At 32.2% G+C, this 56,470-nt stretch overlaps 2 protein-coding genes across 2 annotated transcripts; one reads left to right on the top strand and one right to left on the bottom strand.

The window, feature by feature from the left end:
• Nucleotides 1-24,744: 24,744 nt before the first annotated feature.
• LOC143910729 (kelch-like protein 25) lies at nucleotides 24,745-27,732 on the top strand. Its single transcript, XM_077429326.1, has 9 exons — nucleotides 24,745-24,997; nucleotides 25,076-25,230; nucleotides 25,295-25,464; nucleotides 25,531-26,044; nucleotides 26,120-26,272; nucleotides 26,489-26,640; nucleotides 26,748-26,907; nucleotides 27,098-27,275; nucleotides 27,345-27,732. The coding sequence occupies exons 4-9, from the start codon at nucleotides 25,907-25,909 to the stop codon at nucleotides 27,482-27,484; spliced, it is 921 nt and encodes a 306-aa protein (XP_077285452.1). The 5' UTR covers nucleotides 24,745-24,997; nucleotides 25,076-25,230; nucleotides 25,295-25,464; nucleotides 25,531-25,906; the 3' UTR covers nucleotides 27,485-27,732.
• A 21,061-nt stretch (nucleotides 27,733-48,793) lies between these two features.
• On the bottom strand, nucleotides 48,794-51,725 carry LOC143910428 (trophoblast glycoprotein-like). Its single transcript, XM_077428892.1, has 3 exons — nucleotides 51,568-51,725; nucleotides 51,234-51,495; nucleotides 48,794-51,124 (listed from the first exon to the last, which is right to left on the bottom strand). Coding segments are annotated over exons 1-3 (1,083 nt in total). The 5' UTR covers nucleotides 51,570-51,725; the 3' UTR covers nucleotides 48,794-50,305.
• Nucleotides 51,726-56,470: the final 4,745 nt, after the last annotated feature.

Raw genomic sequence — 56,470 nt, 5'->3', positions numbered from 1 at the left:
TGAAAAATCATATTTCGACTATTCTTGTGGATTAATGACAAAAATTCGTTTATTTTATCGAGGTTAGCCAGTTATCAATAAAATTTTTGTTATTAATTAATTTTGACTTGGTTTCAAATATAATATCATTTTTACAACACAAATTTTTGATTCATAATTTTAGTACTCATTATTTATTAATAAAAACGCTCATAGTTAAGCAGATAAGTGGCCGTTAGTAGTTAGTACTCGTGTTGTACCGTTTTATGACTAATGTAACCACTGGTATCTTCTTCAGTTGTAGTGTCACTCTTATTTTCTTCCTCTTGAGAAACAAAATAAATGCTATCTGCATCATCCATGGATCTCTAAAATCATGATTGAGCCGCTCCTGGATGTTTTTTTTCTTTTCCAATAATCCAAATATTTCAGATATATAAATTGCTTCATTCCCTTCAGAATCTACTAAATCTGTTTCCATGGCAGAAATAATCTTTCTACAAGATCGTACAAGTGTTAATGGCTTTACTTTTGACCAAGATTGTGTTATTCCGTGTATAGCATTCAATATGGTCATTTTTTTCCAGAAATTGACCAGGTTGTCAATTGAAAATCATTAAACATACGTATGTTAGTTACTTCGCTGATCAAAAGCGACTGAAAGAATTAACGCAATAAATACATTTAAAAAGGGGACGAAAAACATTTCTGTGTGACATCAATCGACAATCAATCTGTGTCGCAATCAATCGACCATTTTGTGAAAAAAATATCATTTTGTGAAATTCGCAGATGACTTTTCGATAGCTTAAGATCTCTTAGCCACACTAAAGTGCACTGGTTAGCTAATGGCAGAGCTAATGCATATCAGTAGAGAGGTTGTGGGTTCAAGTTAGAATTTTACGATTTTTCTAGCTTAATTGTTGTGACGTATCCAATAAATCTGTATTTTCTCGATATCTCCTTGAATTTGTTGAATATTATAAAATGTTACATATATAATGTATTTCTCACAAATTTACTGTGTATTAAAAAAATGTTGATTGTCCATAGTTGTCTCTATTGTATTTTATGTCTTGTTATGTTTGAAAAATATTTATTTATGTTATGTACAAAAGTGATCTAACCATACATATGTATCGCCTTGGGGTAATTCACATATGATGTTTGAATTAAATAATAAAAAAAAATTGATACAAGAATTATACTTGAATTTTTTCGTGAAGAGCACACATGTTTAAGGGGTCGAAAAACTAGTGGAAGAAAAATCGAACAAGAATAAACTGCCACTTCTGGTTGACGGATACTTACCAAATTTTATACATAACTTGGTATTAAGCTTAAACTTGATCGATTGATCGATTCTGAGTTCGAATTAGTCAAAATCTCGAGTTCGAATTTTCGGATGATCACAAAACATCATCTATAAAGTAAAAAACAGTTCAATTTACATATGTATTATATGTAAAATGCATTGGTACATAAAAGGAAATGATTATTTTAGTCGGTTCTCTTAAAATGGTTTCAGAATAGAGTTACATTTAATTTATCGAATCAAAATTCACGATAGTTTAAAATAATATTCGAACTTGTACCGTGTATGTAATAGCTACCCGCAACGTTCTGCGGATAATCCGCACTTTTGCAGTTGGAATTTCCCATTTCGCGCAATCTCCGGCTTTCACACTCTCAAGCAGAGAGCTTCTATCGTGTTAACACGACCGCCGCATGCAGAGGGTTAACACATAGTACACCCAGTCGAATGGTAGATATATCTAGTCGAAAATAAACCAACACAGAATGGGCTGGCATATCAGAACCGACTAGCAGGGGCGTTGCATCGAATTGCCAAGACTTACGATAAGAACGTATCGGGCTAAGGTGTCAGCCTCAATGGGGAGGGGTGGTGGAAAGAAGGGGGGGGGGGGAGGGGGGCGAGACACATTCAGGGGTGGCCAACTTGGCACTATTCAAATTAGGGGTTTGCAAGTTTCGACACCGTTCGTACTAATGCAAATTAGAGCTGAGGAGACGGCGCACAGTCGAAGGGTAAACGCTCGTTATTTTAATTGTTTTCCATGGAATTAGTGTGGGTATATGTAGGCATGTATGTGACCCGTGAGCGTATGTGCGTCCTACAAAGTAGCCTATGATCCAAACGAGGGGAACATTCCAACTTGAATAACGATGGGACACTTAGAGGTAACTTGGGTCGTATAACTGCGATTCGAAGTCACGTGGAACCTGTGGGATTATTGGTGAAACATTGAATATGTAAGGTGCCCTTGCTTGTATTTAACTTAATATAATGTTGCTTTTGCTTCAAAATTACGCATCGTTATGATGATTGTAATCGTTTGTTTAACCTTTTGAAGGACGGAGCGTCGAGATCGATCGAGTGTCCCGAACCGGGGTCGAGTAACACCAAAGTATTTTTAAATCAAAATACAGCTTTTCTCAATACAAATGGGTTCAATATATATCTTATTAATTATTTTATACATTAAAATAAAAAAGTTTTAGGACTATAGCATGTTTTTGATTATTTTTGTATTAAAAAATAACGACAAGCATTAACACGCAAACGAACATAGGTAAGGCCAACAAGCAACTGCATGACTCAATAGCCACGCGCCAAAAGCGACGAAAACAATACCTTACGACAATATAGCTATCTCTTTATCTCTTATTGATTCATCGATCAACAAAAGTATGTAAGCGAACAGTCAAAAACATGACTTATCGGGGTCTACCTCACGGGCCGGAATGTGAAATTACCGAAAATGCAAATATCGGAAGGCAAAGATCGAAAATCGAAAGATCTTAATTCGAAAGATCAAAAAAAAGGGTGCATGGTAAACGGTACATACTCACGTAAGTGACTATACTCACTTAATTTGCGCGAGCAGGATACAACAGGAACAAGAGGAACAGGCTTTTCCTCCCATACTCTGCGCGCGCACATTAATACGGGAGGAAAAGCCTGTTCCTCTTGTTCCTGTTGTATCCTGCTCGCGCAAATTAAGCGAGTATGTACCGTTTACCATGCACCCTTTTTTTTGATCTTTCGATTTTTTAATCTTTGCCTTCCAATATTTGCGTCTTCGGTAATTTCACATTCCGGCCCGTCACGGAGACTGGACTTATCATACTTTGGAACGTAGAAATGTATAAATGTATTTTTACGATGTACCCCTTTTCTAAATCATACAGAATCTATTCAAATAAATTTCTTGTAGTTCATTCTAGGAATACAAGAAATATAGGGTGTAGAGCTTTGAAAACCATGTAGTTATTACGAAAAACGTAAAAATTGGGGCACTTGCATACCCTACTTTGGTGAGGGAGGGTAAAAATACATGGTTGATGTGCAGGGCCGTCTCAAAGTGAGAGCATACTAGGCTTAGGGGCGCCATAGCCAAGAGGCGCCGTAAGGTTAGAATACTTATGTACAATGTTTGAGCATAGACGTGTAAAATAAAAATAAAATGATTGAATACCTGTGTAAATAAAGTAATAAATAAAAAAAACAAAAGACGTTGGCTCTTTCGTAACGTTTTCAATCGATAATTTATCAAATAATTATTTTTATTACTATTTATTTTTTTTATTTTTTAATGAATATTGTTAACATGTCCTTGGCCATAGTGCCGCTTTGGGGCAACCTAAGTCACTATGGTCTAAATGAAAATGAAATAATATTTAACCAGCAGCGTCTAGTGGTGAATGTTTAATTATTTCGTACTTGATGTTACGAGTTCGAATCCCCGCTAAGTCTCACTGTTGGCCAGACCTTGATTTGTCTAGGTCGATCGTTTCTTATCAGAATTTGCCAATTTTTCTGATTTTCATTGAAACGATTCCTGTAAAATTGGCGTTTCCTTCCCAATTTTCTGTTGCGAACCTTTAGTTATTGTTATATCTTAGGTTTCGCCATATTGCTCACCATAGATGTCTCTGTGGTTGTTTATCGAATATAAAATTCGTATTGTTACATGAAAGTTATTCATCGTTATTTATCGTATTAATACGATGTTTGTAATATATGTATACTGACCATAGATGTCAGATATTTAGATTTACATGTATCTATGTAATAATTATGTGGACCAGGAAGGCGCATTTGGGGTTTACCTGTTAAGCCTTCCTGGTATATTTGTATATATGTATGTATGTGAAAATATGTATGTAAAAATAAATAAATAAATATATTGATAGATGTCAATTTGTTAAAAGTGAGAAATTAATTATTTTAAATTGACGTTGTGGTGGCAGCAATATTTAATATTTTCACTTTATTTATTTATAAAATAATATTTATTGTATTGTACGTGCTGAATGTGTGGTTGGCTAATCTGCATGGTATGAAGCGTGTGTGAGGTGAATGACAAGGAACGAGCGTGTATGGGACACTTTACTCACCGTTAGGCTCGCCCGACGTTCAGACGTACAAATAAACACCGTTTGACCAAACCCTTTGCAATCCTGCACCTATTGTTATGTACCTCGCTTATCGATGACAGGAGTGCTGGACTTTGCCCAACCCAGTATTATGTACATACCTCGCTTATCAATGTAGTTGACTAACCAGTAGGGATAAGACGCACCATTGATTTGTGACACACCTAAAATAATAAGTAGTACCATCGATTACTGGCACACCTAATTTACTAATTAACCAACATTGTACGACACGTGTCTTCAACACTTCATTGTTTTGAAGAAGAGTATATAAACTCATTACTGTTAGAATTTAAGTCGGTCATTACCATCGACTCCGAGAGTGACGGTCATTACCATCGACTCAGTATAGCAAGTCATTAATATCGACCCCGAAAGTGACGGTCAACACATCAGCAGCAGAACAAAGTTAAAGCTAAAGTGAAATAGTTCTACTATTAAATTCTCCGTTCCATAATTAAATCATTCGTTTTTCGAATATATCTAACAATAAGATAAATTTAACGTAATAATAATAATAAAAAAATGTTTAAAGTAGTTTTAAAAATGTATTAATCTTTATACAAAGTAACAAAAGGAAAATAATACATCATTCAGAGAGAAAAAAAAATAACAAAAGTGTAAAAATTAAAAATAAAATCCATAAATCCCATTCTTTGTTTACACTGAACAAAATTAAAATAGTATATAAAAATATATGCAAAGGAGAAAGAAAAAGTAAAATAAAATAAAACAAAATATGAATAAAAAATAAAATCACAGCGAGGCCCAAATGGAAGAGAGCTGATTAAGATTCCACTCATTCATCACATTCAAATTAAGAAAGTAATGATGAGCGCAGGTTACCAGATAAATATGTTAAGATAATATCCGATAATCTACGCTCCCCAAGATGGAAAATATCACATTCAGGGACAGCAGCAACGATTTCATTGAGAAGTCGAATAGCTCTTGGAATAGGAGCCATTCGAAAAAGAACTGTGCGAGCAGCAGGTACAACCATCAAATGATAATGTCTACCACGCACATAATTATTAGGGACATAAAGTCCCAACTGTTCCAGCAACAACGGGCATGACGTATTACCACGCAATAGCTGGAGAACGAAACGAATTAACGAGAAGTTTCTCCGAAGTTCAAGGGAATTATACCCAAGCATGCCCAAAAGGAAAGGAGTAGGATAGAGATATGGGTAGTACCCATACTCTTTCTTATAAAGAAAACGAAGAAATGCTTTTTGCACTTTTTCTATAATAAGAGAGTAGTTTGCTTCATGCGGATTCCACACAATTGCATTATACTCTAGCTTACTTCTAACAAGCGAGCTGAAAAGCAAGCGACATAATTATATACATACATAATTATATTAGTTATCATCCCATTTAGCCAGCAGGATAGCTCGGTCGTTAAGCTTCCGCTTAGCGTCGAGAGGCGCCGGGTTCGATCCCATGAGCTGACCTCGATTGAAAAGAATTTTTCTGAGTATATCTGTAGTGCTGCCGGTCAGACCTAGATATTTGTGACTCCAGGTCGATCGTTTCCTATCAGAGTTTGCCAATTTTCTCTGATTTCATTGTTGAAACGGTTCCCGGTAAAATTGGCTAAATATCATTCCTACCTACTATGTCACCACTATTTGAGATTGATAAATGTACAGTAAAATTTATGTACAATTCATAGATGTCTCGATAATTTGCAAGTTTTTCATTGTCTCGTAATTCAGTGACTTGTGTAATACAAAAAAAAAAATGCTGCAATGTATGTAATTGGCCAGGAAGGCGCATTGGGGTTACCTGTAAGGCTTTCCTGGTATAAATCACTATGTGCGTGGTAGACATCATCATTTGCTGGTTGTACCTCCTGCCCGCACAGTTCTTTTTCGAATGGCTCCCATTCCAAGAGCTATTCGACTTCTTAATGAAATCGTTGCTGCCGAGACTGAATGTGATATTTTCCACCTTAGTGAGCGTAAATTGTCGCAAATTACTCTAACCCATTTATCTGGTAGTCTGCACTCATCATTGTTTTCATGATTGATTTTGATTTATGAGTGAAATTTTGATTAACTCTCTTCCATTTGGGCCTTACAGGGATGTTTTGTATTTGTAGTTGTTTCGTACATATTTATTGGAACTGGCTGTAGGTGCAAAGCATTCCTTATGCTATATTTTTTATTTGATATTTTTACTTTATCTGTTATTATTAAATGCTATTTTTTATGTTTATGTATGGATGTATTTATGTTAATGTTCAAATGTATTTTTTATGTATAATTGATGAGTATATTATTTTCGTTATGTATTAATTTATGTTTAATTGTTATTTTGTTTTTTTTGTGTTATATGTTTTGACCATTGTGGCGCTTTAGGAATTCCTGTTATGCCACAATGGACTGTTTAGAATAAAATAAATAATAAATAAATTTATTTTAATGAACGATAGACATAACAAAAATATCTTCCTAAATAATCTCAAATGTTGTTATTAATTCATGGATTTATGTGAGCATAATATTCGTAGAAAAATTGCAAGTACCCGGCTTTTTAACATCTAAATTAAACGATTCGTAAAAAGCAAGCGGACGATTAAAATTTTAAAATTCAATGCGCTCCACTTGAGTTATGGAGATAATTAGCATCAGCGCGCCTGGAAAGTGAGTAAGCAAGCACAACAATAAACTCAGAGAAAATTGTAAAAAGGAGCCAGAGGAGCGTGAAAGTAATTTGGGTCGTGTGTAGACGTGGCCGATGGGAGAGTAAATCTCGGACGCGATACATGAATTGTTTATTGTGCAGTCCGTTGCTCTGCGATTTATGCCGTGCCGAATCGTATGATTAAGATATCAAGCTCGCCTCTCGGGATTGCCGAGGGTTTGCCATTTAAAATACAGTATAGTCATGATAAAGAGTCATCTCCGCGTTATGCATAATTGGCTCGATACAAGCAATTAGCTGAAACTTTAACACGGCTTGGTCATGGCTTTAACATGCAGTTGAAAAACATTGTACCGCAAGCTGCTTTATTATGACGCGTTGTATTTGTTAATTGTTTATGAGGGAACGAGTGGTACTTTCAAAAGGGTTCCATGACAAAAGCCCCACGGACTTTTGTCCCCACGACTATACTTTCACGACAAAAAATTCAGCTGAATAAAGCCCCAGCCGACCATAAGTCCATACTCATTGTATCCAAAAATTATGAAATGATTTTTTAAGAAAGGGCGTTAAATAAATTGTGGGTTTCTTTCATAGATTACTAAATACAAGTAAGCCAATCCTAAATATCAGGTCAGTCCATAGCTTCGTGCGCATTTTCAGGAAATTTTTAAATAGTGAAATGACGGACAGGAAATTTATAAATGACAAATGACGAAAGACTGTTCTGTGAGATGAATCCATCCTTTCTGCGATCTGATCCACCGTTAATTGTGGCTCTAAGTCCACAAGATTTTTAAGAAATCGTTATCAAAAATAACAGGACGTCCTGAACGGGGTTCATCATAAATGCTGCTATTTCCAACTTTAAAAAATTTAAACCATTTCTGGGCAGTCCTTACATTGATAGTATTTCTACCATGTAAACTATTAATTTTTATCGCTGCAGATCTGGTAGATTCGACACACGAAAATAAAAAGTATTTTTGATTTTGATTTTTAAATGCTTTTTATTATTACGAAATTATGTTCACAATACATCTTAAATCTATTTTAATAGCTACTGATCTACTGATCATTTTCTATTTTACAATTTAATTCGAAAAAAAAGAGCTCAAAAACCTATTTACAATCCTTATAAATGCTCATAATACATCTAATACATAATATTGATTAAAGACTCTCTAAAGTCGACGAACTAAAGCAGATTGTGTAAAGGCTATATACATTTTGTTGCAATCACCGGACTCTTCACAAGTGTGTTATTAGTAGAGGTAGGACTGGAAGCGTGCTTTTTCCAGGAAAAATAGCATTTTGGGTCTATTTTCCAGGAAACAGGGCAAACTACAAAGCTAGAGAGCATAAAAAAAGGTTCATTTTAAAAAAGAAAAAAGCACGATGAAAAATGAACAATGAAAGGCGCAAAGTTGGTCCGTTCTTTAGTTATTAGTGATTCTGTCATATAATCTACTGGTTAGTTTGTTAGTAATGTCTGTAACAATCGGAATATTATTTATGGCATGCAGTCTTTTCAAGTTGTATATATGGGTGTATTATAAATTATTTTTAGGGATTTATTTTGTATTATTTGGAGTTGGGAAAGGTTAGTATTTGAGGCGTTATTCCATACAGGTGAAGCATAGGTTAATATTGGTAATATGAGCGCGCGATATAATTTTATTTTATTTTCAGTTAATGAGGTCTGAAACATTTGAAATACATAGATACTTTGAGTATGTGGTAGAGAGAAATACATGTGAAGTGTGAGTCCAATATTGAAAGCATCGTTGTCTACCAAAGATCAAGGAAAGATGTGTAGAGGGAGAGAATTAGAGACGAAGAGTTAGAGATCCAAACACATGAGAGCTCGCACTCCCACACTAATTCGTCGGACTGAAGGCACTAATTCGTGCGCATCCAGCAGGTAGCTCCAGGTTCGATTATTCATTCACGCAACACTTGGCCAGAGCATTGTCTGGTCAACCCTCTCGCTACGCGCGCGGCCAATAAAACCCCGCAATCATTCCGGAGTAACCGTGTGTAAATTGAGACGGAATCTTGCCGTCGGTTGTTTAGCGCCCGACCGCACCCCGGCAGATTTATGCCGGCCATAAAGCGCCCCTTTTAGGGACCCCTTGCATATTTTACGGCCAGGGGAAGGGGCGAGGCGAGGTGAAAGGGGGGGGGGTATGTAAAACCTTTATTCGGACGTAAGTTTTGTCCGTTTGATGTATGCAAATGAGTATTGTGTTCCGTCTTTCTATTCCTCGAAGTTGTGTATTACTAAAACGTTCAAATTCTAATTAAAAATATAATTAATTTTAATTAATATTAATTTCTAGTGATTTTACCCGACTTCACTCGGTATTTGTAATATAAAAAGTTGTTTTTTTTATTAAGTTGACTGTCACGAACGAACAAACATATATACTCTTTCGAAATTATATGTATACCAGAATCCAGCGCCTGCGCCCCGGGGGCGAAGTCCCCCTCCCCCGTCTACATGTCGTCATGGAAATTTTGACTTGTTTACGAAATTTCGAAAAAAACAATACATACAAAATCTCTTTCGAAATTATATATTAAATATATTTTTTCCATTGGATGAAATGTTGTTGAAAGGATTTGAAGAATATTTGAACACAACCACTCATTTGACGGGTCTTAAAAATATTTATAGAATAGTGTGCAACCCGCATTAAAATACATATTTATAGTTTTAGTTTTTGAAATTTGAATTTTTATTTTATTTTATTACATTTTATGCTACAATACAATTATGAAAATAATAGTATTGTAGCATATGTTAAAAGGATTCGCCGTTGTAATTGGATTTCGAGGATTATCTCAAGTGCTGTCGGCTAACAATGGAGACCCCCGAATGGACTTAGTGGTCGGTAACGGCACCTAGCCACTTCCCGCTAGAGTTCTCAGAACTGGCAGCGCGAGACCGTGGGACTGCATATCTGGTACGTGAGGATGCGGTGCACCCGCTCTAAAATCGCCAGACAAATTGAACGACAGATTAACGGACGGCTGCTTTAAATGAAATTCTCGTCTTCTCGAATGATAGATTGCACATCAGATGACGGGTAGCCTTTCGATGTGCACAGATGCAATTATTAAAATGGTAATTATTAAAATTGAGTTGGATACTCTGATAGAGAAACGATCGATTTGGAGTCACAAAACCCCCAAACCTAACTAGCAGTTTGAAGAGGACTCGAACCTTCGACCTCAGTGGTGCTAAATACATACGCTACCATTAAGCCAAACTGCTGGCTAATATATATATATATATATATATATATAATTGTAATTCTGTTAATCATGATTTTTATGGTTGGAAATTTAATAATGTTGACTTTGCTGGCCTGAATTCTGTTTTGTTGGAATCGGAGTGGATTGATCTTTTCGAGTGCTTGGATGTGAATGCTGCTGTCGAGATATTTAATAGGATTGTGCATTCTTCTTTTAACAAATGCTTTAACAAAAAATTTCCTAAATCCAGAAGAATTTTTCCTAGTTGGTTCTCAGCTGAATTAATCGTAGTCATCAGTCGTAAATGTTACTTGCACAAACGCTGGAAGTTCACTAAGGACTCACATGATTACGTTGAATTCTGTCAGTTGCGTTCTCATTCCAAAAAATTGATCTCAATTTGTCACGCTGACTTCATTAAGAAATGTGAAGATTCCATTTCCATAAACCCAAAATTATTTTGGAACTTTATAAATTCTAAACATAATAACAATTCGAATTTGACAATGATGTTCAATGGTGATGAGTCGTTCTCAGGTTCGAAAGATATCGCTAAGGGTTTTGCTGAGCATTTTAAATCTGCATTTGTAGACTCATTCACTCAATCTTCAAATAATAAGTTTCAAATAAGTCATTCCTTCATTCTGTCAGTATTTGAATTTAATATCAGTGATATGGAGTATGGGTTCCAGAAGCTGAAACCTAATAGATCTTTTGGTCCTGACTTTATTCCCGATTTTGTTTTAAAGGGATGCAAGTCCAGTTTGTTATATCCCTTGCTTCATATCTATAATTTATCACTGAAATATTCTCTGTTCCCTGACTCTTGGAAATGCACCAAAGTCACTCCAATTCACAAAAATGACGATAAATCTTTTATTAATAATTACAGACCAATAGCCATTGTTTCGGCTCCAGCCAAATTATTCGAAATAATTTTGCAGAGATTACTTTATAACCATTGCAGTCGGTTTATCATAGACCAACAGCATGGTTTTCGTTCAGCACGCTCTACGACTACTAATCTTTTGTCTTTCACAAACTTCATTACTAAATCGCTAGATGCAGGGCATCAAGTTGATGTGATCTATACCGATTTTGCTAAAGCTTTTGATAAGGTTGATCATTCAATACTTATTAAGAAATTGGCCAATTTTGGTCTATCGGATAATCTTACTGATTTTTTTACTTCTTATTTAAGTAATCGTCGTCAGTTTGTTTGTTTTGATGGCCATTTCTCTGATGTATACCTCACATCTTCTGGCGTGCCCCAAGGCTCTAATTTGGGACCTTTACTGTTTCTAATATATGTGAATGATATTGGCTCGGTACTTTCAGATTCAAATTTTTTACTATATGCTGATGACCTCAAGTTATTCATGAAAATTGATAGTGTTTCTGACTGTGAGGTCCTTCAGAGTAATTTGAACTCTTTATGGTGCTGGGCGACTAATAATCATTTACCTCTTAGCGTTAGTAAATGCAATATTATGTCTTTTTCTCGGTCTTCTAACCCCACCTTATATCAGTATAATCTTGGTGGAACTCCACTGTGTAGAACATTATCCAAAAAAGACCTTGGCGTTACGTTTGAGAGCAGATGGAAGTTTGGTATCCATATTTCCAATATGTGCAATAAAGCTTCAAAGATGCTGGGTTTCGTTTTACGTAATGCTCACAATTTCAATAATTTAAGAGTTTTGCGTCTTCTTTATAACGCATTGGTCCGAAGCATTTTGGAATCTGATGCCATTATATGGAGTCCCAGTGAATTAACTCACTCTCTAAAAATTGAAAGAGTTCAAAGGAAGTTCCTCCGCTATCTATATATGAGGGAGTTTGGATACTACCCTCAACTGTTTCCTAGTGCTTTTGTGCAAGGTTCTGTTGGCTATACTTCCCTATCTCATCGGCGGGATATGCATCTTGTGTGTCATTTCTTCAAATTATTAAGAGGTGATATTTACAACCCAACTATATTGGAAGAAATGAAATTTTGGGTTCCATCTCGCCTCATTGATTATCGATTGCGTCCATTGTTCCAAACTATTAAAGCAAGAACTAATGTTCTTGCTTTTTCACCAATCGCTCGAGTCTTACGCTGCTTGAATTTGGTCAGCAATCACATTGATATTTTCAATATTTCACCGGATAATCTATCCGTATTTTTACTGTTTTTTACTTTTAATTCAATTTAAACTATTTATATATGTGTTTTTTTTTTTTTTGTGTATTATTTTCATTTTTGATTTTTCAATTTATTAATTCTCAATTTTTCAATTTTTAATTTTTATGTACAATTTTTTAAATGTTTTATTTTATTTGTTTTTCTATTATTGTTGTTTTATTTTTTCTTATGTATTTGATCTTTTATGTATTGTCTGGCCACAGTGTCATATTGGGGTGACCTGTAAAGACTCTGTGGTATACTTGTATATTAAAATAAATAAATAAATAAATAAAAATAAATAAATATATATATATATATATATATATATATATATATATATATATATATATATATATATATATATATATATATATATATATATATATATATATATATATATATATATATATATATATATATATATATGTATATATATATATATATGTATGTATATATATACAGATTCCTTAAAAGCCTGTGCTTTAATCGCTCCAGTACATTTCTCTCTCGCTCACATGACTAACGCCCATTTTGAATCACCTCTTTGTCCGTCGCCCAGTTGTCGCGTACCGTTTTACAAAAAAGTGTTTTAACTACATACCTGAGGTCAAATCGCATGGGATTTCATCTGAGAGACGTCGAGCAGGGGGCGCTAGTTTGGCCGTTGCGCAAATCATTTTAATATGCTAAAGTTGGTGCGTAATTTTGTAGGTGGCGGTCGTAAAGCGCGCGCGTGGCCATTACGCGGCGTCTTCGACTTCCGGCCAGACGGGGCACGTCTCGACCGACACTAGCGCCCCCTACCCTTGCGAGCCCATGAAAAATTCGTGCAGCTTCCGGGCACGTGCGGCCTCGACAACACACGCCATTAAATATTAGCGCGAACGGCACGCCGCTACCACCTCATCAATGTTGCACGAGCGCGCCCACTCGACCATAAATCTTGCATCGAATCGCCGTAAATACCCCCGGATACGGCAACCAATGTCATCTCAACAAATTTGAATGGTTGCTCGTGATACAAACATGCAAACAATAAATATAATAGATTTAACAAAGATCAGGCCTCTCCTAAATTTGACCTTAACATTAGAAAAAAAAATACAAATATTTATTTATTTTTATTTTTACATACATATGTATATACAAATATACCAGGAAGGCTTAACAGGTAAACCCCAAATGCGCCTTCCTGGTCCACATAATTATTATTATATAGATACATGTAAATCTAAACAATATCTGACATCTATGGTCAGATATTACAAACATCGTATGAATACGATAAATAACGATGAATAATTTTCATGTAACAGTACGAATTTTTATTCGATAAACAACCACAGAGACATCTATTATGGTGAACAATATGGCGAAACCCAAGATATAACAATAACTAAAGGTTTGCAATAGAAAATTGGGATGGGAAGGAAGGAAATGCCAATTTTTACAGGAACCGTTTCAATGAAAATCAGAAAAATTGGCAAATTCTGATAAGAAACGATCGACCTCGACAAACCAAGGTCTGGCCAACAACGAGACTTAGTGGGACCCGTAACATCGAGTACGAAATAATTCAACATTCACCACTAGACCACGCTGCTGGTTACATAAATATATTCACTTTTGTAATACATATATACATTCATAGATAGAATTTTTTAATCGTGTTTAATATGAACGATTTTGATTTTTTTTTATAAGAATACATAAGAACACTTTGTCTCATATTTGCATACATTGGGTATTGGCGAGTCATATTATACATTATTAAGACACTTGTGCTGTGCCCGTTGATTTAAACTAGTGGTTTCGTAAAGGAATTGATACACTACTTAAAATAGTTGTATGTTATATACATATTTATAGGCCGGCGTGACCCTGTGCCGTTCATTGTTCATTGTTCGCCGTGCATTGTTAATTTTTATGGTGAACCTTTTTTTTTGCTCTCTAGCTTTGTAGTTTTCCCTGTTTTCTGGAAAACAGACACAAAACGCACTGTTTCCTGGAAAAAGCACGCTTCCGCGCCTCAATGGTAGCATGTATGTTTAGCACCAAGTGATCAGTGGGTTCGATCCGGTATACTGCTGGTTAGATTTGGGGGTATTTGTGACTACAAATCGATCGTTTTTTTTTTATCAGAGTTTGCCAATTTTATCTCATCATTGTTGGAACGGTTCCTCAAAATTGGCAAAAAAAATCAACCCAGCTGCTGTCACAGGTCTTCTGTATTTATTGTCTAAATCCATAGATTTCTCAATGGATAAATTGATTAATTGTTAATTTCGTCTTCTTTATCCTCTCGAATTACAGTGATAAAGAAAATTTTATAAAATATAGAGTGAAAAAAGAAAAAGTTATAGGCGTATTAATATTTATTAAATTGCTGTATAGTGAACTATTTTTTTTTATTCGGTTATATTTTTGACTATTGTGGCGTATTAGGAATTCCTGTAAAGCCACAATGGTCCAAACTTTAAATAAATAAAAGCAATGTAAGGTACACACATAATATTAATCGTAATAAAAAGCGTGTGCATTACACGTTCACCAATCCAACCCGTTTGAAATTATATGTGTGTGTGTGTGTGTGTGTGTGTGTGTGTGTGTGTATGTATCACCCGTCACTCGGCTTAACGTCGGACATGTCTATCGTCACACCCCCCCACTTCCCTGCTACCACGCTTTCCTGCGTCTCCTCGATCACTTGACTCTGATTGGCTGTGTGTCCACGGTTTGGCACATACCCACATGCCCACATACATCGCGTCCGTTTTTACATTAAGTAATAATAAAAAAAAGTCCAGCTAGCCACAACTCCATGACTTTGATTTCGATTCCAAAATTTCTATTCAGAATGAAAAATTGTTGGTTTGACGGATCATAGTAGATACAAAGTTTTAATTATTCAGGTCAGAGTGAATCATCACTAGATGGAGGATATGACCGTGTGCTTTTGACCATAAATTATTGAAGGGGTATTTTCCAGCTCCGTATTAATAATAAATTTATTCAAAATGTTTCACTTCGAAATATATAATATCATATTTATGAACAATATTGATTCGAAAAGTTATCTTAGCCTATCCTTGGCTAATATATGTATTAATGAATAATATATGCTAATATATGTATGTACGTATAAAAACTAACATTTAACACATCTACAGTTTTTTAATTTTTTAATTTACAATCTAATTAAGTTCGTAGATGGGTTTTGGAAGGGTTCCGAGCTAATTTTGTCTCTTACTAGTGGTGCTACCTGGCTTCGCTCGGTAAATGGAAATGCAGTCTAGTAGTGAGAATATCGTCAAACCATGAAAATAATCTTCATGTTTTTTATTAAATTTATTTGAATCGAAAAAAAACTGTTTTGAAAAAAAGTTTTTTAAAAAAATACCTCTTCTATAATTTGTATATAAAATTATTATTTTGAATAAATATACCAATAATTTTATTTTACGATATTTTTTCTCCATCGTAATGGCGGAGGATACATTTACTTATGAAAACGATCGGATAAGAGGCAAATTTTTTCCTGAATTGTAGTCGTAAGTGAAGCTAAAAGGAGGTATATAAAAAAATGATTTAACGACCGACTAATTACAAACGTCTATGATCAACCAGCCAATCAGAAACGACTTTGACAACAGCCAATTAGAAACGAATTACAGACGTCATTTTGGTTTAATATACAAGATCACATATGTATGTTTATTGTTAAATAACATGAAATTAGTACATGAAATTAAAATCAAAGAAGGATAAGTAAGAAAAAACTGGAAGTTTTTTTTTAAAAAAAAAGCAAAGTTATTAAAATATTTTGTAATTTTTTACATACCTCCTTTACGTTTCACATATCTTTCGTGTTAGTGGTCATTTTTATCTCTTATACGATCGTTTTCATACTTTGCCATATTGCTCATTTTGGTCATCAATATAAGTAAATGGAGCCTCCGCCATTACGATGGTGCAAATATATCGTGTAAGACGCGTTTGTAATTTGCCCGCCGACATTCTATTTGACGTTTACGGTTGACGTTTGTTTGTTAGTTTTAAACATAGATGGCGATAGTAAAAAAAAAATATTGGTGTTTTTATTCAAAATAATAATTTTATATATGTACAAATTATATGTAGAAGAGGTATGTTTTTAAAAAACTTTTTTTTGAAACTCACACGATTAAACATATGGTACGCCACTTCTTGGAACTGTCCAAATATTTTTAGTAACTATTATGTATATATGTACAATAATAAAATAAAAAAAAATCAATGGTCTCTCTAATTTACAAATTGAATAAATACTCGTATATGTCTAGTATTACAAATGTACAATTGATTTTTTAATCTGAAATCAGTCTAGATAGCCTTAACTGTAAAGAAAAAAAATTGAATTATAAAATTCGCCAACGATGCGACATAGTTTTAGGTCGAACTTGCCATAACGCAATTAAGTTTTATTGTCGAACGTGAATATACTTAAATTGTTCTTAGCTTAATTGGAGAAGTATATAAGCGTCTGTCGAGTTCTTTGGCAATTTAAAACAAACCGAAAGTTTAACTAAAGTTCACTAGTTTAAAGTCCAAGACTCAAAGGCCGGAGAGCGTCTTTGCAACACTCGCCATTTAAAACTGACCTGTTTGAGTTGCACCAGCACTATTTTTAAAACAAATAATACAGGGGAAATAAAAATAAAATTTGTGCTAAATATTCTAATCATTTCAACGTTTAATATCAACAGCATATTCCTATCGCGTACTAAAATATGAATTTAAGTAGGAAAATGGTTCTTGATTTTATCCGATACGTTTTCACGGCTAGGTAATTTTCGTTACCGGTTCGACGAAACTTCCGCAAAAAAAATCTGCGTCTGGAAATTCGTATATAAAGTTATAAAAGTAACTTCGTCGGCTAAAGCTATTTCGTTATCGGCAATGTCACTATACAATATCGTATTAGTTTATTTTGAGCCTTTCCCCAGCGATGATAAAGGATAAATTTTATATAATACAAACATACATGTATGTATGTATATTATTAATACTGCGGCGATAACCCGAATCGTTTCGTAATAACAGTTTCGTTATACAAAACAAAAAAATAACACTACAAAGGCAATTAGTTTCCGATGAAAGATACGGTTTAATATATACGATAATATTTTAACCAGACAACCTTATACCTTTTCTATTATATTACATATATAAGAAGTAAAATTAAACTCTTATATTAATAATACAATATTTAAGCTATTGGAAAAAATCTATAAAACCTACATATATTAGAGGAAAACTAGAATTTTCTTATTGCATTTGGAACCCTTATTTTAAAAAATATGTTTTATGTTTAAAAATGGTCCAATGAAGAATTACAAAAAAATCGTATGATATGATATTGAATTGATATACACTTTCATATGATATGATATTGAATTGATATACACTTTCATATGATATGATATTGAAAATAATGAATGTTTCCATTTCGGAGACGAGAGAAATGAGAGGTGATCTAATTGAAGTATATTGTAGTATAAAAAACCAGAAATAACCAATATAATTGTCCTCATTACTTAGGAGATTTTTTAATTTGGGTGCTTTTAAGAGAGAGAGAGAGATTGCGTGAAATAAAAAATATTTTTTTTCTTAAATAAATCAAGAGGTTTTGCTTGTAAGCTTTAGTTTGTAAAAATTGTAAGATCTGAGTATATTTTGGTTTTTAAATAGCAAGCTTTTACAAGTAGGACATCAAAGAAAAGGTAGATTCCAAAATTATGAGCATCAAGTATGGCAACTTTTGACTTTGGAATTTTTTTTTCTTGGGAGCTTTTTTAATTCGGGAACTTTTAAGAGAGAGAGAGCGTGAGAAAACAAAAATGTTTCTTAAATTAATTAAGAGTTTTTCCTTGTAACTTTTTGATGTTTCAAAATTGTAAGCTTTTGAATATGAGAAGCTTTAATTTGTAAAAGTTGGAAGATATATTAAGCTCTTTTAATTTTGAGCTTTTATTAGTAGGACAGCAAAAAAAGGGGCTTTCATAATTCTGAACTTTTAAGTATGCCAGCTTTTGACAGCAAAAAAGGGGACTTTTTAATAACCGGGAAATTGTAATCATGGACTAGTGGTTAGCATATTATGCTTTCGAGCAGAGTGGTCACGGTTCAATACTCACTAGTAGCTGCTGGCTAGACCTTGGTTTGTGACTCCAGGTCGATCGTTTCCTATCAGAGTTTGCCAATTTTTCTGATTTTCATTGAACCGGTTCCTGTAAAATTGGCATCTTTTTCCCTATAATATGACGCTGCTAAAATGTATCCATAGATGTCGCTGTGGATGATGTGTGTATGAATTAGAATTGTATAAATGCTTGTATTGATTGTGTTCATCGTACACTTGTCACTTAAGAGCAGTGGTTCTTAACCTTTTCAGTGAGCTGCACTCCTTTGAATCTGAAAATATGTTCCGCACCCCCTTGAAAAATGAGTTTTGGAATCTTTGATTTAGAAAAATACATTTATTGTAAGCTTTTTTTTCTTAGCGCACAGATATGTATGTATGCCACTTGATAGCTTTTGAATTGTTGCGCCACATAATTTTGTGATTATACTACTGGCATCAAGTTGAGCCTTCTTTGACTTTTTCTTCGAGATGTTCTATGAACTATGTTCTATGAATATGACTATGAACTGCACCTTCACCACCATGTACATCGCTGTAATGTTCTAATAACTTTGATGGTTTAAGATTGGATTTTGAAAACATCTTTGAACATAGATGCATTGAGGTCATTGTGTACCATCTTTTTCTGAGGTATAAGTGAACCCGTAACCAACATAATCGTCTTTCCACTGGCGTTTTTTTGACATGGCGGGGCTTACTGCGGTCAATTAAATAATAATTAGAAAAAATAATCATATGTACTTCAAAATTTTGCGAGAAAAAATCTTACGTTTGTGTGATCATTATATCCTATTCGGGATTTAATCACCGAACAATTAAGTATGTATTTGTTTCTGCTTTAAAATGGTAGATAACGTTTGCAATCGAACTTTCGTGTGTGTACACATGCTAGACTCAAGAAGTTTTTTTGCTATCTATCTATAGTTTTCTGCTATCTGCCACTGACGCAAAAACAATTGTAAACAGTATACCAGTGGAGACGACGGTGTGCAAATTCTGAGAAAACTGTCGTTATTATTTGCCAGAAATGAGGCGATATCCTGCCATAAATTATATTATTTTAGTTATACATAGCTACCCAAGCGCTTTCGTAACGAAAAAAAATAGCCGATGTCATCGAATATTAAAATAATTTTCAAATATCACAAAACTAAATTGATATTGTAAGAAATGCCTCTCGCACCCCCTGATATGCCTTCTCGCACAACATGGGGTGTACGATTTAAGAATCACTGCTAAGAACCACTGCTTTAGAGTGATCTGTAAAGTCGAGTATACGATTGAAAGTCTTTATTTTTTATATATAATATATATATAATATATATATATATATATATATATATATATATATATATATATATATATATATATATATATATATATATATATATATATATATATATATATATATATATATATATTTATATATAGCCAGCAGCATAGCTCGGACGTTAAGCTTCTGCTTACCGTCAAGAAGGTGCCGGGTTCTATCCCTGAATGAAAATGAATTTTTCAGAGTATGCTGTTGGTCAGACCTGGATTTGTGACTCCAGGTTGATCGTTTCCTATCAGAGTTTGCCAATTTTCTCTGATTTCATTGTTGAAACGGTTCCCGGAAAAAAAAATTTGGCTAAAAATCCTTCCTACCTACTATGTCACCACTATTTGAAATTTGATGGATGTACAATAAGAATTTATGTACAATTCATAGATGTCTCGTTAATTTGCGAGTTTTTTCAGTGTCTCGCAATTCAACGAATTATAATAAAAAATGCTGCATTTGTATTTGTAATTGGCCAGGAAGGCGCATTGGGATTTTCCTGTAAGGCCTTCCTGGTATATATGTAAAATAAAAAATAAAATAAAATAAAAATATATATATATATATATATATATATATATATATATATATATATATATATATATATATATATATATATATATAAATATGTATATATATATATTTTTTTTTCAATGTTCGATTGAAAAAAAAAAACAATGGCCATAGTAAGTGCCATAAAATTTGATCTTTAATATTAGAGGCAAATATCCTGTCAAATTTCTGTTAATTTAAATTTTAAATGATTTTGTTGCATACATCCAGTGTTTTATATTTTTCAATTTGATCAAATCTATATTCCATTTGGAATGTGCATATGTATATTTGACAGCGAATTGATAAAGGAAATATTCTCATTCAAGGATTGACAAAGGAAATGAACATAATTAATTATCTGAGCGATATGAAAGGCACAACACTTTGAAGTTACATCGCCATGTGTATGTACGGTTGAGTATATATTATGTTTGGCTTATTACTTATAGTGTGTAATGGATAATATGTTACTTTGCAAGATACATGATATACAGAGCGAGGCACATGTTTTGAGTGCACTCTTGCATTCTACACGGGATGTGTTGCAAAGTTCTCGTCTAGTTAGTGTTGTCGTACGAGTTTTCAACGACGAGTTAATGTTAAACTAAAGCTATACAAGGCATCTCGGGGCACATTTGTTTCCAAACCGTTTTTCGTCTGCGCTTTTCTTTTTCAATTTTCGGCAGGAAAATTTGCGCCGATAAAATTGTAATCATCGTTAATTTTTTTTATTTCCCTCTCCCTTTGCTTAATCCTTTCCGGTGTTTGCTGGGAGGTTTCGCTATTATCCTGATCGGTTTTTTAAGATCCCCCCCCCATCCCCCTTTTTAATACGCACTGGCTAAAGCACGCAATTAAAATGCGGACGTAAAGTGACAACGACCAATTTAACTGGCGACAATAAGCTCTCAACACGCGCAATTACACAGGGACAAAAAAAAATAAAGAAAGCGTTTAAAATTCGTTTTAAGTTGATCATTACAGCTGTCGCTCCAGATTTTAGATTCCGAGAATTGAGCTTTGTTATTAATTATAATTTTCATTTCAAGCGAAGAAAAAACATTATTATACAACTTATAATTATATATGACGTTGTTTTAGTCTACAAAATTTCACGTGAATTTTAATGTGAATATTATGTATCTTTATTTTATTTTTATTTTACATAAATAGATAGATATACCAGGAAGGACTACCATAATTAATTAATTACAAACATTGCAGCATTTTTTATTATATAAATCGCTGTATTTTGAGAGGCTGAAGCACACGAAATTAACAATTAATTAATTAATTAATTAATCCAAAGCGACATCTATGGATTTATACTTGTACATAAATTTTTACATATTATACATAAATCAAATTCAGATATTTGTGACATAGCGGGTAGGATATTTTTTTTGATGGAGGAACCGTTTCAAAACTTAAATCAGATAAATTGGCAAACTCTGATAGGAAACGATCGACTTGGAGTCACAAATATCTAAGTCTGACCAGCAACATTAGTGTTGCGTAGGGGTGGGTGGAGGATCCAAGTAAAAGGCCAAAGTCGTTTCACAGCATTTATTGATGATTAAGGAGATACACGCACTGCCAGTGCTCCGTCCAGAATGTCTTGATATGGTCTAAGTACCTCCTTATAAATGACAGGTCGCTCAGGGCATCTTCGATGTCCGGTTACTTCCCTATTGTTTAGGCATGTACCCGGATATGTATTCCCATGACACTCGGTCCCACGCTATCGCTGTCACTTCTGAGAAGGGACTTGGTGCCATTACTACCCCAATTCAGTGGCCATTGTTTAGCCTACTTGCACTTAGTTTGGAGATAATTCTCGAAACCAATTATAACGTCAGTGTCAGGGATGGCCTAATCCGATTGCACTTAGCTGGTGGCTCCTTTTAGCATACGCTACATTAAAGATTAGCACGGAATCGAGCCTGGTAACTTCTCTGTGCTAAAAATAAACGCAACCACCAAGCCATACTGCTGGTTTAATGTACATACATATATAAAAAATTAAAATTACTCTTTTTAATATTTTTTCCTTAGAGTAAAATCAAAACTTCTTCTCTTTTACTTCTTGCATAGAGTTTCGAATTAAAAAACTAATTACATATCCGTTCAGTGGATCAAAAGTTTAACCTCTTTAAAATGTTATATTACTAAAACACGAATAACTTGGAATTTTTTAATTTTGAATCAAACTGAAAACTACTAAGTTTTTAATAAACTAATTTTAAACTTTCATTTATGCTTATATGCGCTTTTTAATACCTACCACATTTTTTTCATTTCTTTGTAAGCTATTTTGAAATATGTGAAATTTTCTCCCTTTTACAAGCTGGAAAAATTTAATTCGTTTGGCACAATATCGACTACGGCCAGGACGACTAGCAGGTGCGTCTCGTTTCGAAGCGAGGGTGTTAATTAACTTTCGTCTATTGTTCGTTTTGCGGGACATGGGGTGTTAACCGAACCCCATATCGTTCAACCCCCCCCACCCCCACCCCAAATACCAGTGTGTTTGTTTAACACGTTGAAAAAATAACAGAAAAAAGTCGGATAACTCGTTGACAACTGAGCGACAAGTTTCATTCCAATTTTCAACGTGTGACCCTCTGTCTGTATACAAATGACTCACTGTAATTATAAATATGATAGAGATCGCATTTTTAGGTAAACATTTGTCTGAGTTATGTTTATAATCAATTTTTGAGTCATTTCTATCATATAATCTTGAAATTTTTCAAACACACGATTTTATTTGTGTGTTTAATTCATACGTGATTTCAATTATATCTAGTTTCTTTGCTTGACATTTTTACTCTCTCCTATATTATATAGTGTATCTTGGGAACTGTTATCCTAAATTGTATTAGAAATTTTCTTACGGAACCACATACCTGTATATCTATGTATATAGATATTCACACACACACATACATATATATATATATATATATATATATATATATATATATATATATATATATATATATATATATATATATATAATTGAATGTCTGTGTGTGTGTCTCGAATAGGCTCCTAAACCACTGATCCGATTACGATGGAACTTTCAGGATTTGTTGTATGCATATCCGGGAAGATTACTGTGAAAAAAAAAACAGGAAAAAACTTCTTAATAATAATATTTGTAATTACGATTTTACTGACGCGAAAGTAAAGTTATCCTCCCACCTTCAACGCATTACGCCGTGAGAGTGACAATAATCGCGCCACGCCTACCTCGCACTTGAATGTACTGACCATTCAGGGCTGTACCACAAACACACAGCGGATGGCCCACGTAAAAAAATATATCTATACCTTTATATAAAATTGAATGTCTGTGGAACGGGAACGAGAACGGGAACAGGAACTAGAACGGGAACGGGAATTGCACGCGTTATTGTGGCATTGCAACGCATGCCGGGTTCAGCTAGTACACAATATATGTATTTTCATATGTTTGTACTTATTTCAATAATTCAGAAAGCTTCAAAAATTACTACTGAGAATAACGGACAAAATTTTTCGACTTATTATATTATATTATATTATATTATATTATATGTACTATTATTAGAGTATTTTGGGCATCTATTTTTGTCAATAATAGCATTTTCATTTTGCATTTTAGCGTTTTAGGGCATTAAAAACGTTCACGTCATTATTATTATGCATCATGAGACACGTGTTTTTAACATAATATATTTTTTCTACTTTGGCATTTTCATGTTTCGTTTGAACGCATAGAAAGGTTCAGTTTTAGACATAATTCTCAAATTTCAATACTTTGTAACCCAATTTATGAAATATTTATTTAATTAAGACAAAAATTCAATCTTAAAAAAAAATTATTTTACATTTGTTTTTTATTTTAGCATTTATTCTCATATTTCACGAATTTAGCATCTATTTAGCATTTATGGCAAAATGCCCAAAATACGTGTCTATAACTATTATGTATTATATTTTCCAATCAACATCAGAACAAATTGAAACGAAATTTGTGATGACTTTTAAAACGAATGAATGACTTTTAATCATGACGCAATTTCTATCAACAATGATCCAATATTTGTTTTTTATCGAATTTATCAAATCTTATCACAAAACAAATAAAATACCAAAATTACAAATTAGCATTAGTCTCACTGATTGCAGTTTGACAAGGAGTGAGTTTATTGCATTACTCAAAGGAGTGATCAAATCCAAATATCATTCTAAAATAAGTTTATAAATAGAAATAACATTCCGAGAGTTATTTATATAAATTGTGCAATGGGTGATTACAATCATCAGAGTGAACTTACACATGCCGTATTCCAAGAAAAACGCATGTTCGATTATTTTACACGACGTCTATATTGCGATGTTAAAGTTATAGTCGGAAAGTGCAAGTAACGATGTTTTATTATCGTTAATGTTTATGTAGTAAGATAATATTTGTATATATACTAGCATTTGAATTCTTCTAGATATCCAGCGCATAAATTCGTTCTACAAACGAATTCGAAATATTTCAGAGATCATTTAAATGACACAACTAGGGAAATCTTGGTGACGGACGATGATACGATTCGACGAGAAACAGTCATGAAAGCGATGGAATTTTTGTATAAAGGCGAAATTGGTAAGAACCATTAAACATATGAAATCTTACTGATCTTCTTGTATTAAAAAAAAGTTTATTTTAGATCTAAAGATACTCGATGTTGCCAATTTAGTTAAGTTTTCTGAAATTATAGCTCAAAAAAATCTCAAGAACTATTGCTTTTTATTTATGCGAAAGGTTTTAGCTGACAGTAAAATCATTGCGCCTTTGAATAAGGAAATAGACGACTATTTTATATTGAATTTCTCAGAAGTAAATATACATTATTTTAAACAAAAAATAAAATTTAAAAAACCATTCAAGCAATTTTTATCAAAGTTTACATTTTAGTTGCGAAAAAACGAAATTTTTTTGGATGTACCTGTAGAAGAGTTGGAAAGGTATCTAAAATCGGATTATTTGTGTATTGAATCGGAAGAGGAGGCTTTCATGGCAATGAAACTGTGGATGGAGAAGGACTGGGATAATCGCAAATATCATTTATACGCTTTATTAAAACATATAAGATTCCCTGAATTATGCTTAACGATATTTATAAATCATCTATGAACATATGTACATACATTAAATTTATATTATTTCATTCAAATATGATTCGAAAATGGTTAAAATTCATAATATTCAACAACAATTCAATGCATAAAATAACAATTTTTAGTTCTTATTAAACGAAGTGAAGCCTCTCTGTGATAGTATGCCAAATTGTTGTAAAATATTATTAGACGCAATAGAATGGAAATGTAGTCCAGAGAAAAGATCTAGTTTGACGACGATGAATCCTAAAGCCAGGAAGCCAAAAGAGGTTGTTTTAATCGCAGGTGGAGATTTTCGGGTAATTTTTCATTGCATTTATATTATTTAAGAGTCAGGATTGCAGCTGGATTTAACGTGTTTCTTATGATTTCAGTCTTGTAGAATAATCGAAACTTTTGGTACATATTTAGATAAAAGATCAACCGTTTGGAGCACACATATTATTTTTGATAACTTTTCATCTGCGATGTGTAACGAAGACTTGTATATTGTAGGCGGCAGATATCAGAATGAGATCACTGATAAGGTGAATAAATATAATATTACTAGTATCTATACTACTTAATATATTTCTTAAAGCAATAGAATACATATAGTAAAGCACAATGCAAAATTTAATAATATTGTGCATTTGATAAAATTCAGTAAAAAATCATTTACATTGCATTCCTAATTTTTATACAAAGTTGAATTGTTGAAATATTATCTAAAAGATGAATGTTTAATTTTTACATTTGTATAGGTTTGTATTTTAAATTTGATCACAAAGGATTTAGAAGAATTACCTTCTATGTACCAAAAAAGGAGTGATTTATCAATTGCTATAGTCCAATCTCAGTTATTCGCCATAGGAGGATACAATGATCTAGATTTTTCGATGAATACGGTTGAGAGGTAACTTTATATGAAAATATTCGCGGGATTTTCAATGGTCTACCTACAAATATTCATAAAACTTCATTCTTTTTATACTGAAAACTAATGAGCTGTTGGAATTTCAGATTCTGTCTTATTAAGAAAAAGTGGAGAACTGTCGCATCCAAGTCGCTGGCCAAATTTCTGAAAGTGCATGTACAAATACAATGGAAGTATATACTGTTAAAAGGAACAAATGGACCAACGCTCCACCTACATATGACCCAGAATAGATATAACTTTGCTGTAAATTTTATGACACATTTAATTCATAAACAGTATTTTTAATTTTATTTATTGCTGTATTATACATGTATAATATATTTTCTTATAATATATGCTACTTTTTTCACCCACATTATATTGTGTATATGAGTGACTTTTAAAGCCTCATTGTGTATGAGTTTGCATTCATAAAACCTTTTAAATATTACAGGCTACAACATTAGGCGATTACATATATGTGTTTGGAGGCATTGATAATTTTGGATTGGAAATATCGTCTGCAGAAAAATTTAATATTAAAACACGCGAATGGACCTCGATTGCAGATATGCCAGAACCTAGATGGGGATACGCATCGGTAGCTTTTCAAGAAAAAATCATATGCTTGGGTATATTAGTCATTATATTTATTATATTTTATTTCAACAACAAATCAATTTAAATTTCAACAATTTCAGGAGGCTCTAAAATACTGGAATACAATCCGCAATCAGATACATGGAGAGAAATTGGGATTCTGGAACATGCACGAAGGTGTCATAGTGCATTTGTTGTACCATTTAAATTATTTGAAGATGGAAAATCACCCGTTCAATAATACTTATTTTACACGGTTTTATTTTGGTTGATTTTTCATTCGATTTTGCCTAATTTTTTTATGGCATATGTAATATTTGAGTAATCTCTACGCCAAAAATATATTTACAAAGTATTTGAAACAACAGCGAGAGTTAATAGAAGTCATCTTGGACAAATGGGACATATGCTTACATATCAATTAATCAACATTTGATTATAGTATTATATAAGTGTAAGTTAATGGAATAAATAAAGCAGTTCAGCTTCAATAGTGTTTTAGACATTCCGATTAATTTTATTATTCTTCTAGTGAGTCAGTGTTCAAACCCATCTAATACAGAAATTGGACGTGTTTTGTGTTTATTAATATTCAGCAGAATAGACTAGATTCTAGTCTATTCTCTAGTCACCAGAGGTTAGCATACAAAGCTTTGAACAGAGTGGTCACGGGTTTAAATCTCACTGGTTTCTGCTAGCCAGACCTTGGATTTGTGACTCCAGGTCTGAGTCATCAGAGTTAGCCAATTTATCTGATTTTCATTGAAACGGTTCCAACAAATTGGCTACCTTACCCATTTTACCCATTTTCTCACAAATTTCGAGTTTTCAGCAATCTCGAATTTCGCTGAATTGTATAAAATGCTGCAAATTTACAAATCTGAGCATCGATGTATCTGTGAATGTTACTTGATGAATGTTACAGTGAAAGCATATTTCAAGTGAAAATATATTTTCACTATTGAAAATATATTTTCACAATTGAAAATATATTTTCACTATTGAAAATATATTTTCACTATTGAAAATATATTTTCACTATTGAAAATATATTTTCACCAATTCAAGCATTGAAAATGTATCAAACAATGAATTTACAACGTTTAACTCTATAAATTCAACCCTAACAACCCAATCTTAAATGAATAGGGCCAACTCTTACCTAACCTAACCTATCCTAACCCTTAAATAATACCAACCCTAACAATCTAATCTTAAATGAATAAAACCAACCCTGAAAATGTAACTGGTTATGATTTTACTGAAACGTCAGTGAAAATGTATTTTCACGTGAAATATAATTTCACTGTGACATACATATATACATATATTTATTGAATTTCGCTGAATTGCTTAAAAATGCTGCAAATTTACACATTTTTATTTTTATTTTTAAATGCTTTTTATTATAACTAAACTATGTTCACAATACATCTTATATCTATTTTAATAGCTACTGATCTACTGATCATGTTCTATTTTAAAATTTAAAATTAATTTTGTTAGTAATCATAGTATTATATTATTATAATGTTAATATGTACAGCGTAATAGAAAAAAGAGCTCAAAAACCTATCTACAAATCTTATAAGTGCTCATAATACATCTAATACATAATATTAATTAAAGACTTTCTATGTAAAGTCGATGATCTAAAGCAGATTGTGTTTAGGTAATCTATTTTACACATTTAACCATATATGTCTCAGTGGGTATTAATTGATATGTATTTACTTTGTATAATACTTGTATCAAATGTATAATGTTTCTGGTCAGGAAGGTGAATTGGGGATACCTGTTAAGGCTTCCTGGTGAAGATTAAAATAAATAATGAAAAATAAAATATAAAATAAAATCTACAAGTTTCTGTATGTATGTAAGTGGCTAGTGACAATTACACGAACAGTGGCTAGCAGTAATAATTTTAGTCGGGAATCCTTTCCCAGGTGGTTCATAAATAAAAATAAGAATCTACAAGTCTTTTTATATAAGTGGTTAGTAACAATTACACGAACAGTGGCCAGTGGTGATAATTTTAGTTGGAGATCCTTTTCTAGGGGGTCCGAGAAAACAATCTGGTTAATTCGCTCGGCCTATAAGCCCTTGAGTGTCGCGTCACGTACACGTGGCTTCAGTTTCAGGTCACGTGCGATCCGATACGTGATGCTGTGTACCGACTCTAGGTCGCGGTCGATGCCAAAGGCAAAGGAGAAGGACCCAAATCGAGACTAGGTGACCCAAACTGGGACCTGAAGGTGTTTCTGAAGTGGCTTTCTCTACTGCCAAAGCGCAATAAACCAGGCAATGGATCGAGTCGTTCGGATCAAAGTGATACACATCCGTTTATTATAGGCCAGTTAATTCAGAAGTTTGTTCCGTGATTTCCAAATACATTTTTGAGATCACGTAATATAATAAGCATTGTATAATCTAATATATAATTTGGAAAGAGACTATGCATACATATATGTATGTATGTACATATGTAACCTTCGTTCGTAGACGACAAATTCCGTTTCTTTTTTTTTCGATTCATATGTGCCTCTAGGGGGCGAAGGCTCCAAGGGCGCAGCCATCAAGGGTGAAGGCTCCGGGGGTGCAGACGCCGAGGGCGAAGCCTTCGGGGACGCAGCCGCCGAGGGTGAAGGCTCCGAGGGCGAAGGCTCCGAGTGCAAAGGCTCCGAGTGCGAAGGCTCCGAGGGCGAAGGCTTCGAGGGTGAAGACTCCGAGGGCGAAGGCTCCGAGGGCGAAGGCTCCGGGGGCACAGACGCCAGATTCTGGTATACATATAATTTTGAAAGATACGGTATATACATATGTTTATTTGTTCTTGACAGTCAATTTAATAAAAAAAAACAAATGAGTATTCAAATAAATTTATATAAAATAAAAATATTCAAATAAATATAATAAAATGTTTACTATTAGATTAGTCATGTTTAAGCCGTTTAAATTACAAATACCGAGCGAAGCCGGGTAAAACCATTAGTATAATAATATTTATGAAATGAATACTGTTCAAAGATTTACTATCATATATTGCACGAACTTATGTATTTATGATTTTTTTACTAATAAATAAAAAAAAACAAGAATTATTTATTTATTTATTTAACATATTTGGGGGAGGCGGCAAAGCCGATAGACCCAAGGGTTTTGATTTATACATGTTTGATCAATTTTTACATATTTGTAAATTAAATGAGAAAAAATTAAAATACATTCAAAATGACAATGTTAAAATAAAAATAAAAATAAGAGAGAAAAGTAAACAAGAAACAGAAATAAGATATTGGGAAAGAAGAGTTACAGAAATCTTTTAAGTTTAATAAATACATCAAGCTTATTCTTAATCGTGTGGAAGTAAAAGGAGGTATGTAAAAATATCAAGGTTGTCAGAAATTACAATATCATTGGGAAGACTATTCCAAACTAAAACTTTCTGTTTTAAACGAAGGAATCTCTGATCAATTTGTTAGATTTTTTTTTTGTAGTCTAAGCGAGTGACCTCTGAGGTGAGTTTTTTCATTGAATGTAATAAGATTGGACGTATGACATTTATAATGAATATTTAGTATTTTAAAGACTGCGATTAAGTCACCTCTTATTCTACTCGTCTCCAGTAAAGTGAGATTCATTATTTTCAATCTTTCGTTATAAGAAAGTGAATTAAGTTCAGAAGGCATCTTTGTAATTCTCCTTTGTACCCTTTCCATACATGTAATATTTTTTTTAAAATGAGAATTCCATATGCTAAAAGCGTATTCTAGTTTAGGTGTGATAAAAGTTTTGTATATTTTTGATAATACAGTTAAGTTCAGAAAATTGATTACTCGTTTTATTACATACAAAAATGAGTAACATTTGTTCAGAATATGGTTAGTATGAGATGACCATTTTAGGTCGCAAGTGGGGTTGATATCTACATATGTAGGTCTAGTTGATGTTGGACGCAATTGATGAAATGGTTGTATATTTATAGCTGTAAAAATGGTTATAATAATAGCTGTAAAAAATTTCCATGTTTTAAAGCAATAAAATATATTCAATAATACAATCGAAATAAAAAGCGATAAGTATGATGAAATTCTAAATAAAATTCCTAATTTTGTATTATGATAAATATTGAAATATTTAAAATGATTAAATATGATAGAATACGCAGCTTAAAATTCAAGTGAAATTTGTCTATCAATTGACCGAGAGGATATAAAGTTATGCATAATTAATAACTTTCAAATATAAATACGAAGTATAACGGCCTTCTAATATAATATTTGTAACCATAAATCAACAAGTTTCGATATTAATTTTGAACGCACTCCATAGACTACTTCGGATTAACATACTTACATATTCATATATAGGTACATATTTCACACAGATTTGAATTATACAAAAACTCATAATGTATACGCATATCTCAAACACGTATTATTTTCTATATATATTTTTCGACAAATTAACAACAATTAAAATACCTTATTATAGTTATATATATCGGAATTTAATATACCTTACCAGAAATAAATCTATTATCACCTATCATTTTTAATTTAACAATTCAATTCTAAATACATCATCTTCTATTAAAGATCTTGGTTGTAATATTTAATTATAAACTCGATTTCTTCGAACATATTTCCTTCATTACTAATAAAGCATATACATCTCTTGGATTCCTACTCCGATCAACAAAATCCTTTAATGATCCTTATGTACTTAAATTACTTTATTTTTCCCTTGTAAGGCCTCACCTTGAATTTGCCTCAATTTTCTGGTCACCTTTTTATTTATCCCATATTAATTGTTTTGAAAAAGTTCAACTAAAATTTATTAAATCCTTACGCTATCGTTTTTCTACCTACGCCCATACTACTGTTACCGATATTTTAAAACTCCTATCCTTTAACAATCTGTCAGGCGACGACTCACTAATGCTACATTTTTTTAAGCTCTTAAATGGTTTCCTTGATTGTTTCCGATTTACTGATTAAGGTTGGTTTCAGGATCCCAGTTAGGTATTCTAGACACGTTGCATTATTTTCATTTATTCCTTTCAAAACCAATTCCCTAAAATATTCCTATCTACAGCGTGTTTATAGTATGCTTAACGGGGAGTTGAATGAGGTTGATCTATTCGGTATATCCTTACATCAATTCAGGACTGCCATCAAGAGAGTCTTTATTGATTGATCCATTTCTATTTCTATTATTTATTTATTTATTTATTTATTTAATATATTATTATTTTAAAATAATATCAACAATCAAATGACCAGTGTGACCTGACAGGTTGCCCAAAAGCGTCACACCATTATATTTTCTTTATCCAATTATATTATGTCACTTTATGTTTAATTATGCATTGTCCTACTTAGTCATATTTTAGTTTTTATTATTTTCTTTTTCATTTGCTTGTCTATATGTAGATACTAGATATATTATGTATTTTGTAAAAATCGATAATTGGGCTCAGATGTATATTTATTCTTTATTTTTTTAATTTCTACATCTGAAGCCTGTTGATTTTTCAATAAATAAATAAAATAAATAAAGACTTCCTTTACAATATTATATCATTCAGATCAATAATATTATATTTTTTTATTTATTTATTTTTAATACACAAGTATACCACAGTGTCTTCACAGGTCACCTCAATATAACACTGTGGCCACAAGGAAGTAATATTGCGAAGATTTTTTTCACAAATTTATATGTATAACTAGTATGTATATCTTTCACAAAAATTGTCTTAAATTTGTTGTTATGGTTGTATTGATATGACGTAAATTAAATAAACTAATACAACATTTTCTATTGAACGCCTTAGTACACTACCATACAAAAGTTGAACCGATTTGACACCGATTTTGGGTCGATTTTGTGTATCTTTTTCGAGTAAACAACTGAAAAGACATCCTCCACATTACGATTCACACACATCAGTGAATATAAACGCTGATGTAAGCCTAAATAATTGCCCAACTTGGGTTTCGGTCCGCCGGAGACAGACCGCACTAACAACCATTAGCCGACGGCAGGACGAATATCCTCAAAGTCTCGGGTAATTGTCACCCTATTTATTACAACCGCGAGTGTGTAATATATTCGAATATGCAAAGTTATACTATTATATACATACATACATGTGATATAATATAATATCGCGGGATGGGTGCTTTCGCGGAAGATGTTGAGTTACGATCGGATCTCGGCGAGAGCTCTTCCCACTTCCTGTGCTTTTCTCGTGATTAATGCAAATGGCTTAATTGCACCGAGAGAGTGCGCGTCCTGGGAAAAGAGTCCCGAAAGGGGTTAATGTCGGGTCTCCCGGGAACATTGAATCCCATCTCGTCTGCGAGTGCAATAAAAAGCGCTGATTACTTTATAAAGTGGAGACGCTCAAAATGCTAAAATTTACTATATCGTAATGCGTAAACTTTAATGTTTGAATCTAAAGCACAACATTTTGTACGTGATGTCCTCAATTTTCGGCAAATGTGCAGCATTTTCGTTGAAATATTTCATTCAAAAGAATATTATATAACGAACTTTAAATATATATGTACATATGCATTGGTGAGGTCACGTACGACCTTTCAAAGAAGTGCAGCTTCAGAACCATTATGCCTTATCAAATATAATCAAACGGAAGAAACAACATCACAAATGTACAAACTTATGTATTTATTGCGTATTTGAACAAAAAAAAAATTAATTCACTTGTTTATTTTTATTCAATTTCAGTCGACGAATAACGGACGAGCCTCATATTAGGCAAAATAAGTACGCGAATATTTAACAGTTTTTATTGATTCACAGAAACATCATTCAATTTAATGATATCGTTCACGAATAAAGGTGAAAACTTTCAAGAAAATTAATTGCACTCCAAGTATCGACTATAATTTTATTTAATATTATTGTCTTCGAGTCTGTGCTTTCGTACAGAATCTGAGTGTTTTGTTCAGACAAATCATCATTAGCATCAGTTACTAGTGAACTGTAGCTACATGTACATACATATGTATTGTGATACAAATTGATTTCAGTGCGTGGTTTTTCATTAAAAAAAATGATAATTGTGCTGAAATTTTCTTTCACGTATAAAAATAAACTCATTTGTTTTTGTATAAAGATAATTTAAATTTTAAAATAATTAATACAATTTTAAGCGGTGTAAAAAATATGTATCAGTGTTTTTTTTTTAATTATGTCCATTCTTTTTAAATGTATATTGAAGAAGATGATTGGGAAAGGTGCTTAAACTCTTGCTATGGAGACTATATACCGATGGTGAATTTTCACGTTGTTTTATATTGTTTTGCAATTTAATAATATCTGTTTGTTATATTAAAAAATTACATTTACCTTTTTAGATTGCAGCGAAGGGAGGAGATTTAATTTAAATCACGTACACAATTAATCTGTAAGCATATTATATTTATTTCTATATATTTACACACAAAAAAATCATCTTTCAATTTCGCTGTAGCTTATATTGTAGATTTACTGTAATACTGTACTGTAGATTATATGTAGTAGAGTAAAACATTTCTTCCTCAATCGTATGAATTAATAACAACTTTGTTTTTCTCACTTTGTTTTTGTTTTTTTTTTACATTAGTTTTTACTAGTATTAGCATTCGCAAGACATTCTATCTTAAACTCTTCCGATCACTTTGAAACTTTGCTATTTTGCGAGGTTTGGGCCCCCGAGAGAGATTTAAATTGTATCCACTAAGTCAATAGTGAAATATTATCGTAATAAAAATGTTTCAAAATCAAAAAATTATCGAGACAGCTATTCCTTTGTCATTAGCTTGTAGCCTTATATGTTTGAATTTCCACCCCCTACTCGTTTTGTCAGATTTTAATTGTTTAAACACCTATAACTTTATCTTTTTCACACTATATCTTATACAATTTTAAAAGTTTAGTCAGCCAGAAGCGTGGCTTTGCGGTTGCAATGATATTAAGCACCGAAAGGTCACCGGGTTCGATCCCGTCCCGCCGACCTCGATTGAAAAGAACTTATTCTGATTATAATCTTAAATTCTGATTGTCAGACTATTTGTGATTCCAAGTCGACAGTTGGCGTGTAATGAATTCAATTGTGTGGTCCCGGGTTCAATATCTAGCTGTGTTGCTGGTTAGACCTTCGATATGTGACTCCAAGGTCGATCGTTTCCCATAAGAGTTTGTCAATTTATCTGATTTTATTGAAACGGTTCCAACAAATTGGCAACCCTTTCCCATTTCTCGCAAAATTCGAGTTCACATCACGAATTCACTGATTTATAAAATGTTGCACATTTATCCGTAGATGTCTCGCAGATTTCATTTTTTAGCATCGCCAGGAAGGCGAATTGGGATATACCTGTTAGGCTTTCCGTTTATATACATACATACATACATGTGTAAGTGAATAAATATATAAATAAAACATCAGTAAAAAGCCAGCAGTATGGCTCAGTGGTTGCGTTTATGTTTAGCACCGAGAGGTCACCGGGTTCGATACCATGCTAATATTTAATGATGCTGGTCAGACTTGGTTATTTGTGACTCCGAGTCGATCGTTTCCTATCAGAGTTTGCCAACTTATCTGATTTAACTGTTGAAGCGGTTTCTCCATCAAATTGGCAAAAACCATACTACCTAATTCCTACTATTTGAATATTAGGAATTAGGTACATACTAATACATACTAATTCCCTACTATTTGCGCGCGCACATTAATACTGGAGGAAAAGCCTGTTCATCTTGTTCCTGTTGTATCCTGCTCGCGCAAATTAAGTGAGTATGTACGTGAGTATGTACCGTTTACCATGCACCCTTATTTTATCTTTCGACTTAAGATCTTTCGATTTTCGATCTTTGCCTTCCAATATTTGCGTTTTCGGGCGTTTCACATTCGGGCCCGTCACGGAGACCGAACATACATATGTATGTAGATATCTCGCCAATTCTTATATAGAGTATTTGTATTGTGTTTATAAATATGTATGTCTGGTCACAGTGCCGCATTATAGTATTCTGTTATGTCACTATGACAAATATATATACATATATGTAAATGTGTAGAAAGTTTAAAGTTTAAAAGTAAAAACTCAATCGAAATCATGAGAGTTAGAATTATCTAAATTAATCAATTAATTAATAAATTGTCTGACCTGTATGTTCTATAGAATCACACATTCGTACATTGATAGGCCAAGAAACGTTATTTTATTTATTTATTTTTATTCTAAACAGACCATTGTTATAATCTCCTATTTCCGATGTCTCCCTTATTTATTTGCTATATCCAGAACAAATCGAATCCAGGTCGATCATATATGTATGCATACGGCTTAGGTACATACCGACACGAAGGGCATACAATTCATGAACGACACGGCACGGTGGCTTAACAGTGTCGGTTTAAGATTATCTGTCGTTTCGGTTTGTAGGTGGTGACAAAGTTGTGGTTAATTAATTCTGGCTGGGGTCTGGAACACGAGTTCCGGTGTAAACATAGCCCTCCCCCGGTTGCAACTTGTGCCCTTCGGTTCTGCGACGCGTTGATTAGTGACCGATCGGCGATTTACATGTCGAAACGTGCTGCGATTCCCAAACTATGGACGGCGAAACGTCTAAAGCCTCAATTCGTCTTGATCAAAATTGGAGACAACTTTGGATTATCTATGTATCTTTACTGTTTAACGTTGTATGTATATATGTACGTACAGTCAAAGCGCAACTCACTAGTTAAGAAACTATTTACCAATTATTATGGATACTACGTCTATTGCTGCTGACAAAATTTAGACGGTTATAAGATCCACATAGACTGGTTCCGGATTTTTTGGTTACTGGTTCCGGAAGTTTGTCTTAATTAATTGTTGTGATGGATCTAATAATAATATAATATATATATATATATATATAAAATCCGACTGTCGCAAAATATGTTTTTATGTTTGTAACGGACGATCAACCAGTATGGGGAACCAATCACAGACGAGAGACCCCGGAGCGCGGGAGGCGGTCTGGGCGTGGGGGGCGAAGCCCCCGGGGCACACACACACACGCACATTCATTCATCACTTCGAACGGGTTGGGTTGCTAAGTGTATAATGTGCCACTTTTATTACTTACCTCTTATACAGTTCACATGGTTTTCGTGTAAGGGGTCATTTTTTATATCTCTTATCTCTTATCCGATCGTTTTCATACTTTGCAATATTGCTCATTTTGGTCATCAATATTCGTTATTACGATTAATATTACGTGCGCGTTCGCCTATAAATTACCTTATATTATACATTATACTACAAATAACTTTATTTGTATTCGTGTTTCAATTCCTTTTCGAAACCATCCGTTTAAATTAGCGGGTACAACACTAGTTAATAATAATAACTTTTATTCCCGACGATAGGGAGAATAGTGCAATCAAATATTTATTATCTATATATTTTTATATGGGCGTTGGCCCATATAAAAATATACAGATAGTAAATATAATATTATTAATAAATATATTATAATATTATTATTAAATATAATATTATTATAATATTGGGTGGTATATAATAACAAAATTGCCAAATTTATATCAATATACTATCAGTAAAGTACAGTATAAATTACAATCACAAAAAATGGGTGGGAATTTTAAAGAATTTGTGTGTATTCTACAGTGCGGAAAAAAAGGTTAGGACAATAGTAAATGCATTTTTTCGTGCCGAGCCTGGTGCGTCAACGATCTATTTCAAGTGTGTCTTTTCTTTGCGCTCCTATTGAACAATGCAACTTGCAAAATGTCATACCAAAACGTTACAAGTGTTCTCGATGTGTGAAACACATATACATATTTAACGCACATAAAAGGTTAATATGGATTGCTCCGAAATCACGAGATTTTAAGATCGGTTCCGAAGGTCGCCGATTCCTCGATTCCTTGTTATTCAATTGTAATTGTTCAAGTAATTGTAATTGTTCACTAGCCATCAGTCATCACTGTCCATGTGCGATTCGATGCAAATTTAATCTTGTAAAAACCAGCGGACCCTGAAAACAAACATACCATTATATGATTTGTACAAATGGATTTTGGAAAATATACGTTTATTTCCAAAGTTTAAGTTTTTAATTAAAATAATATTTTTTATTAAACAGTATATTTCAAAAGTAGACTTTTCATTTAGGAAAAGCGCGTGAAGGTCACATGGGATTTTTTGCGATTAAATGTACGCATTAGTATACGAGCGTTGCTCGAACGGTTCAAGATTGTCTCGTCACTGTCTTCACGTTTCAACGTAGTTTTTCACGTGTTAACAACCCCGTTCGATGACAGTGATAGATTGAATTTAACGTTTTGAGCTTCAATCGTGAATTCGGCAAAGACCGAAAATTTATTAATCACGTGCAAGGCTCCAAAAAATTTGAAATAAAAATCGAACTCGTAGCGAAATTCGAATTGAATTAATAAATCGGTGGTGAGGGTTGAAAATTTTATGGCGGTTCTGTAATGCAGTTGCATTACAGCACTTAATAGTCAGAGTCCACAGCGAGATTAGCATTGCAACTACTGCAAACGATGCGTTTTGTATGCGGCATACAAACATTAAGTGGGACTGCCTGCGCTCGTTGCATTTTCCACCTACACAAATTATTTAAATAAATGCAAGCTCTCCCACAAACAATTATATGGTTTAATTTAATTGACTCGTTGATTTTATATACAAATATATATGTACATATAGTGGGAGGATTTACTTTCGAGACCAATTTGGAGATGCACAATGTCCGATTTGATCGTCTCCGTTGTCCGATCAGACGTGTGGTCTTCGCTAATTCCTTCCTGGAAGCTTTTAAGGCTTTCTCAGTCGTCTTAATTCTCAGTTAGAATCAATTCCACTCTTTTTTGTTTTATTTTTTTCTCTAGAAAGACGTTGACCGATGCTAATCTTCATCGAAGTGGAGCAATCGCACTTAATGTTGATTGAATTTGTTTTATTGTACTACTTGAATGTCATAAATAAAAATTAATGTTTTAAAAATGGGAATTCAATCTGTATGTGATCAAAATGTTTACATATATATTACACTATAAAAGCTTAAGTTGGCTTCAAAAGATGAGTAAAATATGTAATTTAGATCAAAACCATTTTTTTTCAACGATAAAAATTTTTTTTTGCTGTCCAAAAAAATTAAATTAAACTTTGAATGTGAATTATGTACACTGAGCAACAAAATGTTTTTATCGGAATGGACACTAATCAATCTTTACTAGATTTTAGCCACTGAATTCAATAATGACAATGATTTTTGCTGGCTCAAGATACATATGTATGTATGTGAGGGTTTAAAAATGGCCAATTTTTACATATTTTTGGCTTTTGTAGTCTGGAATTCAAAACCTAGTATTATTGTGCCTTAAGTGAGTATTGGAATCAATAGTCAGATGTTTTTTGTATTGATTTTAATTTTATTACTTAAAAATACGTATAATTAATTATTTTAAAAGTCAAAAATATACTATTTTTACAGATGTTTTTCCGTAATATTATGAACTATTAACGTTGTGAAGTGAAAAATTAGTGAAATTAGCTCATGGTTTTACATACATAAAACAATAAGATACAACCTAACTTCTTATTGAATACTTATCTCGCAGATAAAACTCACTGAAGAGATATACTTTTAGCAGTGAAATGTCAGATCTGACATATTTTGCCAAAAATCAATATATATCGTGTATATATTGATATTGATATACATGAAGCTAGACGCCAAATTCGAAATTTATATATACATATGAGAGTTAAAACTATAAATATTTAAATATTAGAGATAACGAGAGCCAATAGAGCAAATTTTATAAAATATAGAGTGAATTATAGGCGTTTAAACAATTAAAATCTGATATGGCCATATCACAGCGAAAAGGTTGAAGATAGATTATAGTGGCTTGCCGTCACCGTCATAGACGTCACCGTACCCGAAATTGTGGATATTTGATACGCATTGTATACGATATTTTATCTCCAACGTAATGGCAGACGATGCATTAACGTATATTGATGACCAAAATGAGCAATATGGCAAAGTATGAAAACGATCGGATAAGAGATAAGAGATATAAAAAATGACCACTAACACGAAAACCATGTGAAATGCAAAGGAGGTATGTAAAAATAGATATTTTTGACTTTCAAAATTCGTTAGATAATTAATTATACGTATTTTAAAGTAATAAAATTACAATCAATAGTAGATATATCTGACTTTTGATTCCAATACTCACTTTTTGCACAGCAATACTAGATTTTGAATTGAATACTGCAAAAGCCAAAAGTTTTTTAAACGCTTATTATAAGCTCTTAAATGAAAGCAAGTCGACAAAAATTATTATCATATTAGAATTTAATGGGTCAAATTTAGTAAAGATTGATGTATCCGCTCCTGTAAGTAAAAGACATGAAAAACATATTTATTTTGCTAGTTAGGTTATCAATGCGTTTTAGTTTTTGAAAAAAAAAGACAGTATATGATTTAAGATTTTTCATTTGATCAGACTTAAAAACTTTCCACGCGTATTGAAAAAACATTAAATAAGATCTTCGATGATTTTACACCGCGTTATCGTCGATACAGGGTAAGCTTACCCATACATATGTACATAGCTCGAAATTCTCTTCGAGTTTTTCCGAAGCTTCGTCACAATCGGACAATATTAATTGCTTATAATAGAGCGATGATATGTCAATAGCTCGCAGTGTTAGCATAATTGCATTCGGCAGACCATTAGGGAGTAAGGCAGGTAGCTGGTGTGACAGGGCAGTGTCTGACAGGTAGCTGCAGGTGAATCGGCTGAAAGAGCTCTCTCGGTCACAATGTGGACTTCACCTGAGGTATCTCATCGAATTCAAACAAAAGACATAGAGCTTTGATCCTCATTGAGAGCGCGTCCTTTGATCCAAAAGATCAATACAAGTCAAAACCGTGGGTATATTGCGCTCATTCGGTATCCAATAATACATGGAACCGAGTCCAATTGACCGACTTGCACAATAGAAACGCTTTTAATCTATTTTCGTGGTTTTGGCTATACGTATGCTTCATACGAGTATATTGCATGGAAAAGAAAACGCTAAAGTATTTTCAAAAGCACGAATTTGATATGTATAATATTTTAATGATCTCATTTTCAGACGTCATCCCAAAATGACAGCTAAATTCGAATAAGATACATTTTTATTTATTTTTTTAAACATATTTCTGAAAGTTAAGCAATGGCATAATCATTTTGAAATTTTTATTATTCATATATGAAAATTAATGGTGTCCTTGCTTATATCCAAGCGCGTTCTTACTGCTGGGTTCTAAGTTATAATTACCCAGAGTCACGAAGTGTATTTGGGGAAATATTTATATAAGTTGCTTGTTGTTTTCGTGATTTTTTTTTTAATTTTGACGAAATTAAGTTTTAATGTCCTCAACCTACTTAGATATGTTAGATCCCCCAATTTTTTTCTCTCCCCCTGTTGCACGTACTATCATCTCATTTCTTTTGAATACGAGTATTTGGTTGAAGCCAAAGTAATTTTTTGTAATATACACACATATATACATATGTATATATTATGTAATATTTATCTGTTTACAAGTCTTAGGTCTATTCGTTCAGCCATTGACCATCATGTATTTCAAACATTTTTTTGTTGTCATTGGTATTTATGAAAGCCAAAATAGGAGAAAAAGATGTAAAACATAATAATTAAAATATTATGTATTTGAACTTAATGAATGATTCATTCAAAATAAAAAAAATAGTCTATGCCTAATACATATGAGGTCAGTTGTACATAATCGTATATCAATGTCTTAAAATAAGGTTGTCTATAGGTAAGAGCTATTTCATAGATTTAATCTGTTAAAATTACTCTTCTTCCGACTAATACATTTTTGATAAATTTAATTTATTTTTGTATATGTAAATACAAAAATGGATTAGTACTATATATAAAAGCATTGAAATAAAATGCTGTTTTAACATGTAAAGTTTTTCCGTTTAAACATAAATTTGGGTTGATAAAAAGCTCTTTATCGCCACAACCGCATTACGACATGATTAACTGTCCTTTTTATTTACTTTATTAGCTATATATCTATACACTTAGAGCTCCATTCCAGTTGGCGAGAAACTAACCGAGGAAAACTTTGCTTTTATTCACCCTTTTATTTTTCAAGCTAGCTAATACCACTTGCTCGCCAACTAAATAAGACCTGAAGATTACTCACTTTATTCTCGTTCTTCGAAATAAGTATATTAAAAGAAAAAAAAAAGTGGAAAATTTCGTAATGAATGCACAACAGGATGCAACACGCGATCGGGATGCAATTTATGCGGATATAAAGGCGATCGTAAATCTTCCTTTAAATTATAGTTCGTGTAACTCACAAAGAAACGTTGAATACTTATCCGAATCGATAGTCTTACACTTTACCAGACTTTGCAACAACTTTGTAATCAATTTAATGCGCCAAATGAATTTACCTACGGTTCTATTTTAACCGAACGTGCTGTTTAACTTTTTCGTGTGGCTTTATTTATCGAAATTCGTTAAGCGTTCAATCAAAACTTGAAATAGAGATCGCTTTGTTCGTGTGTATATTGAATAATATACCTATGTATAGATTCGAAAAGTTGAGAGACAGTTCTATAATTATAATTGAACGGGGATCCCGTTACACGGAACGATTTCAGGTTAAAGTTTATCTGCACAGTCGATGGTTTGCTCAGTATTTATTTTTTTTATTATGTTAATATACAAAAAATAATAAAATGGAATAATAATACGAAAGGAGAATGGGCGTTAGCACAATCCACATATTTTATTACTAGAACGTATAAACATGAAGTTCACCCAAATTGTTGCCGTTAACGATCGGCCGACATGCGATTGTGCGATAAAAATTAATGATATTAAATACGACTGTTTAATCTCGTCGAAGATGGGGGTCGAATGAAAGAGGGTATGGAATACTTTTATAACTTTTGAGATTTCAATCAGCATACTAATGAGATTCTTCGCTAAGTTTTCTACCTACAATCTCGCATTTTAATGCGAGGTTGAAAATTTCAATATTGGCCGATTGATTGCAAACTCGTATTTATAGAGTATAGAAAAGTATTCTAGTATTTCATTCAGTTTATATTGATAATTATGTGTAAAAAATATGCATATTATATGTACATATCAAATAATTGAACTTCATTCATAAAATTTTAAAATCTTACATATATAGGGAAAAAATCGAACAAATAACCGGTTTAAATTAAGAGACATATCTAACTTTTTCCAAAATAATTATATATTATTTTTTCAATACTCTAGTTGAAGTTCCCGGCTTTGATGTGCCAGATTGTTGCCTGATATAAGCCAGCAGTATGGCTCAATGGTAGCGTGTATGTTTAGCACCAAGTGATCAGTGAGGTCGATCCGCCATACTGCTGGTTAGATTTGGGGGTATTTGTGACTCCAAATCGATCTTTTCTTATCAGAGTTTGCCAATTTTATCTTATCATTGTTGAAACGGTTCCTCGAAATTGGCAAAAAATCATCTGTAGTTACAAATCTTCTGTATTTATTGTGTGTATAATTTCTAAAAATTATGTAAAAAATCTAAATCCATAGATATCTCAATGGATTAATTCTCAAATTAATTATTAAATTTATTGTTATTTCGTGTTCTTCTACTTCTGGAAATACAGTGATTCTGTATGATGAAAATGAAAATGATGCTTTGTTAGTAATTAATCGTCCAGGAAGGCGCATTGGGGTCTTCCTGTCAAGCCTTCCTGGTATATTTCTATGTAAAAATAAATAAAATAAAATTAGAAACTTACTGATGTTTTTATACGAAAATATGGGTTTGAATTCGTTAGGACAGAATTAATATATTAGGTATACCTTGTACATACATATGTAAACTGTAATGTAATGTAATCTTGAATATTAGATTCAATAATTTCCCAGGTGGATATTACCCAACATTACATCGAAGCGTCGAACTAGCATATCCTAAATATGGATTTTGAACAAACCTCGAGTGGTAGAGCGTTGCGAAAACATTTTCCAATCAAATGCTTTCACAGAACTTATTGAACCATATACATTAGTTTTGTAATAAATTTAAATCATTTATGCACTTTTGCCGTTTGGTTTACAGGAAATTTTCGGAAAAAAAGAGTATCTCAATCAAAGGGCATTCGTAAGCCGGGCCCTGTCATAAAAAGCGACAAAGCCTAGGGGCCGGCAAGTGTATCCATAAATTTAATTTGGACCGAAATCAGGGGCAGCTGCGTCGGACTTCTGCGACAATAAAAACTTCACTTTTGAAATAAGTCCAATATGCTAACTCGACCTCCCAACTCCCAAACTCCCACTCTCCCAGAATTCAACTACTCCGAAGAGAGAGAGAGAGAGAGAGGCTATGGCTAAAAATTGTCCTAAGTTCATTGACTGAATTTCCAGATATTAAGCTACGATTATTAAGATCAAATTGTGTTTAAGTAAAGGAGGTTATATATTTTTTTGAAAACGTTATTTGTACGTATGTGTATGTGCATACGTCCGGAAAAGTTCAATATTGTGCGTATAATCATGGAGCTGCAGCATCTGGCGTTCGTGTTCGACATCTGCTACTGCGATATTTGTACACATATATCAAAATGGTCTGATTGAACGCGTACACGTGAAGTTGGAGATAATGTGGTCTTGTCTGGCGAAATGGAAACTTTCATATTGAATCTGAGAAGAGCTTAGAGACGATTCTAAAAGTAGACATTGCAGTTGGATATGTTTGAAATCAGTTGCATTCACTTCAGTGTCGTATTTTGTTGAAAATATGATTGGAAATATGATTGGAAATATGATTAAAAATACGATTGAAATATGTATATTGCTGAATTGCTTGGACCGTGGATGAAAAAATAAAAATGGAAGCATTTTAATTGGGCTGAACTTTAGACTTCGACCAATTACAAAAACTGTCTAAAAATAAATAAAAACTGCCTACCGAAGTTAAAAAACACTACGTATACCAAATTTGTTAGTTTTGAATTATTTAAAGCTGTAGATTTGTATATGCTATATTTTTCAACAAATTAACAACACTTATTATAGTTATATATATATCGGAATTTAATATACCTTACCAGAAATAAATCTATTTTCACCTATAATTTTCAATTAAACAATTCAATTCTAAATACACTATCTGCTATTAAAGATCTTGGTGTGATATTTAATAATAAACTTGATTTATTTGAACATATTTCCTTCATTACTAATAAAGCATATACATATGTACATCTCTTGGATTCGTACTCCGCTCAACAAAACCCTTTAATGATCCTTATGTACTTAAATTACTTAAAAGTAAAGTCTCACCTTGAATTTGCCTCAATTTTCTGGTCACCTTTTTATTTATTAATTGTTTTGAAAAAGTCCATCTAAAATTTATTAAATCCTTACGCTACCGTTTTCCTACCTACGCCCATACTACTGTTCCCGATATTTTAAAAATCCTATCCTTTAACAATATTTCTGTCAGGCGACGACTCACTGATGCTACATTATTTCTTAAGCTCCTAAATGGTTTCCTTGACTGTCTCGATTTACTGGATAAGGTTGGTTTAAGGATCCCAGTAAGGTATACTAGACACGATGCACTTTTTTCATTTAATCCTTTCAAAACAAATTACCTAAAATATTGCTATCTACAGGGTGTTTATAGTATGTTTAACGGGGAGCTGAATGACGTTGATCTATTCGGTATTTCCTTGCATCAAATCAGGACTGCCATCGGGAGAGTTTTGATTGATTGATCCATTTCTATTTATATTATTCATAATCTTTATTCAATATTATATCACTCTATGTTTAGTTATGCACTGTTATATTTAGTCATGTTTTAGTTTTTATTCTTTTCTTTGTGGTCCATTTTATGTAATTTGTAAAAATCTTTAATTGTGCTCAGATGTTAATTTGTTACATTTATTCCATATTTTTTTACATTTCTACATCTGTTGATTTTTCAATAAATAAATAAATAGTGGATAAACAATCATTCAACAAACTAGCATAGAAGGCTTAAATAAGTGAATATTTATGAACCACAGAATAAGTAGAAAGCTTTTAATTGATTTTTTTGTTTGAAAAAAAAAAATACTGAAAACAAAGCATGTTTGCATTTAACAGGAAAGCCAGGCAAATAAAGAAAAATAGAATGAGCTTTTTTTTGTCTTCAAAGGATGTTCTGTTTATGACCTTTCACGAATGTTTTCGAGGCACTCAATCACATTTGATCAAAGCTACGCACTATAGGAGAAAGTCTATAAAATTATTAACTCGTCCCCGTTCGATGCGTGTAAAAATAATAATAGTATTTCGCAATGTGAATGTTCAAAGCATCGAGAGTGAATTCTTCGTACAGCCAGGTATCTGGATGTGTCAGGATTTGGTTAAAACATTAGTAATATAATCGAGTCGACGCGCATTGTCAGTTTTTATCATACACGCTATGGTGAATTTTCCGGCGCTCGGTGTGAGAAATGAACTTTTCCGCCGACATCCGGTGTGAAATAATCGGAAATACGTACGATTCGAATAACACGTCTCATTCGATGTTTTTCAATTCCTCTCTCTTTTATTTTCAGTTTTCGCTTCTTCGTCAAGTGAAAAATGTTGCGACTGATTGGGAAAAAATACTCACCAAGTCCGTGTTTTAAAAAAAAATTATGATTTTAAATATCAAACGATTTTTCTTTTTTTTTCAAAATATAATAACACATGATTTTTATTTATTTTGAACCAAGTTTTTAAACTTGATAAACATATACCAAAGCAGATGTTATGGAGTTGTTATCTTTTTCAGAAGCAGTTCTCTGAATCATTTTTTTAATTATTTTCGAAGCAAAATATGAATAGAACAAAATATGCAATACAATGAGAATTATACAAGTTAGTTAAACGATATATTGTTTCAAAATTCATATTGTATATGTATAATATAAATTAAATTATAATTTAATTTAATTTTCGGAATTGAAACCCACAATGCAACTCGCAACATTGCTATTAGCTAAAATCAAATTATAATTGTATACAGAAATGTCAAATAATATTTAATGTTTTATATTATATTATATTTTTAATGTTAGAATATTTATTACATCATTTATTATGCGCTTAAATATAATAATAAAATTATATAAGTTTATAATACTTTTATAAACTCAATCCATTTCCATTCTGGATAACTTTCACACATGATTGTACTCGAATTTTGTCTTTTGTAATTATTTAGTATTAAATTCTTATGTCAATTTTGCAGTCTCTATTTCCGATGTTGGTGGTTTATCTGGGCAAAAATCGACTTCTTCAAAAGAACGATTATCATGCGATTTACACGTTGGTTTGTCTGTGACAATTTTTTAAATTTTCAATTCCTTCAACCAGTTCAAATCACAATTACAATTCCATTCATTTTGTTCGATCCACAAAGAATTTTGCTCCATGTTATTTATCATCTCATTGCCGAAAACGGACGGGTCTAAAGTAGTAAGAAGATTGCAGCTCAAATTTATGATTTTCAATGACGACATCCTCTCGAATGTTCCACAGGCGATTTGTTTAATATGGTTCAAATTGAAATACACGTTTTCACAATTTTCAAAGTGAGCAAATGAATCGGCGCTCAAACTGCTCAAATTATTACCACTGAAAATAGCTGTTTTCACTTTGGGCATAGGAATCGAACGCTCCGCAGGCGATTGTGGTTTGCAGACAATCTAAAATATTCTAAGCTTGGCGCTACAGCTTTCAAGGAATCTTGAGTGATTTGATCGATTCCAAATAATGCCATATTCAATACTTTCAGTTGCCGAAGTCCCTCAAAACTGCCCTCATCTAGGGTACCTATTACCGCGGCGTCAAATTTCAATGATTCCAATTCCTCGAAAGCAAAACCTTTGAATGCATTCTCAAACTTGTTGATATTTCCCAACAAAATTTCTATTGATGAAATGCGAAAGTTTGTCGTTTATATCCAATTTTCATCCATTATTCCATTTTGAACTTCCAAGGTAAATATACTAAGTTCTTCTATCACTCGTGTTGCATTTGGAAATTTCTGAAATGTAAATATCTTACATAAAATCTTTATGTTTGCATATATTTATAATAATTCAACTGAATTAAGTCAATTTTTTAAATGGAGAGATAATACTAGATATAATAATTAAGTTCACCTCAACTTCTTTCTCTAAGAGAGCTGTTAAATTGGAATTTGCACTAATATCAAAACACCGGACTTTGAATTCCAAAGTGCTACATCTTCCAAATCGTGATATCTCTTGATTTTTGAGTGGCGTCAAATTTTGCTGAATTGAAAATGTCTCATCTAATAGGTAGGATTGGGAGATTGGCAAGAACAGCGTAAATGATTCCAGACAAAATTTTAATCCATTGCACCGATCTTTTATTTTGCACTATATACCTGTTTTATTTTCAATTATATTATACATTATGAAGAATATCATATGTATGTATACATGTTTTTAATTTATAATTGTATAAACTGAATATTTACATTTTAATTTAATAGCTCCAAGAACAGATATCGTATTATATTATATTTTGTTTAAATCAGAAACTGAACATAAAGGAGGTATGTAATTAATTATAAAACACTGACAAAAGCAAATTGATTATTTGTAGATGAGTTTTGGCTGTCCATTTCGATCAATTTTCACTAAATGAGCCATTGTTATTTGGAAGTCGATTTATATCTGTACAATTAATTGGTATTGATAATTTAAACGTTGCTGAAATAATTTATATTTATCTTATTACATTAACCAAACACATTTTTAATTAATATGTATGTTATCGAAAGACTATTCATTATGTATCTCGATAAAGACAGATAAAGATTTTGACTGATGTGCATTGAATATTGTCTCTGGATCGTGTTTGTATTGGTTTTATAATAATGTGTGTATTTATGGTTTTTTTGTTAATTACTCGAAAAGTAATTCTAGTATGACTTTTGACTTTTGTAATGATGTATTTTTTCTAAATGAATAGAAGTTAGTTATTATTGAAGATTTTCGTTTATTTTATAATTTACATTATTTAATACCACTTGTGATAATTTTGATTAAAATTTCGTAATCTACATTTGATTGATCTGATCACAGATATTATTTATCACTTAATATAGATTAAATTAAGATTTATTGCAATGATAATTAGATATAAAAATGTGATTTGCAAAATTTTTATTACTAAAATCTTATAAGATTTTGATGTTACTTACGAATTATTAGACACATGGTCCAAATTCAAATTTATTACTGATGTTTATAGCAAGAAATTCTATTATTCGATGGAGCTCGATATTGAATTACATGTGCATTACATTGGAAAAAATTACTCTATCCATTTTTTTATACTGTTATACATCTTTAATATATAATTTCGAAATAGATTTTGTTAGTATGTACATATGTAATTATTGTTGGTTCGTAAATCCGTGACGTCATCAAAAAAATGAATATTCAAACAAATTTAAATAAAATAAAACTATTCAAATAAATTTATTACAAAGTTTACTTTTAGATTGGCCATGTTTAAGCGGTTTATATTACAAATACCGAGCGAAGCCGCGTAAAAACACTAGTATAATATAATTATAACTGCTATAATATACAATATACTTCTTCATGATTTTACTTTAATTATAATTAAAAAGTTTCACAATAAGTGGTTGGAATAATAGAATTTTGAATATAGAGTAAAAAATCGTATTTTCAAAAAGTCTAAATTGATTCGATTGCTTCTTCAGATTAATTGTCATTGAATTATTTTTTTCTGATTATTAAATGGAACACAACTTATCTGAGGTAATTAATAAATTTAGAGATTAAAAATTGTTTCTTTTCCTGTAGGCTGTAATTTTAGTTGGAATAAATTTGAATAAATATATATGTGGATGGTTATAGAAATGAAGAACCCACTATGGCTAGTTTCTCTTCGCAAAATTCAACTTCTTCAAAGAGAAGATAGTCATGAGACGCACATGTTGCATTGTCTGCAACAATTTTTTTAAGTTTCAACTCCTTCAACCAGTTCAATTCGCAATTACAATCCCACTCATTATCATCAATCCATAAAGATTCTTCTGGCAAATTATTAAGCAGTTCATCACCAAAAATGCACGGATCTAGAGTTGTAAGAAGGTTGTTAGTCAGGTCTAACATTTTCAAAGATGTCATTTTCTCGAAAGTTCCACAGGGTATATTTTCAATATTACCATAACTTAAAGTTAAATTTTTACAACCCGGAATCTGAGCAAATGAGTTGGGATTTATACTACTCAAGTTATTTAAAGTAAGATCGATCGCTATCATGTTAGGTAAAAGAACCGATCCTGTAAAATTACCGATTGGGGGTTTTTTGACTGCACCAAATTTTATAAATTCTAAAGTTGGCGCTACAGGTCTTAAACAGTCATTTGTGAATACATTTATTTCTCTTAAGGCTAAATTCAACGATGTCAGATGTTTTAGTCCCTCAAAAGAGCTTTCATCTATGGTACCTATTATCGCTGCGTCGAATCGCAAAGATTGTAATTCTTCGAAAGCGTAAACACCTTTAAATGCATTCTCTAATCTGTGGATAGTCGTAAATACAATGTTAAGCGATATAACACGGAAGCTTGTTGTTACAATCCAATTCTGGTCCATTATTCCATTTGCGATTTCTAAGCCCGCTATATTGAGTTCATTTATCACTCCCGTATTGTTTTCAAATTCCTGAAAATTAAATATAAGTATTACGATACAATTCAATATAGATAAGAATGTAGTTAACAAGTCAATATGAACTTTTTTTATTTAAAAGTTGCTAAGTTAAAAAACTTACCTCAACTGTTTCCTCTAATAGGGCTGTTAAATTATCATTCGGGGTAATACTGTAGCAGTGAATTCTGTAAATATCTTCACCACTTATGTCACATCTTCCAGATGGTGCTGCCTCCTGAGTTTTTATTAGTTCTGAATCTTGTTTACTTGTAACTGTGTCTCCAATCAGAAAAGACTGGGCGATCGGTATAATAATAATACAAACATATCCTAGTAGTACTATTTGATTCCATGTCAGCGATTCTCGTTTGTGCACTAAATTCCTATTTTGTTTTATAAGATATGTATGTAATATTTTGAAAAATGGTTTCAATTTATATAATCTGAATATTTACATTTTAATTTTTCAGGCGTAGATACTTTTGAATATATTATATTTTTGATTGGTAAATATAAAACATCAAGGTGATGGAGATTTATTTATTTTCAATGCAGATTTATCCCGGCCACTTTGAACGACATTCAATAAATGAACTATCGGATTTTTATTATCAGTTTTTATTCATTAATACATACATATGTACATATGTGTAACTGATAAATATAACGCTATCTTTGGACCTAATATATATATATGTTTTTTTAAATTATTTCAAATCAATATTATATTTTTTTTAAATCTTAACTACATATGTCCATTTTTTTGTAAATCATTAACCAAATTTATTTCTTCCCAATAAAAGCCATCTTTTAAACGTTTTATAATTTTAGGGTAATATTATTAAAATATAAATTCGTATATGTGTATGTATGATACAGTTGAAGTGTATCTTCCAGTTGTAATATATTGTGACTAGATGGAATATATTCTGTACCAAAAACCGTTATAGTTGAAGTGTATTTGCAGTTGTAATGTAAGTTGATTCATATAGTGAATTACATTCCAATTGGTCAAAATATATTACAACTGAATATAAAGTTCAACTATAAGTTGATACCAGTTTAGATGGAGAGGTGTTTGTGAAAAAGTCACTCGACTAGTAAATTGAGTTGGAAAGTCATGTTTTTATTTTGAACATATTCGTGGAGCTATCGTAATACGGTACTCATTACCTTTATTCGTTATACCCAGCAAATATGACCACAATATTGAATTCTAAAGAATTCGTAAAGGCATCAGAGCTGTTAAAATTCAACTGTTATATTAGAACTGGCGCATATTGTTGAAAGTGTACTTGCACTTATAGAGTTATAATTTAGAGCTGAGTTGTATTTGAATATGAATGACCTAAAATGCCAGTTGGAATATATTACAACTGAAAATACACTTCGAATAGTAAATTAATTTAATTTGAATAGTAAATTAATTTAATTTAATTTGAATAGCAAATTAATTTAATTTGAATAGCAAATTAATTTAATTTGAATAGTAAATTAATTTAATTTGAATAGTAAATTAATTTAATTTGAATAGTAAATTAATTTAATTTGAATAGTAAATTAATTTAATCAAATTTGCCGCCTCCCCCAATTATATAAAATAAATAAATAAAACTTTTTATAGATTATAGAATAAATTAAAAAAAAATAAAAAAATATTTAGTATAGAATCCGGCGGCTGCGCCCCCTGCGGCTGGCCGGCGGGGACTTCAGGGGGTTGAATAGGCACTTATGAATCGAAAAAAAAATATATCAAATCATTTGTTCGATGACGTCACGGATCTACGAACGAACAACGAACAATCAAGGATACATACATACAATTTGTATGATACAAAGTCTCTTTCCAAATTGTATATTAGATTTTAATCTACATATAAAATTTATGAATATTCTACGTGTAGTTCATAAAATATGAATACATTTATAAAAATTTAATAGGGACATTATGAAGTTATTATTATATATTCAATATATTTATTGTTATAATTATATATTCAACTATATAATAAAATTTCATACTTACTTTAATTGTCATCATTATGTTTTAATTATTATATATGCATATTTTTATTTTACACTGGTATGTACATTTTATATTTAATTTACGCCTCCAGTAAGTATGTAGTAGTATGTGTCACATTGATTGCAAATCCAAGCTTACAATTGAACTATAGTTTTATGGATCATAAAAATACCTATGTACATATGTATGATATGAAGATCGGTATGCAGTCTATAAAATGACCAAATTCATAGAGCATTTAAAACCATTTAACAGCATTTAAAAGCATATAAAATCAGACAATATATTAATATCGAAATGTCTCACCTTATCTACCAGATATGGTGAAAATCATATATAATATGGGTATTAATAAACTACACTTTAGATATACATAACTATCTTTGTGAGAAACAAAAATTATATGTATATATCTACATGTTTAAATGTGTTGTTAATATGAGCTTAATTTTCATTAATTTGGTTAAATATTTCAAGCGAGTTCCTCACCAACGGACAACATGCCTGCTATAATATAAATAAAGCCGTTGTTTATTTTATTATGGGATTTTATAGGCTTTGGAGTGTGTGCTCTGAGGGAAACGTCAACCGTCATCCGCATAGAGTGAGTTTCGCGTCTAAGTTCGTCAGCGTCGAAACGAAAGTTTTGGACTTTCTATCCGTCCTGTTTTACGACCAAACAGGGGAAACTCTGCGATAAAGTGATGATGACAGCATTAAAACGATAACAGCCGGTCTTTTATGAATAAAATAATATGTGAAGAAGCTCTTTTCGGGGCACTTCAACAACAATAAACACCAAGTTTACAATGAATCCTATATATAGCACAGCCTGGGTAAGCGTTTGTTGAAAATTTTAGACACACTTGTTTGGCTTTGTTTGAAATACTAGATAATTTATTCAAAATATAAAATGATTCGTGGCTTCCTGATACAATATATTAATACAAATATAGTGTTTCAAAACGCAATTATTTTTCATATACTAAGACTGCACATTCATACATATGTATATGTTACACCGAATCCGTGAAATTGTCTATTACACGCATTCGGCAAGAGAATTGCCGAATGCGTGGCAAGAATTTGTCTGCTCAAAGCGTGGAGTCGGCAGATAGACAGCAGCGCTCTGGTGTTGTTTTTTAGAACAAGACAGCGTGGACAAGTGTCAAAGTGACAGCTGAATAAGGATGTTTAATTTACGTATTATTATGTATATTATGACTACATACATATGTTTCGATCATCTCATATGACTTGTACATAAATTAATGCTATTTTTATACATTTTGATCAATATTTTAACAGTCGGAATTTTATACCTTTTGAAGAATCAGTATTATATTATAAATATTTAATTTCATTACACATGTCCCAGAACATAGCTCTCGGCTACACCAACCAGACCAAATGTATAAAAGACCCTTTATATAGATAGTACATAATTTCTAGTGGCCATTACCTTTTATCATTAATTCTTTACACTGTAACAACTCCTGTGAAATGCGCTAAATTTAAATTTGAGCAAATTCTATCTGTGACGGTGGGAAAAGTTGAAAAAGTTGTTAAAATTTTTAATATTAATTTATATCATGTAAAAATTATTTACTATGTATGAACACACAGTCAGTTCCATTTTTTTTTGTATAAAAGAAATAATAAAAGCCCAAAAAACTAATAATAGTGACTTATTGTGAAAATTTAAGGTAAATTTTTAGCCCATTCTCAAAGTCTTCAAAGAGTGTTTGTCTGTAATAGTCCCATGTCCAAACAATTTTTATATTTTGGGTTAAACCAATGAGTGAGAGGTAACTACGAGTTTGTTAAAATACGAAGTGTTCCAAAGCCGGAGTCATGCAGGGCTGTTTTGGTCCTCAAGACAAATGCATCTCTGGACTCCGGAGAAACGTATGCAATTACATAGATACAGCGTTTCACACCGGGTGATTTCTTAGTCGCTCACATTTTCATATGTACAATTGGTCTGGTCGGTGTAGCCCAGAGCTATGTTCTGGGACATGTGTAATGAAATTAAATATTTATAATGTAATACTAATTCTTCACAAGGTATAAAACTCCGACTGTTAAAATATTGATCAAAATGTATAAAAATAGCATTAATTTATCTCATATAAAGTTATATGAGATCATCGAAACATATGTATGTAGTCATATTATACATAATAATATGTAAATTAAACTAAATTAAACATCTTTATTCAGCTGTCACTTTGACACTTGGTTATAATATAACACGCTGTCCAGTTCACGCATTCGGCAAATAATTTGCCGAATCCGTGAACTGGGCAACGTGCTTGCATTTTTCACGCATTCGGCAATTCTCTTGCCGAATGCGTGTAATAGACAATTTCACGGATTCGGCGTAACATATATACATATAATATGTACATATGTAGTCCAACTAAAATTTATCAAATCTATCACTATCACTATCGTTTTCTTATATCGTGTTCTTTCATATATGTAGAAGTTAATGCTAATTGATTTAAATAAATTGATTAAAATAAATATACATCCTCTTCTATTAAGGAACTTAGTGTCATACTTACTAATAAACTCGATTAGTTTGAACATATTTCCTTATATTACTAACAAAGCATATAAATCTCTTGGATTCCTACTCAGCTCATCTAAACCCTTTAATGATCTTCATCTTCAAGCCAGCAGCATAGATCGGTCGTTAAGCTTCTGCTTAGCGTCAAGAAGGTGCCGGGTTAAATCCCTGAATGAAAATGAATTTTTCAGAGTATGCTGTTGGTCAGACCTGGATTTGTGACTCCAGGTTGATCGTTTCCTATCAGAGTTTTGTTTCCTAACGGTTCCCGGAAAAAAAAAATTGGCTAAAAATCCTTCCTACCTACTATGTCACCACTATTTGAAAAATTTGATTGATGTACAATAAAAATTTATGTACAATTCTTAGATGTCTCGTTAATTTGCGAGTTTTTTCAGTGTCTCGCAATTCAACGACTTATAATAAAAATGCTGTATTTGTATTTGTAATTGGCCAGGAAGGCGCATTGGGATTTACCTGTAAGGCCTTCCTGGTATATATGTAAAATAAAAATAATAAAGATTATTCCGGTAAATTATTTAGCAGATCATCACCAAAAATGCACGTATTACAGTTGTAAGAATATATATATATATATATATATATATATATATATATATATATATATATATATTTTTTTTTTTATATATATATATATATATATATATATATATATATATATATATATATGTTTATATGAGTTCAGTCTTTCGTGTCATGCGGGGAAGACGTGCTTCCGCGTTCTCCCCGCTATTAC

This window comes from Arctopsyche grandis, chromosome 4 (genome assembly GCF_051622035.1).
Source record: "Arctopsyche grandis isolate Sample6627 chromosome 4, ASM5162203v2, whole genome shotgun sequence".
In the NCBI taxonomy this organism is placed as follows: Eukaryota; Metazoa; Arthropoda; class Insecta; order Trichoptera; family Hydropsychidae; genus Arctopsyche; species Arctopsyche grandis.
This window is presented reverse-complemented; position numbering and strand designations above follow the sequence as displayed.

What these genes read in the sequence shown, in the direction of transcription:
- LOC143910729 (XM_077429326.1), top strand. Translation starts at nt 25,907, where the DNA reads ATGCCAAATTGTTGTAAAATATTATTAGACGCAATAGAATGGAAATGT. An exon ending in TCGCAGGTGGAGATTTTCGG is followed by an intron (nt 26,045 to 26,119) that starts GTAATTTTTCAT and finishes TTATGATTTCAG; the next exon opens with TCTTGTAGAATAATCGAAAC. An exon ending in AGAATGAGATCACTGATAAG is followed by an intron (nt 26,273 to 26,488) that starts GTGAATAAATAT and finishes ACATTTGTATAG; the next exon opens with GTTTGTATTTTAAATTTGAT.
- LOC143910428 (XM_077428892.1), bottom strand. An exon ending in TATTAGAGGAAACAGTTGAG is followed by an intron (nt 51,125 to 51,233) that starts GTAAGTTTTTTA and finishes TTTAATTTTCAG; the next exon opens with GAATTTGAAAACAATACGGG.